General features: G+C 42.5%; 1 protein-coding gene across 1 annotated transcript; it reads right to left on the bottom strand.

The window, feature by feature from the left end:
• Positions 1 to 7200: 7200 nt before the first annotated feature.
• On the bottom strand, positions 7201 to 29091 carry LOC139159173 (vomeronasal type-2 receptor 26-like). The gene is made up of 6 exons (XM_070736525.1): positions 28936 to 29091; positions 27738 to 28505; positions 20562 to 20774; positions 16606 to 16732; positions 13362 to 13481; positions 7201 to 8084 (listed from the first exon to the last, which is right to left on the bottom strand). Exons 1-6 carry the CDS (start codon positions 29089 to 29091, stop codon positions 7201 to 7203), a joined length of 2268 nt encoding a protein of 755 aa, XP_070592626.1.
• Positions 29092 to 72089: the final 42998 nt, after the last annotated feature.

Below are 72089 nucleotides of genomic sequence, written 5' to 3' on the forward strand. Positions count from 1 at the left end.
ACTGCGCCACGAGGCAGCCCCCTTTATAGGGCTGCCTCACCCTCGCCCGGCCAATGAGTGGCCAGCGCCACCAATCTCCGTCACTGCAGCCCCTGGGGATGACGAGGGGCCGCAGGCTCCACCTCCAAAATGGCGGCCTCCTTCCCCGGCCCACGCCGCAACCCCGCGCCGGCTGGTAAGTCGCCGGCGGCATTGCAGCGCAGGCGGAGTAACAGTCGGACAACAAGGTATGGGTATAAATAGGGTCACTTTTATTAACTCAACTTAAATTAACTATTTAACCAAATAAGCCCACGTGACCTGCAGTGGTGCATAAAATCAAATGGGGGCGGAGTTAACTTTCCAAACAAACTCAACTGAGCAACTTCTGGGCGAAAGCTCCATGCCTGGGTGCAGGGTCATGGTAAAATTACACCTGCGCCCTGCCCCTTGCTACGCCACCCCGGCGTCTGGGATGGCTCGCCACTGGTCACTGATAATATCCATGCAGCGAGCCACAGGAGCAACCCCCCTCAACGAACCCAGGCCGGTCGAGCCCTGTAATCCGAGAGGGAGATCCCCCCTTCACCTCAGTAGAGGTGCCCCTAAAGGAGATCACCGTTGCTGCTTACGCCCATTTCCGCCCCCTATCGGCCACAGCAGGGGGTGAAAATTTTAATTTATTCCCCCTGCTCCCCCCCCCTGCACATGAATGTGCAGGCACCTCTGCAGGTCCGCTAAAAATTTGTCATTACCCTTCCCTGACAAATGTACACCGTCCTGCCTATATAAGTCTATGAGGGATGCCCTAATGTCGGGGTGGTCTATCACTCCACCCCCCTCACGGAGTAACCATTTCCGGACTGCTCTGTTGACCCTCTTTCTAGCCCCATCGACCGCCCTGGGATTCCTAGCCTGCCTCCAAACCTTACGTGGCAAGATGTTGGACCACAAGATGCGGGTGTCCGTCCACCGCTTCCAAATCACCTGCAATCCATCCCAGATGTGCCACAGCAAGTCAACGCCCGTTATAGCTCCCAGGTCATTGCCTCCCACATGCAAGACCAACCATCCCGGCACCCCCAGCACCTTCCCGCTGTTGAACAGCAAGGGAAGCAACTCCAACCAACGTAGGCCTCTGCGACCCAGCCATTGCACCCTAACATGCCGGTCCAGCTGCAACTGCGTGCCTTGCGTTGTCTCCTGGGCCCCCCGCTCGGCCCAGTATACCATGCTGTGGCCACAGATCAGGACTCTACAGGCCCCCTGTACGTCATCTAAAAGGGGAGGGAAGAAAAACAAAGTAGCATTAGAATCGGCCACCTGGGCCGCGCCCTATCCCGCCCTACTCACCTAAGGACGGATGTAGGCCCGAAAGGCCATAGAACGCCAACGGCCCACCGCACGTATGTCTGGCGGGCTGAAACCAACTTCGGCTGCAAAAGAAGCTGCGCCAATCCTGAAAGAGTGTGTCCCGTAACGCTTGGGGTCCAGGCCCATCCGGGCCAGGGCCTTAGTTGTCACAGCCCAAAACTGGTACCTAGTGAGAGGGTCCCCGGATGCATGGCAGAAAAGCGGGCCGGGGTAACCTCCCCGGATGCCCCAATACGCTGAGATTGCCCCCACGGGGCACACCTTCTTCTGGCTAGTCCTGGAAAGCTGGACCGTCACGCCCCGGCCCCTCTGGTCCGTTTTGGAGCAGCGCAGACGAAGGAAAACTGCGCCCCGCCGGAATCGAATGTCCCTAGCCGTAAAGGCGCGGCCAGAGTGATCGAACTTGGATGCCGCCAAAACCTCGCTTATACAGAACGCACCAAAAAACAACGTAACCGCGACCGCGCGGTAAAGGGCTGCCTCGTACTGGGAGCGACACAGCTTGTCCCACAAGTCACCTAAACCCTGTAGGTGAGCTAACTTGAGGGGGCGCCTCCTATCCCCCCGGGGCGGGCCCTTCTCCCTGACCCACCCCTCCAGTGTCTTTCTAACCCTGAAGTCACCTGTGTTATCCGAGAAACCCCTGGACTTGGCTATGAAAGCCAGGCCAGCCAGCTTGCCCCGAATTGTGCGGGCTGACAACCCCCGGCGTTTACTAAGAGAACAGAACTCCAGAAGGTGCTCCACCGGGGCCGGCCAAAGCTGATCGTATCTCCTATCATGATGAAAAACCCAGAATTCCCTACCTGCCCGCTGGTACGACCTCCTGGTGCTTGCTGCTATGGACAGGTCCATCGCCCTGTTCACGTCGGCCCTCCAATCTGCCACAGGTGCGGGGGGGGGGTGCCTCCGGTTGTTCCGCGGCCTGTGGGGCAAGCAGCCGGAACCTAGCCAACTGCCCCCTTGACAAAGCGTCCGCTACCCCGTTCCTGATCCCCGGGACATGGTGTGCCCGGAAAAGCATATTCCGGGCCAGGCACCTAACCACCATGTGACGCACCAAACCCATCACTCTCTCGTTCTTGGAAGAAAGGGTGTTGACCACATGTACAACCGCCATGTTGTCGCACCAGAAATGTATCGTCTTACTGGTGAAGCTAGGGGACCATAGCTCGATAGCCACGACAATTGGGAACAGCTCCAAGAATGTCAAGTCCCTGCACACCGCGGTGCCCTGCCACTCCTGAGGCCAGTCCGCCCTAAACCATCTATCCTTCCAGACCACACCAAAACCAACCGCCCCGGCTGCGTCGGATTTCACCTGGAAGTCGCCTTTCAACAGCATGTCCTGTCTCCAAAAGGAGACCCCATTGTACGTATGCAAAAAGTCCTGCCACACCCCCAGGTCCTTCCTAACACTAGCCGTCAAGCGGATTCTGTGGTGAGGCTTGGTGAGACCGACCGTTGCCTGGTAAAGCCTAAACATGAACGCCCTACCCGGCGCTATTACTCTACAAGCGAAGTTCAACAGTCCCGCCAGCTCCTGCACCTGCCTAAGGGTCACCCTTCTGGCGGCCCTAACGACCCTCACCGTGTCCCGCAGCCTCGCTAGTTTGTCTTCCGGAAGCCTACAGGTCTGGGCCACCGAGTCCACCTCAATGCCCAGGAATGTAAGCCTAGTGGTGGGCCCCTCGGTCTTTTCATGCGCCAGAGGCACGCCGAGGTCCCCGCACAACCCCTGAAAACCTGCCATTCCCCGCTGGCATTCGTCAGAGCCCGCCGGCCCTGCGAAAAGAAAATCATCTAAATAATGGACAACTGACCGAATCCCTGAACTCTTCATGTGGGCCCATTCTAGGAAGGAACTAAACTTCTCGAACAATTAACATGAAACTGAACAACCCATCGGCAGGGCCCGATCAACAAACCCCCCCCCCTCAAACTGAAAACCTAAAAGGTCGAAATCCTCGGGGTGAATCGGCAAGAGCCGGAAGGCCGACTTGATATCACACTTACCCATCAGGGCCCCCGGACCGCACTCTCGAACCACCGAGACAGCCGTATCAAAAGAGGTGTAGCGCACTGAGCACAGGTCATCAGGAATGTGATCGTTAACCGAGTTACCCGGGGGAAAAGACAGGTGGTGAATAAGTCAGAACTCCCCCGCTGCTCGCTTGGGCACCACTCCCAGGGGGGATACTTGCAGAGAAGGCAGGGGCGGCTCCGTAAAGGGGCCCAGCACCCGGCCCTCCCGCACCTCCTTCATAATTTTCTCCCGTACCACGTGCTCCATCCCGGCAACTGACCTCAGGTTGTTAGCCAGGCAAGCAATCCTAGGCCCCTTGTACGGAATCCTAAAGCCCTCCGAAAAACCTGTAACCAAGAACTCCGCACCTTTCTTAGGGCGAAAACCCCTAAGCCTGTCTCTCAACCTGTCCAATTTAATGGGGGTTGGTCCCCTTGCCCTGAGCTCCCGCCGCCTGGGGCTTAGCAGAGCCCACTGCTGTCTTGTTGCCGCCTCCCCCCCTGCCCTTATAGCAGGCTGATGTTGGATGTCTGCCATTACACAACGCGCAGGCATGGCGAAAGCGACAAACTGGCCTGGAACAGGCTCCCCTGGTGCCGTACTCGTAACAGTACGGCGGGATCCGAAAGGGCGAATTCGTCGCACCCCGCTGCGCCGAGCCCTGGGTCCCCGAGCCCGCCCCCGGGCGGGGGAGGGTAGCCTCTTTTCCCTGGGTCAGCAGCAGGTGGCCAGTAGGCGTCCGCCCGCTAGCCGGGGTGGCGGGTTGCTGCGTGGCTTGAAGCCACAAATCGTTGTGCCGCATGTCCCACGGCCAGTGCCTATTGTGTGCGGCAAACCTCCTAAAATCTTCATCGTGTTGCTTCCACGCCTCCCCTACAAACTCCTGATAAGCCCGTAATATCATATTCATATATAGGATGAGCTCGTGAGTCTTGTGTACGTCATCCTCGACAACCACTGAGTGATACGCCAGAAAGGTGTATGCCCATGATAATATCCCCTTATCCATCTTGGCGTCCTTCGACTCAACAGCCCCCTTCTTACCGTCCTTGTCCTTGTCCTTCTTAGATTTTTCCGGCAATAAAATCTTAAATATATCGACATAAGCCCCGCGCCAAATCTTTCGCTTAAGGGCCTGTGACATATGCATGCTAAGCGGAGTGTCAGGGAGGCCAGGGGCAAAAGGGTTGTCGCTGTCGACAGTGGAGGTATCAGTGGACTCCGTGGTTGTGGACTCTGAGCTATCCCTCGAGGGGTCCCTCCTCCTCTTGCCCCTCTTTGTCATCCCACGTTTTCGGCCCCTCCCCCACACCTGGGCTGCCGTGCGTGAACGCCATGTGTTATGTGACTTATGTGACTTGCGTTTAACCGCCCGTACCCTGCCTCGTGGTCCCCGTGGCCGGGACCAACGATGCCTGGGCACAGGGCACTCACCCCAATGTGAAGAGTCATCATCAGCCTCCTCTGAGGCAGAAGCAGCCCTGCTTCCACGTCTCCTCTTGCACCGTTTCTTAGCGCGCCGGTCGGATCTCACCCTCTGGGACCTTTCCTCCGATTCCGAGGAGCTTCGGGTCCCCTCTGCGCTCGTGGCACCCCTGGTGTCCTCGTGCCGGGACCGGCCCCTCTTCCTTGGCCCCTCATCCAATTTCTCGAGCAAGGCAGAAAGAAGGTGTGAAGATACAGACACTGACTCCTCCCCTGTGCCCTCATTCCCAACCGCCCGTGCCGTGGGGGACCCCTCATCAGACCCACTCGTTTCAAATGGGCTGGGGTCCCCCTCCCCGGGATCGGTAACCTCCCTCCTGCTGCCACGTGGCCCCCGGGATGGGGCCCTCCCCTGGCGGCGGCCGGTTGCCCTAGGGGTCCCCCCCCGGCGCCTTGCGGCCCGCCCCCTGCTGCTCTCCTCCCCCCTGGAGCTGCCCTCCCTGCCTGGCCTAATGGCCTGTTCAGCCCCAGGGGCCTCCCCCCAGGTCCTTTTGGGGGCCCTCCTCCTTCCCGTACGGCGGGGCTCAATGGGGGGGGGTGCCCTGAGCGTCGGCCTGCCCCCCCGCTGCCCGCCGCCGTGTCCCTGACTTAGCCCTGCTGCCCCTTGCCATGATTACACCCCCCCACTCCAAACCAGAAGAGGCCCGACAAAACAGCCGGTGCCTCAGGCGTTGTCGGCCCGGGCCTCCAAATGCCGCCCACGCGACTGCTTCGGCCTCCGGGCCTAGCCGCGCTCTCTCCGCCGGCGTCCTGCCGGCCTGAGCCTCCAAAACGCCGCCCCCGCGGCTGCTTCGGCTTCTGTGCCTGCCGCGCTCTCCTCGCCGCGCGTGCTGCCGGCCCGAGCCTCCGATCGCCGCCCACGCGTCCTCTTCGCCTTCGGGCCTCTCTCTTCGCTGCCTCCGCGAGCAGCAGGGCCGTCTCCAAACTGCCGGGCGAGAGAAACTGCGCCACGAGGCAGCCCCCTTTATAGGGCTGCCTCACCCTCGCCCGGCCAATGAGTGGCCAGCGCCACCAATCTCCATCACTGCGGCCCCTGGGGATGACGAGGGGCCGCAGGCTCCGCCTCCAAAATGGCGGCCTCCTTCCCCGGCCCACGCCGCAACCCCACGCCGGCTGGTAAGTCGCCGGCGGCAGTGGGAGGAAAGATATATAAAAATAAGAGAGACAATTGGACAGGGGATGGAAGGCATACTAGTGCACTTATGTTCACCCCTTCCTGACCTCTAAGGAATCTGGAGAAGTCAACCATGGAAAGTCTAAGGGAAAAATGTTGGGGGTTGGGGGCTGACACCACGGAGTCTGGTAATGAGTTCCACGCTTCAACAACTCGATTGCTAAAGTCATATTTTTTATAGTCAAGTTTGGAGCGGTTGCTTTTAAGTTTGAACCTGTTGCGTGCTCTTGTGTTATTGCCATTGAAGCTGAAGTAGTTGTTAACTGCATTTTGAATAGAGGCAATGAGGGGAACTCTAAACAGAAAATCAACACAGGGAGAAGTCTCTCATCAACCATATGAAAGTAGAGACAAACTTTATTCCCAATACAACAACACCGTGAGTAAAGTATCAGAGATATTTATTTCTTCAAGGAAATGAGGAAAGATTGAGGAATACATCGCTCACTCTCCTTGTTCTCCTGTTTCAGCTTCAGCTACAATCCTTTCTTCATCATTGGATGTGACAAAGACAGTTCTTCTCTAAGCAGATTTTGGAAAAGGTGGACTCTCCCTGCAACTTCAGGGTGTTGTATTGCACTTGGGTCATTACTTTTGGATTATATCTAGAAAGATGTTAGGATGCAATGACTCAAGACCAAAGTTCTTAAGTTCTGAGAGTACATAAAGGCTATAATATGATATAATGTCTGCGGAAAAATGTGCGTAGGCCATCTAGTGTTGCAACTGAGGGTCATCTTTTGTTCTTAAGATCTAGATATACTAGTCATAGTAAATGTAGTCATAGAGTGAGCAAGAGAGAGAGAGTGTGTTGAAAGATTTACATTTTTCTATTCAACCCAGTTTAGACAACATACACTTTCTGATTTTCTTTTGGGATCCTCGTCTCTGCTGCATTTGTTTCATGTCATGTTTCCTATCTGGGGCATTCATCTCTAACTACCTGAGGATTTTAATTATCAATTAAATTGCTTTACTGCTTGAAGCTTATGTTGAATTTTAATTGGATTAGATTTATAATCTTCATATTTTTATTACATCTGTTTTCAATAACTTAAATTGTCAAATTGATACAAAGGAAGCACACAAGGACAATATTAACTTCAATGAAAAATGAAATGTTAATGAGCCTAAACAGAGTTTCACTATTATTTCCCTACTTTTACATTAAATGTTCTTTAATATTTAGATCTGGCCTCAGGATGATGATATAACATTTGGGGAAGAAGATGCAGCCCAGAAGCCCAGCACTGGAGGCCAAGATGGAGAAGATCTGTATGACCACCATTGACTTTCCTTTGGTGCTCAGGTAGGTGGGCAGAAAAGAGACCCAGACACTGCAGAAGATTAACATGCTAAATGTGATTAGCTTGGCTTCATTGAAGGCTCCTGGGAGATTCCTAGCGAAAAAAGCTACAGTGAAGCAAATGGCAGCTAGGAAACACATATAGCTGAGCACAACATAAAACATGTTGACAGATCCTTCATTGCATTGAAGAATGATCTCTCCAGGTTGGAACTGCAGATCAGAATCAGGGAATGGGGGAGAAACACCCAACCATAGGGCACAGATGACAATTTGGACTCCAGAACCAGAAAGGAGGATGGAGTTGGCCAAGCTCCTCCCCAACCACCTTTTCTTTCCTGGTTTTGAGGCCAGGAATGCCAACACCACTGTGATTGTTTTGGCTAACACAGAAGACACCGCTATTGAGAAAACAATGCTGAACACTGTTTGTCGTAGAAGGCAGGTGGCTTTCCTCGGTGGGCCAATGAAGAGCAAGGAGGATAAGAAGCAAAATAGAAGGGAGACCAGGAGAATGTAGGAGAGGTTGCGGTTGTTGGCTTTCACAATGGGAGTTTCTAAGTATTTAATAAATATAATTGAAACAAAGCCTGTGGTGAGAAACAAGAGTATGGCAAAAGAGACCAGAATAATGCCTAGATGCTCTTCATAGGACAGGAAAGTTATTCTTTTGGGAATACATTGGACCCGGTTCTCAGTTGGATATTGATCATCTGGGCACTGGGTGCATTTTTCAGTATCTGAGGAAACAGAAAATAATATTACTTTTAAAAAAAATAAAATAATCTTTATAAAATATAAATTAGAAAAGAATAAAAGGAAGGAAAAGTAGATCAAAACGAAATAGACAAACAATAACAGTACAAACAAAATAGTAAAGAAAGGAGTACAATTTCCGCAATAGTGAGTAGTAAGTACATAAGAAAAATACTAAAAGAGATATGTTAAAGTTTTTTTCATTACATAGAGTTGATTTTTAATTGTTTAATAAATTATATCTTATATAGTCAGTATTCGTACTTCCCTGTTTTTTTATTTTCAGATTATTAGAGATTTTTTAAATGAATAAAAGAGTGGAGAAGTAGAGAAGAAGAAAAAGAGAGAAACGAATGAGAAAATGCCCAGTCAACGAAGCGGTGGAAGTGATGTGCCGGTGGCTGGAGGCTGTTGGGGCCTGGATGGGTGTCAACAGACTCAAACTCAACCCGGATAAGACGGAGTGGCTGTGGGTTTTGCCTCCCAAGGACAACTCCATCTGTCCGTCCATTACCCTGGGGGGGGAATTATTGACCCCCTCAGAGAGGGTCCGCAACTTGGGCGTCCTCCTCGATCCACAGCTCACATTAGAACAACATCTCGCAGCTGTGGCGAGGGGGACGTTTGCCCAGGTTCGCCTGGTGCACCAGTTGCGGCCCTATCTGGACCGGGACTCACTGCTCACAGTCACTCATGCCCTCATCACCTCGAGGTTCGACTACTGTAATGCTCTCTACATGGGGCTACCTTTTAAAAGTGTTCGGAAACTCCAGATCGTGCAGAATGCAGCTGCGAGAGCAGTCATGGGCTTACCCAGGTATGCCCATGTTTCACCATCACTCCGCAGTCTGCACTGGCTGCCGATCAGTTTCCGATCACAATTCAAAGTGTTGGTTATGACCTTTAAAGCCCTTCATGGCACTGGACCAGAATATCTCCGAGACCACCTCCTGCCGCACGAATCCCAGCGACCAATTAGGTCCCACAGAGTGGGCCTTCTCCGGGTCCCGTCAACTAAGCAATGTCGGTTGGCGGGCCCCAGGGGAAGAGCCTTCTCTGTGGCAGCACCGGCCCTCTGGAACCAACTCCCCCCGGAGATTAGAACTGCCCCTACTCTTCCTGCCTTCCGTAAACTTCTTAAAACCCACCTTTGCCGTCAGGCATGGGGGAATTGAAACATCCCCCCCCTGGGCACGTTGAATTTATATATGGTATGCTTGTGTGTGAGTCTGTTAGTTTGTGGGGTTTTTTAAATCTTTAAAATTTTAAATTGTTGATTACTTATGATTTGTCTTTTTACATGTTGTGAGCCGCCCCGAGTCTTCGGAGAGGGGCGGCATACAAATCCAAGTAATAAATAAATAAATAAATAAAAGGGAGAAAGGAAGGGAGCAGGTGAAGAAAGGGATGAAAAAAGGGATAAAACAGTAAAGTGAGAAAGTAAAAAGCAGAGTAAGATAGAGAAAAGATAAGAGAGGACCAGTAATGAGCTGGTATATCATTTTTGTACGACATTGAGTCCGTATTTATCGTTAGTATATCATTCCCTTTTTTGGAGTAGTTGAAAGTTTTTGTTGATTGGATTAGGATTACAAGTGTAAATTCTTCCAATGTTACATATGAGTTGTTTCTTATACTTTGTATTGATTGTGTCCTCTTCGCCGACGATGTAAAACTCTTCAACACCACCGATACCACAACTACTCTCCAAAAAGACCTTGACGCTGTTTCTGAATGGTCTAACACATGGCAACTCCAAATCTCAACTAGCAAATGCTCTGTTCTACACATTGGGAAGAAGAATCTGAACTCCAAATACGAATTGAATAATCAAATTATCACAGATAATCCCCACTTGGTTAAAGACCTTGGTATACTAATAACAAAAGATTTAAGTGCCAAAGCCCACTGCAACAATATAGCCAAGAAGGCTTCAAGAGTTGTGAACCTAATCCTATGTAGCTTCTGCTCTGGCAATCTCACACTACTTACCAGAGCTTACAAAACTTTTGCCAGACCTATCCTCGAATACAGCTCATCTGTATCGCATCTCAGACATTAACATCCTTGAAAATGTTCAAAGATACTTCACCAGAGAGCCCTTCACTCCTCCACTCGAAATAGAATACCCTATGAGACTAGACTTTCAATCCTGGACCTAGAAAGTTTAGAACTAAGATGCTTTAAACAAGATCTAAGTATTGCCCACAATATCATATGCTGCAACGTCCTGCCTGTCGGCAACTACTTCAGCTTCAACCACAACAACACAAGAGCACACAACAGATTTAAACTTAATATTAACCGCTCCAAACTTGACTGTAAAAAATATGACTTCAGTTACCGAGTTGTCGAAGCGTGGAACTCATTACTGGACTCCATAGTGTCATCCCCAAACCCCCAACACTTTACCCTTAGATTATCTACGGTTGACCTATCCAGATTCCTAAGAGGTCAGTAAGGGGTGAGTACAAGTGCACTAGAGTGCCTTCCGTCCCCTTTCTTCTATTCCTATATCTCTTCTTCTATTCTTTCATTGATATGTTCTATTACTATATCTTATTTTCTATTATTTCTTAGATATATTTTACTATGAGTATCTCCTCTATAAACTTCATCATGTATTTTACTATGTGTATATAGATATATACCCACTAAAACCCTCATTGTGTATTGGACTAGATAGATAGATAGATAGATAGATAGATAGATAGATAGATAGATAGATAGATAGATAGATAGATAGATAATATTCACAGTTACAAAGTTCTTCTAGAATCTTCTAAGGTCGCCAAATATTCACAATGTTCAGCATTGTTTGTAAATTCTTCTTTTGGTGTTCTTTCTTTTCTTTTCCCTTTTCCCGATTAGCTGTTTCAACCATAAATAGCTTCCGACACTGTATCACAGTTAATTATAATCCAAATTATAATCCACAGGTTCAAATGAAATTCCGGGGTTCAGATAAGTTCAAAACTAGGTAGATATCCAAATAGAAAAGCAGTTCAGAGTGAGTAGAAAATTAGAAGAGGGGAAAACAAAGTAAAAAAAGAAGATTTCGGTCTTCCAATTTTGTCTTTCTTGGAGATTCACTCCGTCCGCGATGTAATCCTTCAAACCGTTCACAAGCTTCAAAAACTTCCACCAACTCTCGCAACTTCCAACGTTAAACTCAAAACAAAATCCCCACTGCTAATTCTAATCAAGTTTTTGTCAATCACATTTAAGTGTCAATTAGAGGGACTTTTAAAGTAGTTGTTAGAGTAAATTTTGCATCCCCCCTATGCAGATCTTTTTAATACCATCGCCATGTTAACGCAGTCGCCGCCTTTCAAATTTGGCAATCAGCTTCAATCCAGTTTGACACAAGCAGCAGGGATTCACTTTCTAACATTCTAATCATATATAACACTGTTCATGCGATAACAAAAGATAAATCAAGTTTCTCACTTTCAATTCCTTTTTGTCGTGTAATCAGCAGCTTCCACAGAGGAATCAAAGCATCGGCTCTTTGGGCCAATGAAAATGATTGGGCTTTTCGTGAGGCGGTTGGAGGAATCCTCACTGTTCGGGGGGATCTGCCCACCCCCCCGGTTGCGCTGGAAGTTCCTCTTGTAAATCCCTAACTCTTCGGGTCAGGAGTTGCCTAAAAGGCACCGTATTTCATGAAAAGCTGGAGTAGCCCTGGGGAAAGACAGAGACCCCCCAGCTGGCAGAACAACGCCGGAACCAGAAGTCAGTAATATTACTTTTATAGTGTCTCCTTTTGCATTTCAAGAAAGAGCTTCTTTGGATGACAACTGATATGACCAACCATGGCAAATGCCTTAATTGTAAATACAAATGGGGGTAATAATAACTATGACTGTGGGAAGGTCCCATAAATTTTACCTCATATTGCAATGGAATCCCCCTCCAGATGGTTATATGGATCCCTGCTTGAAATACATCATCTTGAGCAAAGAAGGCCTGATGACTTTGGCATTACCAGTGTGGCCCTCTGAAGCCATTACAGATGCACACATGCCCAGTGGGCCTGTATGTGCCTGTTGGCATGAGATTTTGCTTTTGTGCATGTGCAGCAAGTGAAATTGCATGTGAGGATGCTCACACGAGCAAGATTTCAGCAATTTTCGCCAATATTTTTGTTTCAGCACATGCACAGAAGCAAAAAAATCAGTGAAAATTCCCAAAATCTCACTCACAAAAGTGTTTTCACATGTGATTTCACTTGCTGTGTAGGCACAGAAGTGAAATCTTATGTGGGAGTGCACATTGGGGCACACAGCTATGCACTAATCTCCAAAATTGCTACCAGAATGGAGCTCCTTACCATTCCAGTAGCACGTCTTCACTGATCTCGAGGGCATTGCTGTCTAATGCCTAAACAATCTAGATATCCAGCCAAAGTCTTAGTCACTCCATTAACAATACATAAGATTGCCATATAAATTTGGCAATTAAATGAATAAAGATCAAACCCTGAAGTATAATTGAATGGCTGAATTTATCTCCATACTAGGTATGGTGACAATTTTAATCTTAATGAGCTCTACATGGTATAAATGCATAATATATATTGATCTTTATTTTTTTAATAACAGATTTGGAAGGTACCATGAAGATATCTTTATCCCTCCTTTTTTAAATTAGATCTGGTTGCTTTTGTGAATGTAAGGCTTTTACCTGCTTTTAGAACTACAAAAGTATTCCATTTGTGTGTGAGAGAGGGGTGGGTTCGCCGGTTCAGGGTCAGTGAGGGTTTCTGCCAGCTCAAAAATCTGTGTGCTACAGTAATTGAGGAAAAGGGCATGCTTGCGGCTGCTGTCGGCGTCTTTCATGCCGGCCGCTTCCAAAAATATTTCAAACTTCGCCATATGGGCTGTCCAGATCATTCTTTCTGGGTCAAAGAATTCAGGTGGCTGGACTACCGATGGAGTAGCCATGATAGCACACGGAGGGTCGGTTTCCTCGTCGCCAATGTAATAACTCTCAAAGCAAGGTTGAATCAAACAAGGTTTATTTCGCTAACAGGACAAGGAAGTCAATTCAGTGAAGAAGCAATGGAGTATTGAGAGCTCTATACAATGACAGTTCTCCTATTTATACAATCTAGGCCAGCAACAGGGCAGTTTTACAAAGATACATTTTAAGCACCAAAAGAAGGCAACCAATCAACATGCAATAAACAAATCTAAACTTTTGACTTTTACCCTGTCTGGGTAGGTCACCCAGGCAAATATCTAACAGGTTCCACTTACCTTCGCCCCCAGTTTGTATTGTGACATTTCGTGTGAACACCCTCTCATGCAATTCTGCATATGTGCATGATCCATAGCTAGAATCAGCCCAAAACATAGCTGAGGAGCTGATCAGCTGTGCTTCGGGGAAAGGAATAAAGGTCAGTATAGACCTGAGGGGGGGGAGGACCTTCTTACAAGCAGCAGGAAAGGAAAATACTTCAAAGCAGTAAAAAAATGCTAAAATAATAAAAAAGAAGATGGTGGCACCTACAGACCAGTATCAGCCAATCCAGTTAAGTAATGTCACTAGCGGGAGGCTATCAATTTGGGTGATCTGATCTGAACCAGGAGGGACCCACCCCTGGTGTGTGTGTCTGTGAATATTTGTTTGTATTGCGCTATTTAATATCTAAGAAAATATCTTGGAAAATATCTAAGGTGAGGTCATGTGTGGTGAGTGACATTGAGTTGGCCATGCCAATCCAGTCACATGCCCACCCAACCATGCCTACTCAATCACTAGGGCAACAAACCAGTTTTTTAAAAAATTGCAGCCCACCACTGCCTATGTTCTTAATAAAGATTGTCTGATTAATAATTGAAAGATTGATTGATTGATTGATTGATTGAATGAATGAATGATCAATGCATTATTAGCCTATGAAATAGTTTGTTAGGTGAGAAAAGGCCTGAAATCATTCCTTAATTTTCAAAGAATTCAGAGAGGACAACATGGATGACCACTTCCACAGTGATAAATAAAAGAGAGACTTTATCTGGTAGAAGAAACCATGCCCAGTCTACCATGTCCTTCTATCTCATCCTACCTCTTCCTCCAAGATAGAAACATAGAAACATAGAAGTCTGACGGCAGAAAAAGACCTCATGGTCCATCTAGTCTGCCCTTATACTATTTTCTGTATTTTATCTTAGGATGGATATATGTTTATCCCAGACATGTTTAAATTCAGTTACTGTAGATTTATCTACCACGTCTGCTGGAAGTTTGTTCCAAGGATCTACTACTCTTTCAGTAAAATAATATTTTCTCACGTTGCTTTTGATCTTACCCCCAACTAACTTCAGATTGTGTCCCCTTGTTCTTGTGTTCACTTTCCTATTAAAAACACTTCCCTCCTGGACCTTATTTAACCCTTTAATATATTTAAATGTTTCGATCATGTCCCCCCTTTTCCTTCTGTCCTCCAGACTATACAGATTGAGTTCATTAAGTCTTTCCTGATACGTTTTATGCTTAAGACCTTCCACCATTCTTGTAGCCCATCTTTGGACCCGTTCAATTTTGTCAATATCTTTTTGTAGGTGAGGTCTCCAGAACTGAACACAGTATTCCAAATGTGGTCTCACCAGCATTCTATATAGCGGGATCACAATCTCCCTCTTCCTGCTTGTTATACCTCTAGCTATGCAGCCAAGCATCCTACTTGCTTTCCCTACCGCCTGACTGCACTGTTCACCCATTTTGAGACTGTCAGAAATCATTACCCCTAAATCCTTTTCTTTTGAAGTATTTGCTAACACAGAACTGCCAATACAATACTCAGATTGAGGATTCCTTTTCCCCAAGTGCATTATTTTACATTTGGAAACATTAAACTGCAGTTTCCATTGCTTTGACCATTTATCTAGTAAAGCGAAATCATTTACCATATTACAGACGCCTCCAGGAATATCAACCCTATTGCACACTTTAGAGTCATTGGCAAATAGGCAAACCTTCCCTACCAAACCTTCCCCTATGTCACTCACAAACATATTAAAAAGAATAGGACCCAGAACAGACCCTTGTGGCACATCGCTTGTAACCTGACTCTGCTCAGAATACTCGCCATTAACAGTAACTCTCTGATGTCTACGCTTCAGCCAGCTGCAAATCCATTGAACTATCCAGAGATTAAGTCCAATCTTCACTAATTTATCTATCAGCTCTTTATGTGGAACCATATCAAAGGCTTTGCTGAAGTCCAGGTAGGCAATATCCACGGCACCACCTTCATGCAACACCTTTGTGACATAGTCAAAGAAATCAATGAGATTAGTCTGACATGATTTGCCTTCAGTAAAGCCATGCTGATTTGGGTCCAATAAGTTATTGTTTTTTAGGTGCTGATTTATCCTCTTTTTGAGTAGAGTGTCCATCATTTTAACTATAACTGATGTCAAGCTAACTGGTCTGTAGTTACCAGCTTCTTCTCTACTGCCCTTCTTGTGGATAGGCACAACACTGGCCATTCTCCAATCCTCAGGAACTTCTCCTGTTAACAAGGATTGGTTAAACAAATCAGTCAGGGGGGTAGTAATGACAGATCTGAGTTCTTTAAGAACTCTGGGGTGGATGCCATCTGGACCCATTGCCTTATTTATCTTTAATCGTTCAAGTTCTTCTAAGACATCGGCTTCTAAGATCACTGGAGCTGAATCCATACAGCTGGAAGCAATGCTATATCCCTCTATAGTATTATTTTGTAAGGTGTCTTTTGAGAAAACTGAACAGAAGTAGCTATTGAAATGGTCAGCGATCTCCTTATTCCCATTAATGCATGTATTATTCCTGGTACTAAGCTTCGTGATGCCGCAGTTTTTCTTCTTCTTATCACTAATATATCTGAAGAAGGTTTTATCCCCCTTCTTTACAGATTTGGCAATTTCTTCCTCTTTTGAGACTTTAGCAGCATATATTATATGTTTCGCCTCCTTCTGTCTCATTTTATACACCTCCCTATCAGCTATACTTCCAGACTCTTTATACCTCCTATAGGCAGCCTTTTTTTCATTGACTATAGCCCTTACATCATTGCTAAACCATAGCGGTTTCTTCTTCCTTTTACTTTAGTTATTTGTCTTAGATACAGTCCAGTGGCTTTTAAGATGGCCTTTTTTAATACAGTCCACTGGGTGTTCGCTCCTGCCATTTATTTCTATTTCTTATTCCTATCTTTATGAAAGGGAAAGCATAAATGAAATATGCATAATGAAATTATTATTATTATTCATTTATTTATTAGATTTCTATGCTACCCTTTTCCTCAGACTCAGGGTGGCTCACAACAGAAATTAACAAAGAAGGACAAAATGTTTATGCATAGTATGTATGGAGATTCTCAATCATCCTGTTCATTGTTGTCACAAGAGTGTTTTTTCAAGAGACAACTGTACTTTCATGTTTAGATGTGTCCATTAACAGTACATTGATTAAAATGCTATGTATGAATCCAATAACCTCTCCTGAGGTGTCACCTACCTTCCTGAGTGGAGATGGTCCCACTTGGACAGGGAACACAGTCATAACAGCAATCTGGCTCTCCTTCCCGAGCCTGCTTGAAAAATCCAGGATGACAATTGTCCACACATTGGGACCGAGGCAGAGACTAAGCAGAAAACGGGAAAAACACAGAAAACACAATATGTTTGAAGTCACCATGCATGAAAAATGGAGATAGAAATGAACATTAGCCAAGTAGTATCTTCATTCTTCATTTAGTTTCTCAGTTTTGCTTCTGGGACATCAGATTGCAGTAAAGGAGTTTTTATTTAATAAACTCTGAAATAATGGAATTGAGAAAAGATTTAAGCATTAAATAATGACCAGTGGGTTCCTCGTCATATTAATGCATTTCTTCATTCAACATAGCTAAAAAGTGCTATTGCTAACATGTTGTAAGGTGCCCTGAGTCTAAGAAGAAGGGCAGCATAAAAATTGAATAAATAAATAAATAAATAGATAGATATACCATATTTTTGGAGTATAAGACGCACCTAATATAAGACGCACCTTAGTTTGGGGGGGAGGAAAATAGGGAAAAGAATCTGCTTACCAGTATTCATATGGCTAGCATCCTTAGTCTGGTCAGCTTCAGCACATTATTTTATCCCCCTAGTTAAGGGCTTAAAAAAATTATTCTGAGACAGTAACAATGAAAGAGCTTGCAAGCCAGTAAGAGATGGGAACATCATTAGCACCTGGAAAGAAACAGTCTGAGCAAGTAGAGCAATGGAAAAAATCCTGCAAAGACTTAGGGCTTGGAAAACATTATTCTTTGAAGAGATTTAACAATGAAAGAACTTGCAAGCCGATAAGACATTTGTTTGCACCTGGTTAGAGCTGGAAAGAAACATTTGGAGCAAGTTAGATCAATGGGGGGAAAAACCTGCAAAGACTAAGGGCTTGGAAAACATTCTTTGCAGAGAGTAACAATGAAAGAGCTTGGGTACATTAATAGCACCTGGTTAAAGCTGGAAAGAAATATCTGGAGCAAGTAAAGCAATGGAAAAAAAAACCCTACAAAGACAGGGTTTGTAATACATTCTTGGCAGAGAGTAACAATGAAAGAGCTTGCAAGCTGGTAAGAGCTGGGAACATCATTAGTACCTGGTTAGGGCTGGAAAGAAATTTACTCAGAGCAAGTTAGAGTAATGAAACAAACCCTGCAAAGACTTAGGGATTGGAAAACATTCTTCACAGAGAGAAACAATGAAAGAGCCTGCAAGGAAAGAGCTGTGAAGATTGTTAGCAGCTAGTTAGGGGGGGGGGGGGAAGTTACATTCAGAGTATAAGAAGCACACTAATTGTCAGCCTCTTTTAGGGAGGAAAAAGGGGCATCTTATACACCAAAAATATGATATGAAGTTGGTGATACCATGCTAGCATGGAAAGACAGACCAACATTTATTGTTATTTAAATTTGGAGCCTTCTTTGTGTCTATGTGGACTAAAGGTAATTAACAATCAAGATAAGCAATAATATTGGAAGGTTTTTCTGTCAAGGTGACTTCCTAGAAGGACTATTGCAGGATCCCAGTGGGGTACAGGAGAGGCATGGGTTACTCTCTTTTCAGTCTGGGTTCCTTAAAATGATGATGATGATGATGATGATGATGATGATGATGATAATAATAATAATAATAATAATAATAATAATAATTTATTAGATTTGTATGCCGCCCCTCTCCGAAGACTTGGGGTGTCTCACAACAATAATAAAAAACAATATTATAGCAAAACATATCTAATATTTAAAAAGAAGCATATAAAACCCTATCATATTTAAAAACCAAACAGCACATACATATCAAACATAAAATACAAAGAGCCTGGGGGAAAGGTGTCTCAACTCCCCCATGTCTGGCGGTATAGGTGGGTCTTGAGTATTTTACAAAAGACAAGCAGGTGGGGCAGTTCTAATCTCTGGGGGGAGTTGATTCCAGAGAGCCGGGGTCGCCACAGAGAAGGCTCTTCCCCTGGGGCCTGCCAAATGACATTGTTTAGTCGACGGGACCCGTAGAAGGCCAACTCTGTGGGACCTTATCGGTCGCTGGGATTCGTGCTGTAGCAGGCGGTTCCGGAGGTATTCTGGTCCAATGCCATGTAGGGCTTTAAAGGTCATAACCAACATTTTGAATTGTGACCAGAAACTGACTGGCAGCCAATGCAGGCCACCGAGTGTTATAGAAACGTGGGTGAATCTGGGAAGCCCCACGATGGCTCTCGCGGCCGCGTTCTGCATGATCTGAAGTTTCTGAACACTTTTTAAAGGTATCTCCATGTAGAAAGCATTGCAGTAATCGAACCTCGAGGTGATGAGGGCATGAGCGACTGTGAGCAATGACTCCCTGTCCAAATAGGGCCGCAACTGGTGCACCAGGCGAACCTGGACAAATGCCCTCCTCGCCACAGCTGAAAGATGATGTTCCAATGTCAACTGTGGATCGAGGAGGACACCCAAGTTGCAAACCCTCTCTGAGGGGGTCAGTAGTTCCCCCTGGGTGATGGATGGACAGATGGAATTGTCCTTGGGAGGCAAGACCCACAGCCACTCCATCTTGTCTGGGTTGAGTTTGAGTTTGTTGACACCCATCTAGGCCCCAGCAGCCTCCAGGAACCGGCACATCACTTCCACTGCTTTGTTGACTGGACATAGGGTGGAGATGTATAACTGGGTATCATCAGCATATTGATGATACCTCACCCCATGCCCTTGGATGATCTCACCCAGCGGTTTCATGTAGATATTGAATAGCAGGGGGGAGAGGACCGACCTCTGAGGCACCCCACTAACACCGACTGCAACCGACCGGAGAGGTAGGAGGAGAACCACTGGAGAACAGTGCCTCCCACTGCCAGCCCCTCCAGCCAGCACAGAAGGATACCATGGTCGATGGTATTGAAAGCCGCTGAGAGGTCAAGAAGCACCAGGACAGAGGATAAGCCCCTGTCCCAGGCCCGCCAGAGATCATCCATCAATGTGGCCAAATCAGTTTCCGTGCTGTAGCCGGGCTGGAATTCGGACTCTTGAGGAGCTAGATATTCCAATGAGGGAAGGTTGGAGTCTGGACGGTATTTATTAAGCATGGCTGGGTCCAGGGAAGGCTTCTTGTGGAGGGGGCGCACAAGTGCCTCCTTATAAGGGGCCAGAAAGGACCCCCTCCCCAAGGAGGCGTTGACAATCTCCTGGACCCAGCTCCATGTCACCTCTCGGCCGGCTGAAACCAACCAAGAGGGACATGGATTCAGTAGACACGTGGCGGAACTCACAGCTCCAATGGCCTTGTCCACTTCATCAGGTGTCACCAAGTCAAACTCCTCCCAGATAGATAGACAAAGACGTTTAGCCCCAGTCACCTCGACTGACTCATTGCCAGCCAATACGTTACAGACAATGGACCTCCCATTTCAGGAGACTCTGTCTCCAGCTAGGACAAGTGGAATCATAATTTGGAAGGTTATTTCACACTGAGATGAGCAGGACTTCCATGTAGTCTTGATTCAATTTCATGGGATGAGATACACATTTCAGAAGGGACATAAAATGGCCATGGTTTTTGTCCTAAATAATAATAACTGGAAATCACATTTTGTACATAGCTGAATCAGTTAAACAGTGTTCCATATTGTGACATCAGAAAGATATAATCATAATCATGATCATGATCATGATCAGATCACGATCACGATCATAATCATAATCATAATCATAATCATAATCATTTATTAGACTTGTATGCTGCCCCTCTCCGAAGATATGTCGGTTGATAGAATTGAAGGCTCCCTATCTAAGAGGAAAAAAATATAAAAAGTACTCTGCACATTCAGTTCTCAGTGAAGTTTAACAACCATTTAGACAAGGCTTAGTTTACTTGAAATGGGTCCTCTGGCTTTATAAAAAAAAGAAAGATACTGTACACCAATATTTTCCTCACCTTATTGAGCAAGTTGAGCCGTGACAGAACATCTTGGTTGATTGTAAGTCTCTGTCTTTCAAAACTCCCCAGTTGCTCTTTGGTGGGATTCCCTTCGGAGAGAAATATCCAGCTCACAATGTCCAGATCAGCAGATATAGCTCCATTTTCATCCAAGTACAGTTTCACCAGGGAAATGTTGCACAATTCATCCTTTTTCAGAAAGCGGTGAAACTAGAATGGGAACATCCAAAATTAGAAACAATGGTTTCTTAACCAATGTGGTCCTTTCACATTTTTATCTTTCTGAGTTACCTCATTTGCAAATATTCTTATTTGGCACAACAACTGTGGAGGAAAAGAAGAAATATGCCAGGGAAGGTCGTAAATAAATGGAAAACACAAACAAAGAGATTATTCATAAATTCTTTAAAAGCAACATGGAGATTACTAGAAAGCATGGATTTGTCAAGAAGAAAGTTATCAGACTAATCTTCTCATAAGTAGATCAGATGGGTAGCAAGACCTCGTGATCTAATTCTCAAAGGTCTGAAAGAACAAACCAGAAAAGTTAGAGATTATACTTTCTGAGATTCTTCCCCATCTGCTTATGTAGCTGTGGGCTCTTTTCTTTTCATTTGATTTATTTATTTATTTATTCAATTTTTATGCTGCCCTTCTCCTTAGACTCAGGGCGGCTTACAACATGTTAGCAATAGCACTTTTTAACAGAGCTAGGCTATTGCCCCCACAATCCGGCTCCTCATTTTACCCACCTCGGAAGGATGGAAGGCTGAATCAACCTTGAGCCGGTGATGAGATTTGAACTGCTGACCTTCAGATCTACAGTCAGCTTCAGTTGCCTGCAGTACAGCACTCTACCTTCTGCGCCACCCCTGATTAGCATTTCTTTCCAATGCCCCATCCCCCAATGTCAATCCAACATACATTATGCTTCCTAACTTGATTGTGGAAATTGCAGGTGATATAATTTAAATCAGCAAAATATTAGCAAAAGTACTTCATGATATGAAGATTAGGAACCCTGTTAAATTGATGGATGATCTCTGGCAAGCCCAAAATAGGGGTCATTCCTCTATCTGGTACTCCTTGACCTTTCAGCAGCTTTTGATACCATTGACTATGGCATCCTTCTGCGATGACTAGGGGAGGTGGGGATGGGAGCCACCGTTTTATGGTTGGTCTCCTCCAACTTCCCCAGTGAAACCACTGGGTGAGATCATCCAACAGCATGGGGTGAGGTATCAACAAAACACTGATGATACTCAGCTTTACATTTCCAACCTGTGCCAGTTCAGTGAAGCAGTACATGTAATGTGCTGGTCCCTGGAGACTGTGAGAGTCTAGATGGGAGAACAGACTCAAGCTCAACCCTGACAAGACTGAATGGCTATGGATATTGCCTCCGAAGGACTATACTATCTGTCCATCCTTGGTTCTGGGGGGGGAACATTAACTCCCTCAGAATTATCCCTGAGATAATCTGAGGGAGATAATCTGAGGGAGTTCTCAATCTGGCTGTCCTCCTAGATCTGTGATGGTGAACCTATGGCACGCCTGCCACAGGTGGCACATGGAGCTATGTCACCAGGAATGTCAGGCATTGGCCATGGAACTTCTGGGATCCTGGTGTACATGCTCAATGACCAGAAGGCACTGTAGCAGGCTTGCAAAACATATCCTTGTTGTTTGCTTCCTCTTTTCACTGGCTTAATTATAAGTGGGCTGGTATGGGGATAGAGAGGCTGTGAGGCGGGGTTGCAGGAGAAACCCTGATTGGCTCCCACCTCCACTACTTCAGTCCCTCACTGTCCTATTTGCATGTTCTGCCCCGATACTGCTCAGTCCTGGAGCTGAAGGGCCAGCAGGGCTCCAGGCATTTTCTTCTCCATCCAAGGAGAAGAATAGAAGAGAAAGAAAAAAAGAAAGGGAGATAGAGATAAGAAAGGAAGAAAGGAAAGGAGGAAAGATGGAGAGGAGGGGAAAGAAGATGAAAAAAGAAAAGAGAAGGAAAGGAAAGGAAAGGAAAGAAGGAGGCCGAGTTGAGCGTGAGGCCACCTGCTGGCCATGAAGCCCCCACTGGTGCCAGACCTGTAGAAGCTGCTATCTGGGCTGGCAGCCACATGCGCAATGGGGGAGTCCCAGCTCTGAGCAGCTGCAGGTCTTGGAGAGGTAGGCATGCCCCTGATCCTCCACCAGAGGTGCCAGCCTGCCACTGCTCCCTACTGCGCAGCTGCACAGGCAAGAAGAAACTTCCATGCAGCACTTTCCAAGTGTCGCACAGTTGTGAGTATGAGAGAAAGAGGGAGGGAGGGAGGAATGAGGGAGTAGAAGGGTAAGTGTGTATGCACATGCACATGCTCAGGTGGGGGGGGAGATTTAAGGGTGCATTTGCAGAGTGCCTGGACAAAGTCATGACAAAGTCTTTTAAACCTCCCACCACCACCCAAACACAGACACACGTTTGTTTGTTTGTTTGTTTATTTGTTTATCTATCTATCTATCTATCTATCTATCTATCTATCTATCTATCTATCTATCTATCTATCTATTTATCCAATACACAAATACATAGGAAGAAAAATAGACATGTAGTAATATATATAAGGGTAAAGTGAAATTAGAGGAAAGGATATATGAAAGAAAGAAAATATATATGATAAGTGAGAGAAAGGAAAGACAATTGGACAGGGGACGAAAGGCACACCAGTGCAGTTATGTACGCCCCTTACTGGCCTCTTAGGAACCTGGAGAGGTCAATCATGGAGAGTCTAAGGGAGAAATGTTGGGGGTTAGGGGTTGACACAATTGAGTCCGGTAATGAGTTCCACACTTCGATAACTCAATTGTTGAAATCATATTTTTTGCAGTCAAGTTTGGAGCGGTTCGTATTAAATTTGAATCTGTTGCGTGCTCTTGTGTTGTTGCGGTTGAAGCTGAAGTAGTCATTGACTGGTAGGACGTTGCAGCATATGATCTTGTGGGCACTACTCAAATCGTGTTTTAGGCGCCGTAGTTCTAGGCTTTCTAGGCCCAGGATTGTTAATCTATTTTCGTAGGATTTTCTGTTTCGAGTGGAGGAGTGAAGGGCTCTTCTGGTGAAATATCTTTGGACACACACACACACACTCCTCCTCCCTCCCTCTTAATGCTGCACCTGGGCACCCTGCCCCCTTGGAGAAAAAGTGGGATGGGCTGCTAAGTTTAAGGAGAAGGAAAAAGTCAGCTCCAAGTGCTTTGAATTGAGCACGCTGGTTATCTTGGTTTGCCCAGGCCCAGCGAAGAGGCTGGGATCGCCCTGACAACCTTCCCAGCAGGGGTAATCCACCAATTTCATCAAAGCCATTGCTATCAGCGACCCCTGTGCTGTCTCCCACCAGTACAACCCCTTTCCAAGATAACAAACATTGACACCCTCTTCCCTGTTGCTTCTTTTAATGTGAGAAGTTGTGTTTCGTGGCTTTTAAGATAGAAAACAGGTCTGACTGAATTACTTGCAGATTTCCCCATTTTCATCATGCTATTGTTGGCCTGAAAAAGTTAGAAGGGCTTCTGCATTAGTGCAATATTCGACCTCCCTTTGTGCATTCCTTGCCTTTAGAGATGGGAGAGAGGATTTATTTATTTTATTTATTTTTATTTGTTTATTTGTCAAACAATTATCGGGTGATAATTTGTACATATTAAACATTAGATAAGTAATGATAAAAAGAACAGAAGTTTATGCAAACTTCTGTTCAGAAATCTCCATCCTGTTCCTTTAATTGGTTTCACAGTCATTGATAAGGGTGTGTGGGGGGGGGGGAGTTGAAGCTCTAATATTCTCTTTTTAATGCGTAATTGAAGTGGTTGCAGCAGTGAATCATCTTTAGGCTTGACAAATGCATACTGTATTAAAAGCTGAGCTCAAAACCCATGAGTTGATTGAATTGCCAACATTTTACTTGACTTAGGTGTCTGAATTCTGTTCTTAAAAGGGTAATCATTTGCAACAAGTTAACTGTGTTGTTAACTCCATGCAGAGTAGCAGAGGGGAATTTCCTGGGAAATTTGAAAAGGACTCATCTTTAAAATAATGATATTTCAAATATATATAAGCTAAAAAAACATTTGAGACACACATACACACACACACACATATTTATTTATTTATTTATTTATTGGATTTTTATGCCGCCCCTCTTCGGAGACTCGGGGCGGCTAACATCGACAATAAAACAGTGTACAATAGTAATTTGGTATTAGAAATGATTAAAAATCTATTAATATAAAAACCAAACATACATACATACATACCATGCATAGAATTGTAAAGGCCTAGGGGGATAGAGGATCTCAATTCCCCCATGCCTGGTGGCAGAGGTGGGTTTTAAGTTGTTTACGAAAGGCAAGGAGGGTGGGGGCAGTTCTAATCTCTGGGGGGAGTTGGTTCCAGAGGGCCGGGGCCACCACAGAGAAAGCTCTTCCCCTGGGTCCCGCCAGGCGACATTGCTTAGTTGACGGGTCCCGGAAAAGATCCACTCTGTGGGACCTAACTGGTCGCTGGAATGGCAAATGTAAATACTGTATATGGAATTTAAAACATTTTATCTTAATTTGTGGTGAACATAATTTTACAACATATAATAATAATAATAATAATAAAATAATAATAATAATAATAATAATTTATTAGATTTGTATGCCATCCCTCTCCGTGGACTCGCAGTGGCTCACAACAAATAATACATGAAATACAAATCCAATATTAAAAAACAATTTAAAAACCCCTATAAAAAACAATCATACATTTCAGACAAACCATACATGAAATGGAGCAGCTAGGGGTATGTCAGTTTCTCAGGCCTGGCAACAAAGGTGGTTTTCAGAGGTTTGTGACAGGCAAGGAGGGTGGCCTATTTAATGGGTCGTAGAGAGAGCAAAGTATAAAAGGAAATAAACAAAAGAGAGATAGAGAAAAGGAAAGGAAAGGAAAGGAAGAAAACAAAAGGAGAGAAGGAAAGGAAAGGAGAGAAGAATAAAGAAGGAAAGAAGAGGAAAGAGAAGGAAAAGAAAGAAGGAAAAAGAAGGAAAGGAAAGGAAGAAAAGAGATTTGCAGAGGCTTTTCATTTTGTCTATCTGTCATATAACAACCTCCTCCTTCTGATATACTGAAAACTCCAGTATCAACAGATAGATAATGTAACAAGGCAACCATATTGTGTGCCAATTTCCTTGGTTGGCTGAAAAATAAGGGAATTAGAGTCCATTTTAATTGGATGGCACTAAACAAAACTGCTATATATAAATATTAAGAATTTAAATGGATTGTTTGGCTAGATAAATTCAACCCCACTCCCAGGGCCTCTTGGGATCAACCAGGACACCTGTAGCTCTCCCCTGCCTCCTCAGGCATTGGAACATGTGTGGGGAATACTTCTGAAGGAGATACAGGTGGGGAGGGGGCGTTAAGAGCTAGTTTCTGTCCCACAAGAAAGATTTGGTCCAGAGCCAATCCCAACATTGTTCTGTCGGGCTCTCTGGTAGAATCCTCCAAAAAATTCACAGGTACAAATTTCAGACACACACACGTTTGAAAATTCAAAACAATGTTCTTTATAATGAAAATTCACTTAATCTAAGCCCTCTTTTGTTATAGCAAAGAGTACTCATCTCCAAACAAACTGGTAATTTATACAAGTCCCTTATCAGTCCTGTGATAGTTAGCTTGCAACTGTGAGGCAAGTCAAAGTTCTTCTTTCACAAAGTGAAACACACTTTGCTCTTGTTTAGGTTCAAAGCAGGGAAAAATCAGCACACAAAAAGTCAAAGTCAGGAAAGCAGTCATGAAACATAACGATCAGATAATCCTCCACAATGGCCAAACCCACAGGCTGCTATTTATAGCAGCCTCACTAATTACCACAGCCCCACCCAACCACAGGTGGCCTCATTTTCGTTGATAATAATCTCTCAGTTGTTGTTGCCTATGCATCGCTCTCCGCATGCGTGGCTGTATCATTAACTCTTGTTCTGAATCCAAGGAGGAGCTAGATAATTGATGTCCTTCTGAGCTGTCTGCCACACTCTCCTCCTCCCTGTCACTCATGTCTTCTTGGTCAGAGGAGCCTTCATCATCAGATTCCACCGGGGGCAAAACAGGCCTGCAGCATGTGGATGTCTCCCCCACATCCACAGTCCTTGGGGCAGGAGCTGGGTCAGAGCTAACCACAACAAACATGAAGATCTTTTATTTGCTCCTTGTACTCCTTGACTTTGCATTTTTACCATGTAAGAAATTAAATTTCTGATAATGTAAAAATAGCTCATAACTCACCTTGCTAGACAGCTGTTGTTGTCTAAAAGCAAGATACTCTTCTCATTTTTTTGTCTGGAGTACCATTTAATCCAGAGCCTGACTTCTGGAAGTAAAAGGCTGATAAAAATGCAAAGACAAGGAGTACAAGGAGAAAATAAAAGACCTTCTAGGTTTGGATTAGTTCTGGACCAAATCTTAAATGTGGTACAGAAACCAGCTCTTCGCCCACTTTATATCTCCTTCAAAAGCATGTTTGAAAAGACATAGAAGTCACAGATTTAACAAAATAACACTAACCATTTCAATATGATGACTGTTTTAAAAAAAAAAAAATGTAGAAAGCACGAATTGGGGAAATATTATTATACACACTGATATATAACATGATTTAATATAATGACAAGCATATTAAGGTTAGAAGGTGGAAGACTATGATTAGATATATTTAATTGTATGTTGTAAAGCAGTACAATAACTTCACATGATCTCGATTTTATCATGTTGTTGATTGGGCAGTCTAGGATTGTATTGGCTTTTTTCGCAGCTGGAGCATGTTGCTGGCTCATATTTAAGTGATAGCCCCTTAGGATACTTAGATTCATGCATGTATTCTTTTAAACGTTAGCAGTAAATATCACCAAAGTTTATCTGACATGCTGCCTTTTCTTTGGAACATTATTCTCTGAGTGATTAGATTGGCCAAACCTTTGGCATTTTGAAGATTGAGGGCATTATGATGAAGTGGTAAAAATGGTAAAAGAAGAAGAAAAGGAGGAGGAGGGGGAGGAGGAAGAGGAGGAGATTGAGATTGGCTCTCCTTCTTTGAATCCGTTTGCTAAAAAAACTCAGATTGATGAATCCATGTCAGGAACACATACCTGCCATGATTGCAAACTTGGAGCTCCAAAATTATTTCCATTCTCCTTTCTTCTCCTCCAGGAACTGGAGGAATAAGCAGCATTCAGGGTGTGGGCTAAAGTCTTTACTATACTGTAAAAATAGTGGTCATTTTCAATCTGATATTTGTTCCATGTCCCTTGGATGCATCTTCTCCGACCTTTGATGGAAAGCACATGTTTTGAAAAAGAACAGGAAAAATCTGTAATTAGGGGTTTGGCAAGGAGTTTGGATTCAAAGGCATCATAATGTGATATTTTTTTCCTCTGATAAGCAAAGGTTGAAATGCTATGAAAGTGTTTGTAATGTCTTTCCTTTGTTAGATGCAATTCCAAGCTGGTTGAAACAATCCAGATTTTCCCTTCTATGGGTCCTGGCAAAGCTTCAAGTGTTAAGTGAATAGGAAGAAATCCATTGATAATGCTAACAAATTTTGTAAAGAAAACAAAGACATTGACCTGTCTCCATTTTGAGATGATATTCCAGAGGGCTTCTATAGGTGTATCTCTTCTCAATTGTTGTGATATAACAACACAACATCCATTTCTGACAAGCACAGGAGTTAAACTCCTTATGGAATTCTCTCCTTCTTCTGTCTCTGTAGCAAAGAGACCAATCAATGTCCATCTGAAAAGGAGGAGCAGTTGGAGAATTGCTGGGTTGTAGAACTCTTCTTTGGGGGCCATTGGGCAGAAAAAGGGGAACTGACTTTTATCATTCAGAACCTTTGAAACAGTTGCATAAGTGATCTGAAAAAGCAATGCAGAATTTTGTGTTACATTTGATAACAAGTGCAAAATATTAACTTTTAGAATACCCAACTTAGTTCTAATCAATATGCTAGAATAGTTTATTATTGAATAGCCATTTTATGTATATTGAGAGCATGTGCATCAAGACAAATTCCTTGTGTGTCCAATAATACTTGCCCAATTAAAAATTCTCTTCTATTCATTAGACAATATACAGAATGGAACACAATGCTATATGATAGTACAATACTAGACAACATAGTATCAACAGTAGAAACCTTCAAATTTCTAGGTTTAACCATATTGCAAGATCTAAAATGCTTGTTCTTTGGAGTCATCTTCATTATTATTATTATTATTTATTAGATTTGTATGTCGCCCTTCTCCAAAGACTATTTGTTCTTTTGATGTTAAAGGGCAGTCCAACGTTTTCATTTTCATCTTTGACTCTTAGGTTTAGCCACCCCAGACCTTCCATGCTCTCCATGTACAATGTTGTATCATCTGCAAATTGGAGGTTATTGAAATTCCCACTGCTCATTTTAGCACCAATGGTAGATTCCTCCAAATGCTCATCTCTCATTAAATATTTCTATGTATGTATTGAACTGTATAGCTGACAAGATGCTGTTGTGGCTCACCAGCAGCCAGAAGAGCTGGCAGCAGATTCAGACAGTGAGGAACATGGGCCAGTTCTGGAGTTTAAGGAAGTATCTTATGTTGGAAGCAGAGAGGCGGCTAGAGCCAAATGCCAGCTATCAGCTGCTTTCAGAGTCAGTCACCAAGAACCAAACATAACAATACAACATGATCAAACACAGTCATAACAAAGGCTAGCCCCCATCTCCCCAACCCAACCAAAAAGAAAAGGAGAGTGGTGGTAATTGGTGACTCAATTCTCAGGGGAACTGAACCTGCCATCTGTAAACTGGACAATCAATCCAGAGAGGTGAGCTGCCTCCCTGGTGCCAAAATCTCTGACATAGTACTAAACGTCACAAAAATCCTAAAGCTCACTGACTTCTACCCCCTACTGGTGATTCATGCAGGAACAAACGACACAAAGAAAGACATGAATCAAATTACGAAAGACTACAACCACTTGGGCAACACAGTCAAAAAGATAGGGGCACAGGTTGTCTTCTCCTCTATTCTACCCACAAGAGGACAATATCCTGTCAGAGAACGCAAAATCCCACAAATAAACCACCATTTTCATCAATGATCTGCACGAGGGAATAGAAGGACCACTAATCAAAGCTGGTGGGGGTAGCCAATACCCTAGAAGACAGGTTGAAAATACAGAAAGACCTGGACAGACTAATACAGTGGGCCCATACTAACAAAATGATGTTCAACATCGACAAGAGCAAAGTCCTTCACCTAGGTAAAAAAAAAACTGGACACACATTCAGCCTGGGAGAAACCCCTCTTAGCAGTAGCAACTGCGAAAGAGATCTCGGAGTCTTGGTGGATAATTAACTAAACATGAGCCAAAAATGTGCAGCAGTGGCCAAAAAAGCCAATACAATCCTAAGGTGCATCAACAGGGGAATGCACTCCAAGACCAGAGAAGTCTTAATATCACTCTACTACGCCCTGGTCAGACTACACCTGGAGTACTGTATTCAGTTCTGGTCACCACACTTCAAAAGAGACATTTAAACTCTGGAGAAGGTGCAGAAAACAGCAACCAAAATGATTAGGGGACTAGAAACCAAGACTTACGAAGAGAGACTGTGAGAATTGGGCATGGATAGCCTTGAGAAATGGAGGGCCAGAGCGGACATGATAGAAGTCTACAGGTATACAAGGGGTTGCCACAGAGAGGAGGGGATCACTTTATTCTCCAGGGCACCAGAGGGCTGGATGAGGAACAATGGCTGGAAGCTGACCAAGGAGAGATTCAACCTGGTAATAAGTAAGAACATCCTGACGGTCAGAGCGATCAACCAGTGGAACAATCTACCAGCAGATGTTTTGAACTCCAATACTCTGGACATTTTTAAGAGGAGATTTCCCTGCCGTTTGGCTGGGGTGCTATAGGGTTCCTGCTTAGGCAGGGGGTTGGACTTGATGACCTGCATGGTCCCTTTCAACTCTAACAATAACTAAATAAACATCAGTAAGGCAGACAAACAACTGGATCCTGCTCCCAGTGTACACATTCACAATTTCCAGAGCAAGAGAACAACTAAAGAACAGGGTTGAACTTGGGACTCAAGTCAGATGATGAATGGGCTTTTGCAGGAAATAATTAATTCGTTCAGTCATTTCAAGAGTAGAAAGTTCTATTAATAACTCTAAGAGACTGTGCCAAGTTTTGCCTTGCCCTGCATTTGGAAATTAGTTCAGTAATTGGTTCTCTAAGACTCTTTGCCAAGTTCTGCAGTTATGGGCCTGTCAGCTCCCCAAGCCAGATAAGGTCTGTGACTGTAAATCCTCCCTTGAAAGACTTTGCCAGTTGTGAATGAAGAAAATTCACAGTAAATTAATAAAAGGAGTTCTTTTCCAGACTAGGAGTTTGTTTCATGCTCTTGGAAAGCCTTTCCAAATGCCCTTTCCAATTCTAAACCATTTTGTGTCTCCGTATTTCATTTTTACAGTGGCTGTCTTTTCAGAATACAATGACTGAATGAGCTGAATATGGTATGGGGATATTCACAATTTTAAGGCAATTTAAGAGATTATCATGGTCAACAAAGTCAAAAGCTTTGGTGTAGTCAATGAAGCACACAGAGAGGTAATATGATCACACATTATTTCTTTTAAAAACCCACTTGTACATCTGGTGCTTCTCTATTGGCAGTTGGATTCAAATGTTATTGAATTATCTTTTGAGATTTTTATTCAAGTGTGGAGACAAGGCTATGGTTCAGTGGGATAGAACTTCTCATCTACCTACTCTCAATTCTCCTCCAGAAGAAACTAACATATATTTTAGACACAGCATACATTAGAAAAATAACCCTATAATTGCTAACAGATATTTTTTATTTCATTTATAGGAACTGATATTGCTGTAGATATTGATATTATTGTAGAAAGACCCTTTGTTTAGATTTATTTATTTTTATTTATTTTTTATTTTATTCTTTGTCCAATATACAATACATATGAAAGAGAATAGACATTAAGTAATATATATAATGATAGAAAGTAAGAAAGAAGAGAAGTAGGAGGAAAGGAGAGAAAATGTATGATATATGCGATAAGGAAAGAAGATTGGACAGGGGACGATAGGCACATCAGTGCACTTATGTACGCCCCTTATTGGCCTCTTAGGAACCTGGAGAGGTCAATCGTGGAGAGTCTTAGGGAGAAATGTTGGGGGCTGGGGGCTGACACCACTGAGTCTGGCAATGAGTTCCACGCTTCGACAACTCGATTGTTAAAGTCATATTTTTTACAGTCAAGTTTGGAGCGGTTGATGTTAAGTTTGAATCTGTTGCGTGCTCTCGTGTTGTTGCTGTTGAAGCTGAAGTAGTCGTTGACTGGAAGGACATTGCAGCATATGATCTTGTGGGCAATGCATAAATCGTGTTTTAGGCGCCGTAGTTCTAAGCTTTCAAGATCCCGGATAGTTAGTCTATTTTCGTAAGGTACAGTGGTCCCTCGAGTTTCGCGATCTCGATCATCGCGAAACGCTATATCGCGATTTTTCAGCAATTGCTACCATCTCGATCTTCGCGAACGCTATATCGCGATTTTTCAGCAATTGCTACCATCTCGATCTTCGCGAACGCTATATCGCAATTTTCCAAAAAAAAAAAAATTTTTTTTTTAAAAAAATACGTGCTTGGTTTTTCCCGCCCGATGACGTCACGCGTCATCACCAAACTGACGTGTAGCATTGCTGGTTGGCCAAAATCTCGGCCAATCAGCTTTGCCATTGCAATCAGTTTGCCCGGCAATGGTGATACAGCAAATTTTCAGCCAATCAGCGTTGAGATTGCTGATGGACAGAAATCTCGGCCAATCAGTGTTGTTTGCTCAGCGTGCTTTGCTTTGAAAGTTTTGCAACTTTTGCAGCCGTTTCTTCGAGCCGTTTCTTCGAGCTGTGTCTTCGAGCTGTGTCTTGCATCTGTGTCTTGGAGTTGTTGTGTCTTGGAGCTGTGCCTTGCATCTGTGTCTGGGATCTGTGTCTGGGATCTGTTTCTTGGATCTGTGTCTGGGATCTGTATCTGGGATCTGTTTCTTGGATCTGTGACTTGGAGCTGTTTGTGAAGACTTCTCTGAAGATGGCACCTAAACGTTCCATGCGTAGTGGAGGCGGCGATGCTAAAAAGACCCGGAAGATGCTGACAATCAAGGAGAAGATTGAACTGTTGGACATGCTGAAAGCGGGACATTCTAATGTAGAGGTTGGTCGCCATTATGGGATCAACGAATCGACTGTGCGATACATTAAGAAAGATGAGAAGAAGATAAGGCAAACTTCTCTGATATCATTCAACAAGGCTACAAAAAGAATGGTGACGCCTAGAAACAAACGCCTTATGAAGATGGAAGCTGCTTTGTCTGTGTGGGTAGAAGACTGCCGAAAAAAGAGCATTGCTTTGGATACGAACACTATCCGAACCAAGGCGCAGCAATTGTACAACCGTCTTGACACAGATGCAGATGGGGGAGACCCAGGTAAGGGCTGGTGTTTTTTATATTTAAGTGTTTTTTAAGGAAGGAGGGAGGGAGGGAAGGGGGGAGAGAAAGGAGGGGGGAGGGATGGAAGGAAGGAGAGAAAGGAGGGAGAGAAAGGAGGGGGGAGGGATGGAAGGAAGGAAGGAGAGAAAGGAGGGAGAGAAAGGAGGAGGGGAGGGATGGAAGGAAGGAGAGAAAGGAGGGAGAGAAAGGAGGGGGGGAGGGATGGAAGGAAGGAAGGAGAGAAAGGAGGGAGAGAAAGGAGGAGGGGAGGGATGGAAGGAAGGAGAGAAAGGAGGGAGAGAAAGGAGGGGTGGAGGGATGGAAGGAAGGAGAGAAAGGAGGGAGAGAAAGGAGGGGGGAGGGATGGAAGGAAGGAGAGAAAGGAGGGAGAGAAAGGAGGAGGGGAGGGATGGAAGGAAGGAGAGAAAGGAGGGAGAGAAAGGAGGGGGGAGGGATGGAAGGAAGGAGAGAAAGGAGGGAGAGAAAGGAGGGGGGAGAGATGGAAGGAAGGAGAGAAAGGAGGGGGGAGAGATGGAAGGAAGGAGAGAAAGGAGGGAGAGAAAGGAGGGGGAGGGATGGAAGGAAGGAGAGAAAGGAGGGAGAGAAAGGAGGAGGGGAGGGATGGAAGGAAGGAGAGAAAGGAGGGAGAGAAAGGAGGGGGGAGGGATGGAAGGAAGGAGAGAAAGGAGGGAGAGAAAGGAGGGGGGGAGGGATGGAAGGAAGGAGAGAAAGGAGGGAGAGAAAGGAGGGGGGAGGGATGGAAGGAAGGAGAGAAAGGAGGGGGAGGGATGGAAGGAAGGAGAGAAAGGAGGGAGAGAAAGGAGGGGGGATGGATGGAAGGAAGGACTGTATGCTTTCATTCAAGTCACTTCTCTCTCCCTTTCCTGTCATTCTCTGTAGATGAAGGCACTGATGACCCTGAAGACCCCCAGCCGTCAACATCTTCTGCTTCTTCAGCCTCAGCCCCAGCCACATTCACAGCAAGCAAAGGGTGGTTCGATAAATTTCAACGGCGCTATGGCCTGAAGAGTGTGTCATTGCACGGAGAAGCTGCCTCAGCAGATACAGGTGCAGCCGAAAACTTTGTCCAGGCCACGTTTAAAGACCTAATTGCAGAAGGGGGCTACCTTCCAGAACAGGTGTTCAACATGGACGAAACAGGCCTGTTCTGGAAGAGGATGCCTTCAAGGACTTTCTTGATGCAAGATGAAGCCAAAGCCCCTGGCTTTAAGGCCATGAAAGATCGGTTGACTTTGATCATGTGTGGGAATGCAGCAGGCTTTTTGCTGAAGCCAGGGCTAATCTATAGGTCACGAAATCCAAGAGCCCTCAAGAACAGAAATAAGAATTCATTGCCAGTGTACTGGATGCATAATCCTAAAGCATGGATTACAAAACCCCTCACGCGGGACTGGTTTCATCAGTGCTTCATCCCACAGGTGCAGGTGTATTTGGCTGGCAAAGGACTCGATTTCAAAGTGCTTCTCCTAATGGACAATGCTGGAGGCCATGATCACCTGGAACATGAACGTGATGGGGTGCAAGTCGAATTCTTGCCACCAAACACCACATCGCTTATCCAGCCGATGGATCAAGGTGTTATCCGCGCATTTAAGGCACTGTACACGCGCAATTCTCTTGCAAGCATCGTGGAAGCAATGGATGCTGATGAAAACTTCACATTGAAGGCCTACTGGCGTCAGTACACAATTGCATCTTGTCTGAAGAACATTCAGAGTGCCTTGGTGGATATGAAGTCACAGACAATGAATGCCTGCTGGAAGAAATTGTGGCCAGAAGTGGTGCATGCTCACAGGGGATTTGCTCCCGAAGAAATTCAAGATGCTGCAGTCCAGAACTCTGTGAAGCTGGCACAGGCAGTGGGTGGAGAAGGCTTTGTTGACATGACACCAGAGGAAGTCAATGGTTTGCTTGATGAGCATGGCCTACCGCTGACAGACAGAGATCTGGAGGAGCTGACCAGGTCAGCGAGTGAAGAAGAGGAGGAAGCGGGAGCTGAAGAAGCTGAGGAAGAAGAAGATGTTGGCCTAACGCTTGAGCGGCTTGCAGAAATGAACAGAGCTGCTGCAAATCTCCAACGCATGGCGGAACTTTGGGATCCCCACATGACTCGCTCTTTACAATTTAAGGCCTCCCTTGACAACACCATTGCACCATACAGAGCCATGTTAGCCAAGGAAAAGAAAAAGCGCCAACAACTGCCCATAACTATGTTTGTCACAAAAACCACGAGGTCTGTCACACCATCACCTGCAGCGTCCATTGTAGACATGGTGATAGAAGAAGATCCCGATTTATCCTAGTTATGCTAACCCCCCCCCCAAAAATGTAAAAATGTAAATAAAATATTTTTATTATTTCTATCAGGATGACTAAGTGTGTTATTCAATGTGTACAGTACAGGTAGAGGTACAGTACAGTACATTAAGGGGATGGGAAATGGTAATTTGTGGGTTGAAAGTGTTGGGACTGAGTGGCATAGAGAAGAATGAATGAATGACTGAGTGAATGAAATTCAAACACAGGTGAGGGCTGGGGTTTTTTATTCTGTCATTGCTTAAGTGCTTTTTAAGGAAGGGAGGGATGGAGGGAGGGATGGAAGAAGGACATGAGGGCCAAAAAACCTGGTAAAAAACTAACTTAGAAATCACAAACTAAAGTGTCCTCACTGAGAGCCAGCAACTTGCCAGGGCCAAAAAACCTGGTTAAAAACTAACTTAGAAATCACAAACTAAAGTGTCCACACTGAGAGCCAGCAACTTGCCAGGGCCAAAAAACCTGGTTAAAAACTAACTTAGAAATCACAAACTAAAGTGTCCTCACTGAGAGCCAGCAACTTGCCAGGGCCAAAAAACCTGGTTCAAAACTAAGTTGGAAATCACAAACTAAAGTGTCCTCACTGAGAGCCAGCAACTTGCCAGGGCCAAAAAACCTGGTTCAAAAGTAAGTTGGAAATCACAAACTAAAGTGTCCTCACTGAGAGCCAGCAACTTGCCAGGGCCAAAAAACCTGGTTAAAAACTAACTTAGAAATCACAAACTAAAGTGTCCTCACTGAGAGCCAGCAACTTGCCAGGGCCAAAAAACCTGGTTCAAAAGTAAGTTGGAAATCACAAACTGAAGATTTCTCACTGAGAGCTAGCAACTTGGGCAGGGCAAAAAACCCGGTTAAAAACTAAGTTGGAAATCACAAACTGAAGATTTCTCACTGAGAGCTAGCAACTTGGGCAGGGCAAAAAACCCGGTTAAAAACTAAGTTGGAAATCACAAACTGAAGATTTCTCACTGAGAGCTAGCAACTTGGGCAGGGCAAAAAACCCGGTTAAAAACTAAGTTGGAAATCACAAACTGAAGATTTCTCACTGAGAGCTAGCAACTTGGGCAGGGCAAAAAACCCGGTTAAAAACTAAGTTGGAAATCACAAACTGAAGATTTCTCACTGAGAGCTAGCAACTTGGGCAGGGCAAAAAACCCGGTTAAAAACTAAGTTGGAAATCACAAACTGAAGATTTCTCACTGAGAGCTAGCAACTTGGGCAGGGCAAAAAAACCGGTTAAAAACTAAGTTGGAAATCACAAACTGAAGATTTCTCACTGAGAGCTAGCAACTTGGGCAGGGCAAAAAACCCGGTTAAAAACTAAGTTGGAAATCACAAACTGAAGATTTCTCACTGAGAGCTAGCAACTTGGGCAGGGCAAAAAACCCGGTTAAAAACTAAGTTGGAAATCACAAACTGAAGATTTCTCACTGAGAGCTAGCAACTTGGGCAGGGCAAAAAACCCGGTTAAAAACTAAGTTGGAAATCACAAACTGAAGATTTCTCACTGAGAGCTAGCAACTTGGGCAGGGCAAAAAACCCGGTTAAAAACTAAGTTGGAAATCACAAACTGAAGATTTCTCACTGAGAGCTAGCAACTTGGGCAGGGCAAAAAACCCGGTTAAAAACTAAGTTGGAAATCACAAACTGAAGATTTCTCACTGAGAGCTAGCAACTTGGGCAGGGCAAAAAAACGGGGCGAATCGGGGAGAGGGGCGAATCGGGCGGGCGGGGTGTAGCGGCGAGGAGCCCGGAGGCGCTGGGGGGGGGGTGGCCGGCATGGAAAGTAACCATTGCCAGCCTCCGAACTGCCGTCGCCCCACCATCTGCGCATGCGCGGCCATTTAAAAAAAAAAGAGAGAGATCGCACATGCGCAGATGGTGTTTTTACTTCCGCGCCGCTACTTCGCGAAAAATTGATTATCGCGAGGGGTCCTGGAACGGAACCCTCGCGATAATCGAGGGACCACTGTATTCTGTTTCGAGTGGAGGAGTGAAGGGCTCTTCTGGTGAAGTACCTTTGGACGTTTTCGAGAGTGTTGATGTCTGAGATGTGGTGTGGGTTCCAGACCAATGAGCTGTATTCGAGAATGGGTCTGGCATAGGTTTTGTAGGCTCTAGTCAGTAGTGAGAGATTGCCAGAGCAGAAGCTACATAGGATCAGGTTAACGACTCTGGAAGCCTTCTTGGCGATATTGTTGCAGTGGGCTTTAGCACTTAGGTCATTTGATATTAGTATTCCAAGGTCTTTGACTGAGTGTGGGTTGGCTGCGAGAATTTGTTTATTCAGTTCATAAATGTGGTTTGGATTCTTTTTGCCGATGTGGAGGGTAGAGCATTTGTTGGTTGATATTTGAAGTTGCCAGGTGTTAGACCAATCTGAGACAAAGTTGAGGTCTTTTTGGAGAGTGTTTGTGTTGTCTGTGGTGTTGAAAAGTTTCACATCGTCGGCAAAAAGCACACAGTTGCTTGCGATATTATCACAGAGGTCATTGATGTATAGGATGAAAAGAGTAGGACCTAGTACGCTGCCTTGACAGGGACGGGGGAGGAAATGGCGCTTCCGATTTTGACAACTTGTTGCCTGTTTGACAGGAAAGCAGTAATCCAGTTGTGGAGGAGTCCTGAGATGCCATAGGATTTGAGTTTTAGGAGAAGTTTGTCGTGAACCACTGAGTTACAGAGCCTTTTCATACTTTCACAAGTGGGCAGAAAAAGAAATGAAAATGGTGTCATGTGAGGATAGGACTGCTTTCATTCTTTCTCCTCCCCATTGTGAATCAATAAGAAAAGCAGCTCTTGACTACCATAGAGATAATATGGTTGGATTCATCATTTTCCCACCACCACCCCATTCACTTTATCAGATAGAGAAACACACACACAAACCTGTGGCACTTTGTAGATGCCTGCTAATGTTGACATCTGGATGGAGATTTCACTGTCAGCTGCATCAACAAGTACCAAAATGTTGTCCCTCTTTCCACAGCTGTAGTTGGGAACATTGGCTTTTCCAGGAGAGAGCATGTCCAGCAAGGCATCTGAAGTGTAAAGAGCGCTCAAAGTGTTATCATAGATGTTGTATCCCAATGTGAGATTGTGTGTGAGCTGGGGATACTTGTTGACCACTTGAATGGCAAAAATGAACTGCAGGCTTCTTGTAGAATCAAAAAATAGCCAACTGTTAAAAAAACTTTATGTTATTTGTATCAATACCACCATCATCAACATCAACTATTTTTTACCTTTGTCTCCACAAGCCTTTTTCCTATTAAGCCAAAACAGACCTAAAACTAGAGGCAAATGAGAATGACAGAAATAGTTATCTGCTACAATGTCCTATCTGTCGGTGACTACTTCAGCTTCAACCACAACAATACACGAGCAAACAACAAATGCAAACTTAAGGTAAACTGCTCCAAACTCGACTGCAAAAAGAATATGATTTCAATAAGAGTGGTCAATGCCTGGAACACACTACCTGACACTGTGGTTTCTTCCCCAAATCCCCAAAACTTTAAGCTTAGGCTAACTACTGTTGACCTCACCCTATTCCTAAGAGGTCTGCAAGGGGCATGCATAAGTGCACCAGTGTGCCTACCATCCATGTCCTAATGATTCCTTTTATTTGTATGCTTTTCATGAACTCAAATCATATTTATACTTTTATCTGTTATCTTATATATGCTTGACAAATTTTTCAAGTTTCATCTTTAGTGCTGATATACATTTGTCCAATAAGCAGAGTTCACTAATTCAATCTTTCAAATAGAACCACCATAAAAGCAAGAATGTAATTTATTTAATGAATCAGAAAAGCAATTTCAAAAATAAGTCATTCTTTTTTTTAAAAAAAATATAATCTTTATTACAAATAAATGGGGAAAGGGAATACAAAAAACAAAAGGTCTATTTAGACATTGGTATAAATTCGTGCAATTTTAAAGTATGCAATTCTAAAATATTATACATATTTACATAGGGGAGAAAAGGGGAAATAAAAAGTAAGAGCAGGGGAAAAGAAAAAAGAGGGATAGAAAGAAAAAGAGAAGAGAGAAAAGCAAAAGGCAAGAAATGAAGAAGAGAGAGAAATAAAATAGCTAAGTAAAGGAAGAAAGGGCGAGAGCATATAGAGAAAAGATAGAGAATAGGACCAGCAAGCGGCTGGTGTATTGTATCTTTACGACGTAAAGTTCATGTTTATCGTTGGAGTGTCGTTCCCCCCTCCCCTTTTTAAAGAGTAATTGTAAATTTCTATTGGTTAGATTAGGACTGTAGTTTTAAATTTTTCCCCGTGTTATATATATTCTGGCAAAGTGTCTTGCAGGAATTTGTATACAGAATTAGGTTATTTTGTTGGATTACTATCGTTTTGTATTAAATGAAGAATTTTCCTTTTTTTTCAGCCAGTCATACCATTTGCCCCAGACTTGGTAAAATACTGTATCTTGTCTATTTTGTAATTCCATAGTTAATTTTGCCATTTCTGCGTATTCCATAATTTTAATTACAATGTTTAATATGGTAGGTGTTTGCTTCTGTTTCCAGGTCTGGGCATATAAGGTTCTTGCTGCGGTTATAATTTGAGTCATCTTTGTTGATCTTTTGTCTAATTATTCCTAGTAAAAACAACTCTGGTTTTAAGGATATGTTTGCGGAAATAATTTGATCTATAATTTGTTTTTTATTTTTAGCCAATAAATTTTTGCAACGTCACATGTCCACCACATATGATAGTAGGTGCCAATTTTTTCATCGCATTTCCAGCATTTTGGAGACGTATTTGGGTAAATTTTTGCGAGTCTTGCTGGAGGAAGGTGCCATCTGTAAAACATTTTGTATTGGTTTTCTTTCTGTGTGGTGGCTATTTTATATTTATAGTTTTTTGTCCATATTCTTTCCCATTTGTTAAGGTAAATATTATATCCAAAATTTTGTCCCCAGGCTATCGTGTTTGTTTTTACGGTTTCTTCTATTGTATATTGTTGTAGAAGACTATTATATAAATTGGAAATTAATTTCTTTTTGGGGGCCAAAAAGAATTTTATCTAACATTATATTTTTTTGAAATCCAAATTGTTTTTTATGTTTGTGATAGGTATTCTGTAGCTGGATATATTGATACCAATCTAGGTTAATATCCTTATCTGCAACTCTTAGTTTGGGGAATAGTTGATCATTTAAATCAAGCAGTTGTTCGTAGGTTATTATCATGTTTGGTGAAAATAAATTTGGATGGAAAAATAGTTCAATTGGTGAAATCCACTTTGGAGTTGCTAAATAATAATTCTTTTTGATAAACTGCCAGACTTGGATTAGTATGTTACAAATATAGTGATGCTTAATATAGGATGCTATTTTGTTTGTATCTGTTAATAAAATAGCATGCCATCCAGTGAGGAGGTCAAAGCCTTCTAGTGATAATAACCTTCTGTTTTTAGAATTATCCATTCCTTAATTAGATTAAGCATTGAAGCCTTATAATAGAACTCCATATTAGGGAGACCAAATCCTCCTCTTGTACAGTGATCGTACATGCACTTAATTTTTATCCTTGCTTTCTTTTTGCCCAGATAAACTTAGAGAATTTTCTATGTAGTGATTCAAAAACGTTTTAGTTAGTTTTACTGGAGCTGTTTGAAATATATATAGATATCTTGGAAGGATATTTGATTTAATCGTGGCTATCCTTCCCATTAGGGAAAGAGGGAGCTTTGTCCATTTTTTAAAATCTTTATCTACTTCTTCAGAAAGTTTGTCATAGTTATCTTTCTTGATTGTTGCACAGCTTGCAGTAATCCATAAACCTAACTATTGGTTTCCTTCCGACGAGAAACATTGGAATGAACACTAGAATTGTACTTGACTCTATAGAATATTATAACAAAAATATTGATAAGCTGTTGCATTTATATTTGTTGACCATTATAAGGCCTTTGGTAGTTTACACTGGCAATTTCTTATATCACAACTTGAAATTATGAACATGGGGGACCTTTTTGCTAATTTAATTAGAGCTTTATATAATGCACCAACAGCGAAGATATTAGTTAATAACAACACTACAGACAAGCTCTATATAGGTAAAGGTGTCAGACAAGGATGTCCACTAGCTCCTCTACTTTTTATTTTGGCATTAGAGACCTTATTAAATAATATAAGAGCAAATACAAAAATACAAGGCCTTAAAATAAAAAAAGAACATTTCAAACTACAAGCGTTTGCTGACGACATGGTTTTCACCCTGCAGGATCCATTAAAATCAATAACAAATTTCAACAAGGAAATGGAGAGATTTGGTGCTGTCTTTGGATTAAATATCAACAAAGAAAAAACTAAAATGATAATTAAAAATATGACTCAAACCCAGATAAATATATTAGGAGAATTAGCGACACTTAAATCCACAAAAAACCCTAAATACTTAGGTTTATGGATTACTGCGAGCTGTGCAACAATCAAAAATACTTCATTCTTATACCAATGAGGGCCAGGTACACTTTTTAATGTGGGCTGGTAGAAGCAATTAAAATTCTTTCACTAAATGTGCCAAATAAAAATCAATATTCAAGTAATGAACTCAAAGACTGGAAGATCTTCTGGATTTTTGTCTCTCTTTCTGATGTTCTTTTAGGGTTCCTTCTGCCTCTTCTTTGGATGTGTATCTTTCACACAAGATAAGACCAGGGAAATTAAATAGATCTTGCAATGTAGGAATAAGTAAAGGAATAAAGGAAGAACAATGTTAGAAATAAAATGGAAAGAATGTAGCTCCATCACAGTGAATGACTTACCTAGGATGAGAAATATAAGGAGCTTCATTGAAATGTAATGGTTGAAACAAAGTTCTTGATGCAGTGAGAATCACATTAATGAAATGGTCTCCTGGCATGTAATAGCTCAGTGGTTTTCTTCTGTCCTGTTGCTTTAAACATGAGGGACACTTAGTTCTGAGTTGCCCAGAGTTGCCCAGCAGCATCAGAATTAGAGGCACAAGGTTCATTTCTCCTTAGATTGAAACAGCAACTTCTCTTAAAAGAGAAGTTGTAATACAAACAGAATACTAAGTACTCTCACGAAACTGAATATCAATGTTTTTTTCTGATTCAGAAGAAGACAAACAGAGGTTCCCCCGGAAAGGAGACAAATTTGCATCCAACAGCATAACCCCTGCCTATCCTAAATCTTGTGCAAAACCTTCAACATGAATGGAAACATTTATAATTTTCTAATGGATAATCTGATGTAATCCCATGTTGTTTCAGTCTGATGTTTATATCAAAGGCAGTCATTGGAGAAAAAGCAAAGAGATCCCCAGGACCAGGATGGTGATAATTACAGTGCGAAGTAACTTCTCCTCTGGGGATCCTGAACTTCTTTCAGAGCTCCATGTGCAAAAGACATGGGAAAAGGCATGTTAGTGAAAACTTATAGATACAGCCCGGGGATCACTGCTCTGAAGTTGGTCATGATCTGCCTACTAGGATATGTTAGGAAATTAATGTTGGAGGCTGAAAATACAACCCCCACTTGAAAGTTGTGTGATGGCCTTCTAGATGATATATTTTCTTTCATGATTTTCCACAATAACAGAAACCACTTTGCAAGGTCATTTTCAATCACTATTACCTTTAAAGAGTGTTCGGAGACTGTAGATGGTTCAAAAAGCAGCTGTGCGAGCAGTCATGGGCTTGCCTAGATATGCCCATGTGTTGTCAACACTCTATGAGCTGCATTGGCTGCCAATTAGTCTCCAAACACAATTTAAGGTGTTTGTTTTGACCTATAAAGCCCTACATGGCTCTGAACCAGATTAGTTTCAGGACCGTCTCTTACCTCATTAATCCCAGTGACCTGTTAGGGCTCACCGAATTGGCCTTCTCCAGGTCCTGTCCGTCAAACAATGTCAGTGGGCGGGCCTCTGTGGGGGGGCGGCGGCCCTGTGGAAGGAACTCACCCCTGGAGATTCACACGGCTCCCAGTCTCCCGGTCTTCTGGAAGATGCTTAAAATGCACATATGCTGGCAGGCCTGGGGCCATTCAGCTTGGACACACTGCTCCAGCCGTGGTATGAGTGGAGATTGAATGGATTGTCTGAATGCTTGGATGAGTCTGGCTGGAAAGGTTTTTAAATGCTTTATTGGGATTAATTTTTAAATTTAGTCTTTAATTTTCTATTTCTAACACATTTTTATGTATTATTTATGAATTATTCATGTTGTAAGCTGCCCTGAGTCCTTGGAGAAGGACTTGGAGAAATAAATAAATAAATAAATAAATAGATAGATAGATAAACAAACAAACAAACAGACAAAGAAAAAAGAAAGAAAGAAAGAAAGAAAGAAAGAAAGAAAGAAAGAAAGAAAGAAAGAAAGAAAGAAAGAAAGAAAGAATATACATATAGTAATGGCTGCAAGGATTGTATATGCACAAAATTGCAAATTGTGAACAGGGTACCAAATGAAAGAGAAATCTTGAGAAAAATTATGGATTCTGCAGAGATGAATGGATTGACTTTGAAGCTCGAAGATAAACAAGATTCATTTTATTATATTATTATTAATATATAATTTATTATTATATCCAGAGAGGTGTTAGGATTCAATGACTCAAGACCAAAGTTCTTAATTTCTGAGATTACATAAAGGCTGTAATATGATATAATGTCTGTAGAATAATGTGCATAGGTCATCTAGTGTTGCAACTGGGGGTCATCTTTTGTTCTTAAGATCTAGATTTACTGCCTTCATCTACTTTCAAAAAGTAGTCATAGAGTGAGCAAGAGAGAGAAAGAGTGTTGAAAGATTTATATTTCTGTATTCAACCCAGTTTAGACAACATACACTTTCTGACTTTCTTTTGGGATCCTCGTCTCCTCTGCATTTGTTTCACGTCAATATAACTACAATATCTTATTTCTTATCTGGGGCATTCATCTCTAACTACGTGAGAATTTTAATTATCAATCAAATTGCTTTACTGCTTGAAGCTTATGTTGAATTTTAATTTGATTAGACTTATAATCTTTATATTTTTATTCCATTTGTTTTAAATAACCCAAATTGACAAATTGATACAAAGAAACACACAAGGACAATATTAACTTGAATGAAAAATGAAATGTTAATGAGTCTAAAAACAGTTTCACTATTATTTCCTTACTTTCATCATTAAATGTTCTTTAATATTTAGATCTGGCCTCAGGATGATGATATAACATTTGGGGAAGAAGATGCAGCCCAGAAGCCCAGCACTGGAGGCCAAGATGGAGAAGATCTGTATGACCACCATTGACTTTCCTTTGGTGCTCAGGTAGGTGGGCAGAAAAGAGACCCAGACACTGCAGAAGATTAGCATGCTAAAGGTGATTAGCTTGGCTTCATTGAAGGCCCCTGGGAGATTCCTAGCGAAAAAAGCTACAGTGAAGCAAATGGCAGCTAGGAAACACATATAACTGAGCACAACATAAAACATGCTGACAGATCCTTCATTGCATTGAAGAATGATCTCTCCAGGTTGGGACTGCAGATCAGAATCAGGGAATGGGGGAGAAACACCCAACCATAGGGCACAGATGACAATTTGGACTCCAGAACCAGAAAGGAGGATGGAGTTGGCCAAGCTCCTCCCCAACCACCTTTTCATCCTGTTTCCTGGTTTTGAGGCCAGGAATGCCAACACCACTGTGATTGTTTTGGCTAACACAGAAGACACCGCTATTGAGAAGACAATGCTGAACACTGTTTGTCGTAGAAGGCAGGTGGCTTTCCTTGGTGGGCCAATGAAGAGCAAGGAGGATAAGAAGCAAAATAGAAGGGAGACCAGGAGAATGTAGGAGAGGTTGCGGTTGTTGGCTTTCACAATGGGAGTTTCTAGATATTTAGTAAATATAATTGAAACAAAGCCTGTGGTGAGAAACAAGAGTATGGCAAAAGAGACCAGAATGATGCCCAGATGTTCTTCATAGGACAGGAAAGTTATTCTTTTGGGAATACATTGGACTCGGTTCTCAGTTGGATATTGATCATCTGGGCACTGGGTGCATTTTTCAGTATCTGAGGAAACAGAAAGTAATATTACTTTTTTTATATAAAATAATCTTTATTAAATATAAATTAGAAAAGAATAAAAGGAAGGAAAAGTAGATCAAAACGAAATAGACAAACAATAAAAGTACAAACAAAATAGTAAAGAAAGGAGTACAATTTCCGCAATAGTGAGTAGTAAGTACATAAGAAAAATACTAAAAGAGATATTTTAAAGTTTTTTCATTACATAGAGTTGATTTTTAATTGTTTAATAAACTATATCTTATATAGTCAGTATTCGTACTTCCCTGTTTTTTGATTTTCACATTATTAGAGATTTTTAAAATGAATAAAAGAGTGGAGAAGTAGAGAAGAAGAAAAAGAGAGAAAGGAATGAGAAAAGGGAGAAAGGAAGGGAGCAGGTGAAGAAAGGGATGAAAAAAGGGATAAAATAGTAAAGTGAGAAAGTAAAAAGCAGAGTAAGATAGAGAAAAGATAAGAGAGGACCAGTAATGAGCTGGTATATCATTTTCGTACGACATTGAGTCCGCATTTATCGTTAGTATATCATTCCCTTTTTTGGAGTAGTTGAAAGTTTCTGTTGATTGGATTAGGGTTACAGGTGTAAATTCTTCCAATGTTACATATGAATTGTTTCTTATACTTTGTATTGATTAGAGTGTTTGTCAGCGTTCGGTAGACTGTCAGCAATTATCTGCAAGTATCAAAAAGGTGACAGCAATGGCTCATCCCCCAATTTCATCAATCGCACCTCAAACTTCCTCAATGACTTAACCCAAGTAGACTTCACTGAAGACCGAGTTGAAAAAGCATTACGTGACCTTAAACCTTCTCTATCAGTCGGACCAGATGGTCTATGTGCTTACTTCCTAAAAAAGCTCTCTTCTGCCATAGCTGAACCACTAAGCATAATTTTTGAAAAATCCTTCAGAACCAGCATACTTCCTAAGCTCACAACTCACACATAGGTTACTTTGGTGCCTTACAGCTTTAAACACAGTAACACAAAAACCTATTGTATTATGAGTGAGAAGTGAGAATGTGCTATAGGTGAATCTCTTTGTTTGAAGAAGTTTCTCACTATTATTTTGGAGAAGACTCCACTCCCGGTACATTTTCTTTCTTTCTTTCAGCATGTTTAATGTTGAATGTATTTGATATTGGATCACTTTTTTCCCTTTTTGGTACACCAATCTTTGTTCTTGTTGTTGTTGTTGTTGTTAGTACTGGATGTATTATTTTTTTCCGTTTTGTATTTCATTTTTTTGATATCATTTCATTCTATTTGGGATTAGGTAGCCTTATGTAATATATGCTATAATTATGTTATACTTATTGTAATATAATGACTTCATCGATGCAAAGTCATTTGCAGCAACAATGGTATTTCCCAGACAATCAATTTTATTAAATTATATGTTAAAGGGATATCATAGTCTTGCTCTTTTTTCAGATGCAGACAAATGTACAAAATGTCCACCAGATCAACATCCACACATCAGTCGAGTTCACTGTATTCTGAAGATGAAAAGCTATCTCTCATTACATTGTGAGAAGTGAGAATGTGATATAGGTGAATCTCTTTGTTTGAAGAGGTTTCTCATCTGCTTGGAACCCATATCGCATCTCAGACATTAACACCCTTGAAAATGTCCAAAGATACTTCACCAGAAGAGCCCTTCACTCCTCCACTCGAAATAGAATACCCTATGAGACTAGACTTTCAATCCTGGGCCTAGAAAGTTTAGAACTAAGACGCCTTAAACAAGATCTAAGTATTGCCCACAAGATCATATGCTGCAACGTCCTGCCTGTCGGCGACTACTTCAGCTTCAACCACAACAGCACAAGAGCACACAACAGATTTAAACTTAATATTAACCGCTCCAAACTTGACTGTAAAAAATATGACTTCAGTAACCGATTTGTTGAAGCGTGGAACTCATTACCGGACTCCATAGTGTCATCCCCAAACCCCCAACACTTTACCCTTAGATTATCTACGGTTGACCTATCCAAATTCCTAAGAGGTCAGTAAGAGGTGAGTACAAGTGCACTAGAGTGCCTTCCGTCCCCTGTCCTATTGCTTTCCTATATCTCCTATACCTTTCTTCTATTCCTATATCTCTTCTTCTATTCTTTCATTGATATATTCTATTACTTTATCTTTTTTTCTATTATTTCTTAGATATATTTTACTATGAGTATCTCCTCTATAACCTTCATCATGTATTTTACTATGTGTATACCCACTAAAACCCTCATTGTGTATTGGACAAAATTTAAAAAAAATTTAAAAAAATATTTTGGAGAAGACTTCACTCCACTACATATTTTTTCTTTCTTTCAGCATGTTTAATGTTGAATTTATTTGATATTGGGTCACTTTTTTCCCTTTTTGGTATACCTTTTTTTGGTTGTTGTTGTTGTTGTCAGTGCTGGATGTATGATTTTTTTTTCTGTTTCGCATTTTTTTATGATAGAACAAAATAAAAATTTAACATACTGCTTAATAAACACTGCAAAGAGGTCTGATTCTCTGCTTTGGAAGCATATAAATCCAATAATGACTGCAATAAATGATATGAACCTAAGAAACCAATTTCTACCATGTTTCCCTGAAAATAAGACTCAGTCTTATTTTGCGGGGTCTCAAAATAAGCACCAGGTCTCATTTTCTGGGGATGTGGAGCTGCCCCACATACCCCATGCCCACTTACTTTAGGACCACCAAAACCGTGCCTCTGGTGCCCCAACACCTATCGTGCTGCTGCCCGGCAATGGCACAATGAGCCTTATGGCATCCTGCCACAAGTGGCAGCATTGTATGATTCACCATGCAGCCTCCTGTTGTGAACAGTAGCATACCATACACATACACATTATTTCCTGCCTTCTTGGAAGGGATGCAAGAGTGAAAGAAAGGGCAGTCTATTAAATATTGGAAAAGTGCTATTTTATTGTTAGTTGGATTAAGGAGAAATTTCCTAAGGGTGAGATCAAGTTGGTCATGCCCACTCAGTCACATGACCACCTAGCCATGCCTAGCCATGCCCACTTCGCTGGTCATTAGGACAGAGAGCTGGTTGTTAAATTCATACCACTGCTTCAATATTGGTGTAACCCTTGTCCTATGGAAAGTTGTCCCACAGCAAATCAGCCACCATGAGTTGTCCTGCGATGAGTTGGCCACAGCAAATTGGCTGTGCTGAGTTGGCTCTGGCAAATTGACCATGATGTTTTTTAAAAAAAAAGCTTCATATGACGGTCTTGGTATATTCGGGTTTCTTCTCGTGTAGGATTTGGAAATTTCTGGCGACGTTTCGATGAGGTCCCACTCATCATCTTCATCTGGGGTCGTTGATGTACCTGAAGTATGTTGATTAGTTAATGGTTGTTGATTAGTTAATGGTTGTTAATCAACAACCATTAACTAATCAACATACTTCAGCTACATCAACGACCCCAGATGTTACCCCACTGACTCACCAAGAAGTTTCTACACAGCAGGCAATTTTCTACACAGCAGGCAATTGCTGAGCCATCAAACCACATCCAGCCACCAGTATTTATAGAAGGAAGGCAGCTCAGGTCTCGCAGTGATCGCCTGAGAACAAGGACAGAAACACCAGCCTGAAGATGACGAGTGAGACCTCGTTGAAACGTCGCCAGAAATTTCCAAATCCTACACGGGAAGAAACCCGAATATACCAAGACCGTCATACCTGTACCCGTGAAAATCTACGAAAACAAATATATATATATATATATATATATATATATATATATATATATATATATATTAATAGCAAAAGCTAGTCTTGCAAATAATCTGGAATGGCTACTCCCATCAGTGGTACTGCTAACCTTTGTGTAAGGCGGCATACTCAGAACAGTACACACATGGGTGGGCTACTGCATAGATGCGGGGGAATGCAGTTGAGTAGCGAAAATGGAGCTCCACCCTGGAGCACCCAATTTGCACTGAAAGATGCTGAAAGAAAATGCAGGCTGTCCTGTATAAGCCATGCCCACAGTGTGGTAGTAAAATTTTTGGTAGCCCTTCACTGAGTAAATAACACTTGACTGTGGACCAGTAATTCCTCGTAGTAATTATTATTATTTATTATTATTATTTATTAGATTTCTATGCCACCCCTCTCCATAGGCATGCTCAAGGGGAGACCTATATACAATAAATTGCAAAGAATCTTCTAGTGTGTAGGCCTAAGTCAATTCCTCAAGTTCCAAATAATTCAGTTATTCATAGACAGATAAATGTGGAATGAGAGATCCAAAATAAAAATGAGAAGAGATATTTTCTTTGGCAATAGTAAAACTTGCCCAAAATACTATCCACTCTTATCTCTATCTCACCCCTCCTTCAAGATTTTTGGGCTATTCCTCCTTTTAGATAAGAAATTGTGCAATTTGGGAAAAAAAACAAAAAAACACATTTGACTGTTAATACATTCTTTAACATTGACTTCCATAAAAATGCTATAGAGGAACACCACTAATCTGCTCTGTTCTTTGGGGGTCACCCACCTTCTTGAATGGAGATGGTCCCCTCTGGACAAGGAACACAGTCATAGCAGCAAACTGGGTCTCCTTCTCGAACCCTCTTGACAAATCCAGGGTGACAACTTTCCACACATTTGGACTGAGGCAAAGGCTAAGGATAAAGAAAAATAAATGTCAAAGAAAATGTGTCAGGACTAAACACCCATGGAGCATGGAGGCAGATACGAAGTTGAATAAGTATTCTTTCTGGGCTTCACTTGAAGAAATATGAATGGTTGCAGGATTTACAATCACTGGAAAATTCATTCATTTCCTATCCCTTGTTTCTCTCATATATTCTGGCAATAAAATGAGTGTCAGCATTCCAAATAGCATCCGAGAAATAAGTCGAAAGCTTGGCCTTCTTCAGAGTTCCAATTTATTAACAGGACCATGTTAGCACAAATGGAGAAACCCGAATCTAAATTTATGAGGGAATCTCCACCCAGGTTAGAGTTCATTTCCTTTCATATCCTCCCATAAGCCCATCACATGAAACATACATCTTCCGCCAATATTCTTCTGTAACTCCCAGCAGCTTCCGGCCAGATGCTGAACAAAGGCTGACTTTGAGAACCAAAAAGGAATGTGTCATGCCATGCAGTCACATACACACCAAAGTTCCCACAGCAACCCCCCCCCCCCCGCAACATTCTAAAGCATTTAAATGTGGCAGGCCAGAAACCTTTATATAAAATATGGCTTTGGCCTGACAAGGAATTTCCTACTTAATAAAGTGTGGGAGGAAGGAACTGAGAGAAGATTTTAGCATTAAGCAACAACTAGTGGATTTCTCCTTATGATTGTATTAGTATACATTCTTCCATTCTTCATATATCCATGATTATAAAGTATGATGGATTCATTGTATTAAATTTTAGAAAAAATATATAATAAATTTGAATTCCATTAGATTTGTTAAAATATAATACATCTCTTACAAAGAAAGAAATTTCTGACTAATTGAATTTGGAAATGTTTCTTCTGGGGTATATAAAACATTGCAAAGCCAATCCACTCTGATAGTAGTTCAAAACTGTCCCTCAGTTAAGATATAAAGGAAAAAATATTTACCAATTAGAGCTGTCAACATTAAAGTTGGTGTTTTTTTTCTTTTTATATAGTTATTTCATTAATTAATATATCTTCCATGCAGGTGAACTAAGATAAAACTGGCTTTCTAATTTGTAGAGCTGCAGTGAGATGGATGTGAGGTCATGAGGACATGTCCCTCAAATAGGGTAAGTCAGGCATATCTTGTCCCAAAGTTGCTTTTACAAAAAACAAATTGACTTTTAAAAACATTTTCCTTGAAATGTTTTGTTTCTTATCCATGAAGCTTGAATGGTGGGGAATGGGAAAAAAAAATTCTTTGCAGTCATCTGGTCATTAACTGTCTCAAAGTGGTTCAGGCTATTGGGGGTTTATCTGTATTCTCAGAGTCACCTGAATCACAGTGCAAATGAATATGGAATCTTCTTGGGATTGCTGAAAGGATTGTGTTTTAGGCAGAAAACAAGGTGATATTGTATCTCTCCTCCATCTATATTCAATTTTAACATAGATGGTCTCTTAGACCCATCTTTCAAACCAAACAGAAAGCCAGCAGGGTGGGAGTTGATTCCAAAGAGCCGGGGGGGGGGGGCAACAGAGAAGGATCTCCCCCGAGGTCCCACCAGTCTACATTGCTCAGCTGATGGGACCTGGAGGAGGCCAACTCTGTGTGTTCTAATTGGTCTCTGGGAGGTATGTGGCAGGAGATGGTCCCTTAAATAATGTGGCCCTAAGGTACATAGGACTTTATAGGTAATAACCAACACCTTGAATTATACCCAGAGACTGATGGGTAGCCAGTGCAGCTCATGGAGTATAGGTGTTATATGGGTGTACCGAGGTGGACCCATGACAACTTGCGTGGCTGCATTCTGGATCCTTTGAAGTCTCTGAACACTTTTCAAGGATAGCCCCATGTAGAGTGCATTGTAATAATCGAGATGGGAGGTGATGAGGGCCTGAGCGATTGTGTGCAGCGTCCCCTGGTGCAAATAGGGCCACAGCTGGTACACTAGGCAAACCTGGGCAAAGTTTTCCATGGCCACAGCTGAGAAATGATGGTCAAAGTTCAGCTGTGGGTCCAGGAGGATGCCCAAGTTGCAGATCCTATCTGAGAGGGTCAATATTTCTCCCCCCAGCACAATGGATGGACAGATCAAATGGTCCTGAGGAGGAAAAGCCCACAGCCACTCGGTCTTGTCTGGGTTGGCCCCCATCCAGACCCCTACAGCCTCCAGGCACTGGCACATCACATCTACTGCTTCACTGAATTGGCATGAGGTAGAGATGTTTAACTGGGTATCATCAGCATACTGATGATACCTCACCCCATGCCCTTGAATGATCTTGCCCAACAGCTTCATGTTGATGTTAAATAGTAGGGGGAAGAGGACGGACCCCTGTGGAACCCCACAAAGGAGATACTGAGGGGTGGACTTCTGTCCCCCCACTAACACCGACTGCGAACTATCGGAGAGATGGGAGGAGAACCACTGTAGAACTGTGCCTCCCACTCCCAATCCCTCCAGCCACCACAAAAGGATACCATGGTTAATGGTATCAAAGACCGCTGAGAGGTCAAGGATCACCAGGATAGTGGAAGGTTCCTTATCCCGGGCCCACCAGAGATCATCTATCAGCGTGACCATAGCGATTTCTGTGCTGTGACTGGTCCTGAAACCAGACTGAAAGGAGTCCAGTATTTCTTACCAATTTGAAAGAGATTCTGAATAGAAGAGAAACAAAAAGTATGTACCATAAAGAATAATCACACACCATCTGATGCTGAACATGGCTGAATCAATTTAGAAACATAAAAACAGAAGATTGACGGCAGAAAAAGACCTCATGGTCCATCTAGTCTGTCCTTATACTATTTCCATCGATTTTTGCCAGAAAACTGTCAGTCATGTGTGTGATCGACCGACGATAGCCGAAGCTGTGCCAGCAGTTCCATTTCCGCTACTGGAATGGCTCCCCTCTGTCCAGGCAGCAGTGCATTACTGTTCTCGAGCCCTCCCCCCAAGCAGTCTAAGGAAACATGTTTTTTCCTCCATACATTTAATTCTCAGCAGTCACCCACTATGTTGACTAGAGTTAACTCACTTGAAATTGGTTCTAATCTTTAGGGGGGAAAGGGAGAATATGTAACCTACCCTCTTGAACATCTTTAGCCAAGAAATAACACTTTGGTTGATAATCATTCCTTGTCTTTCAATACTTCCCAATTTCTTTTCGATCAAACTTCTTGTGGGCGAAACCACCAAACATTTGATGTCCTTATCCGCAGTTAATCCTCCATTTTGGTGCAGTTTCAAATGGGAAAAATTGTAGAATTCATTCTTCTCCAGAATGGAATGGAACTAGAATGAAAAGATCCAGGAATTTTAAAAATCAAAAACCTTTGTTTCTGACACCACCTGATATTTTCAAGTATGAATACCATTAAGTTCATTAGTGAGCAAAAATGGTTCAGCAAAATTTGGCAATTGTGTATTGACAAAAGATGTAATAAATTGAAAAGGGAAAGTCTTCCCCAGAAACTCCCATCTTACCATTGCGAAGAATCCCCATGAGAATCAATCAGGAAGCTCCCATCTTTTTCTCTGTTAAAACAGCCCCTGGCCTAAACATAATAGTATGTTTCATTCAGATGATACATTGCCAATGTTCCCTCTATTTTTTGTGTGTGTGGGCGGAAAAGTATAGTGTCTGAGCAGCACTCCCTTTAGGTGGCATAGAATAATAAATGAATGAATGAATGAATGAATGAATGAATGAATGAATGAATAGGTAAGTAAATAAATAAATAAGAAAAATCCCTTCTTTTTTATTAAAAGAAATTAATAATAAAACAAAACCAAAATCTATTACTATTAAAACTAAAACAACCAGCTAAACAAAAACCACGACTATTAATAAATCCATGCTTTAAAATCTTCATTTCTTAAATATTTATCATAATATTATAGTAATACTATGAAAATCTACCTGAACACCAATGCATCAATTAATATATTTCCATAAATTATACTTTTCTAAAATTTCATTCAATATTTCCATGCTCAATTAATTTTCAGGCACTTGGCATTTACTATTATTAACTTACATCAATCTTCTACATTTCCAAGTATATTTTAAATTTATAATGCAAACTCATAAAATCATACAGTACATATCATAAACCCCTTGTTTATCCTATGTATCTTCCATTAATTTTATCTATGTAATTCTATATAGTTCTAAATTTCTAATCCAATTTTTAAATTAATACATCCTAATATTAAACACCTAAATATATCTTTTACCAATATTCCATAGTCAATCCATATTTAATCAATCATCCCTCCTCAAATTTCTACTACCCTTCTCATTTCTGGGTCTCTCTCCTGTCTCTCCCCCTTTTCTATCTCATTTGTTTCTCATTTCTCCCTCTTCCTCCCTTTTTCTCCCATTCCTTCCCTCTCTCACTTCTCCTCTCTTTTTCCATCCCTGCCTCCTCTCCCCCTGTGTATGTGTGTGTTTGTGTGTGAACTCTTGAACCATTTCCAAAAACAGGTGAGGGCTGGGGTTTTATTTCTCTGTTATTATTTAAGTACTTTTTACCACATGCTTTAAATCAAGAGTCATTTCTCTCTCTGTTTCTCTCTCTTTCCTGTCATTCTCTGCCTCAATCATTTTCTTGTTTCTCTTTTTTTCTCCCCTTTTTTCTCATTTCTCTCTCTCTTCCTTCCTCTCTTCTCTCTCTTGCTTTCTCTCTCTCTCTCTTTCTTGCTTTCTTCCTCTCTCACACAATCTTCCTTCCTCTCTCCTCTCTCTCTCTCTCTTTCTTTCTTGCTCTCTCTCAGTCTCTCTTGTTCTTTTTCTCTCTCTTGTTCTCCTTCTCTCTCTTGTTTTTTCTCTCTCTCTTGCATTCTCTCTTCTTTTCTTTCTTTCTCACTCACTCTTTCTCTCTCTTGTTTTCTTTCTCTTGTTTTCTTTCATTCTCTCTTGCTTTCTCTCTCTCTCTTGTTCTCTCTCTCTCCATTCTTTCTCTCTCTTTCTCACTTTCTCTCTATCTTGCTCTGTCTGTTGCTCTCTCTCTCTCTCTTTCTCTCTCTTCCTTTCTTCTCTGTGGAGGCCAATGAAGGTTTTTCTTAGTTTGAATGTTCTGGGCGGGCTGGCTGGGGGATGGGAAGTGCATTCAGACTAACCTTCGCCGGCCTCCGCTTTATGAAGAATGCCTGCCCCATCTCTCCTGCAGCTCCTTGGCTGACAGCTGGAATGAAAGCGCTCTCAGCTAAGGGACTGCAAGAGGGGCAGGATAGGCATTTCCAAAGCACTCGGAGTGGCTAGCATCCGGATCAGGAAGATGAGAAGCCGCAGCCACCAGCGCCACTGCAACCACCATTGTGGGAGGAGCCATGCTCCAAGTAAGCCAGAGAGAGGAGTGGATTGGGCAAGCGGGCAGTAGTGGTGAGAAGCCAGGGGCGCGAGGGGACCGGAGATGCTGGGGGGGCAGGGGCAGCGGTGGCCGACATTTAAAGTAACCTTCGCCAGCCTCAGCACTTTTGTTGCTCCCTGCCCCCAACTCCAATGCCCAGCTCCTTGCGTGACCTTGGAAAAGGGTGCACAGGAGGGGTGGGTGGGCGTGCGGATGCGCACCTTAAAGTGAACATAGTACATTGCTGCCATTCACAAAATACTAATTAGTGAAGCAATGTTGCAAACTGTAAAAACCACTATAATAATTTGTGTCATCAAATAAAGACTGAATGTACCAACTATCATATCAAACAAGAAGAAAACCTCCTACACACGAAATCCACTTGTGCCTTCTATAACTTTGTAAACAACAAACTTAAAGACTCTAGATCCATCCCACCACTTATGGGACCAAATGACAAAGAGTATATTGATGAAACAATTAAAGCCAACCTCTTTAACAACTTCTTCAGCTCTGTCTTTGTGAATAGTAATGGCTCATGCCCAGCATTTCCTAGTCGCACCCCAACTAACTTCAATGATCTAACACAAATTGACTTTACCAAAGAAAACATTAAGGTTTTTCTTATTTTGAATATTCCGGGTGGGCTGGCAGGGGGATAGGGAGCACACGTGCCCATGCGCCCAACATTGAAAATCACCTTCGCCAGTCTCCGCTGTGAGAAGAACAGAGAGAGAATGAGAGAGAGTGAGAGCAACAGACAGAGCAAGATAGAAAGTGAGAAAGAGAGAGAGAAAGAAAGAGGTGGGAGAGAAAGAGATAGCAAGAGAGAGAGAACAAGAGAGAGAAAGAGTGAGAGAAAGAAAACAAGAGAGAAAGAGTGAGAGAGAGAAAGAAAACAAGAGAGAGAAAGTGAGAAAAAGAGAGAGAAAGTGAGAAAAAGAGAGAGCGCAAGTGGGGGAGAGAGAGAGAAAGAGAGAGAAAGAGAGAGAGATAGAGAGATGAGAGAAGAAGGAAGAGAGTGAGAGAGGGGAAGAAAGATTGTGAAAGAGAGACAGAGAAAGCAAGAGAGAGAGAAGAGTGGAAGGAAGAGAGAGAGAAATGATATAAAAAAGGGGAGAAAAAAATAGAAATGAGAAAATGATTGTGGCAGATAATGACAGGAAAGAGAGAAACATAGAGAGAAGTGACTCCTGATTTAAAGCTTCTCTGTCTTTCCGCTTGGCTGGTATCCTCAAAAACATCCATGAAGTCTTCAAAGAAAAAGAATCCCCTGGGTAAATGCCGATGGTCACTGATCTTGTTCTCTCCTCCTTGTTGTTGTGGGGCAGCTATGTCTATGGGCTAGCTAATGCTAGCTTCTTCTCTGCTCAGTCCTGGCTGTCTAGAAGCCTAATCCGGTGAGGGTTTGCAGTCCTCTCGTCGGGTACAGTATAACCACCTCTTACGGTACCCCCCTCTCCAAGATAGGCACCCAATTTTAACTTTTAAAGCAGAAAAAGTCGTGCCAGTAGAGCAGCGGCTCACTCCCCAGCTCCGCTCTGACGAAGCCCCGTCCCCAAATGAATCTACAGAGATGAGGCAGAAAACTCTTGACCATGATAAGATTAGGAAGGTTTTGTTATCAAAAAGAAACTTTTTGTATAAATAGCTAAGCCAGCTTTAATGAGGCCCCTTCATTTGGACCTCTGTCCCAAGTGTTGTTCTGGTTTCAGGCTAATGCAGATAATATTTGGAATAAATGATTGCTCAATGCATATAAATATATTTGTAAAAAATATGTCTTCTTTATTCCTCCTTTTTCTCCCATTCAAACATCAGCTTTTCATGCAGTGCTTTCCTTTCTCATCTTTATCTTGAGTAGTTAAGTAAATTATCTTGAAAGTAACATAAAAACATTCCACAAGTCATTCTAAAATTTATGGGCTAATCAGTGCTAGCCAGGAATCATAAAAACAGGTAATAAATCACACAATTGATAGCTTATGCTCCAGAGCTTGTCGTGTCATGTCCATTTTGGGACGACAAGATTGAACGGAATCAGGTTCCTCTTCCATTCACACCCGGATGTGAGGCAACTGATTAACCAGTTCCTCACCTTCTAATATCTCTTCCCTGACACTTGTTCTAACCTCCTCTGAGAGTGTCTGAAGTAAGGGTTAATGCACCTCCAGTCCTCCTCACTCAATCCTGAATGCATCTCTATGTCAATTGCCTCCCCCTCCTCCTCCTCCTCTGAACTAACATTCCTTTCTATCTGTAAATCAGGCCCGTCTGCCAATTCAAAATTGATCTCCACTTCAGAATCTGAATAATCCTCAGGCTGAATGGGAGTATACACAACAAGTGCGAGACACTCTAATTCTACAGGAATAAATTTATTGATTTATTGGTCACACCCAAAAAAAAAGAACCCAACTGAGCAGAGATTACCTTTTTATTTATTTCTACTTATCTTCCCTACCAGTTTGCACCCATGCAACCTTTTGTGCATGTGCTTTGCTTTTACTTGCAGCTTGCACACATGTATGCAGCTTCAAAACATGCAGAAGTAGGACAACATAAAGCGGGGGGTGGGGGAATCGCCACTACCAGTTAACCTGAACTGGTCTGAACCAGCATAATACCACCTCTGCAGCTGAGGCTCAGGCCATCAGAAGTTCTGAGTCTCCTTCAAATTTATTATAATAAATTTGTAAAATGCTAATCACAAACCATACCTACAGGAATATTTTTTAAAATGCAAACATCATTTTTAAATTAGTCGTATTTAATATCAAAATATATCTGGTATCAGCTTCTTGGTAAATCATCTCCCAAACAACAACATTGACCAAGTTTGTTGGCCTTTTGTAGCCCAAGGAACATGAGATAGTTCCTCTCCTTGTCCTATGGATTCTTTCCCCGAAGGAATTTGATTTGTTGGATCCATTATGGGACTCCTTACCTGCCATGGCTGCAGCCTTAGAGACCCCAAATTCTCTTTCTTGTCCTTTCTTTGCATCCTGGATCTGGAGGGATATGCATCCTTCAAGACCTGGGCCAGAGCCATAAAGACACTGTAATAATGGTGGTAATTTGGGATATGGTCTCTATTTATTTTCTGTTGGGTATCTAATGGTTCTTTCTGAGTGCATCTTCTCCGGCCTTTGAAAGAAAACACATTCTTTGGAAACAGACACTGAAAATATAGCTGTTGAAACTGGGGATTTACAAAGAAATATTGTTCAAAGCCATCATATTTTATCCTTTCTTTTAGCTGAACAGAAAATTTCCAAATACTATGGACATATTTGAAAAGACTGTGCCTTCTTATTGTCAATTCTGAATTGGGTAATATGATCCATATTTTCCCTTCAATGGGTCCTGGCAAAGATTCAAATGCTAAATGGAAAGGAAGAATTCTGTCCCAAATATTAACATCCTCCATGAAGTGAACAAAGACATTAACTTGTCTCCACTTAGATATGGCTTCCTTCAGAGGAAGGAAGGATTTGTCTTTTGAGAATTGTTGTGATATAACAACACAAATTCTGTTCCTGATAAGCAAAGGAGTCAAATTCCCCATGAAATCATCTCCATTCACTGTGTCTGAAGCAAAGAGACCAATCAAGGTCCATCTGAAATAGAGGAGCAGTTGGACAATTCTTGCATACTCAATCCCATCTTTGGGGGAAAGCCGGTGGTAAAAGGGGAATTGAATTTTATCACTCAGATCTTCTGAAGCAAGTTTCACACTGATCTGAAAAGCAATGAAGAATGCTGCCTTATATTTGGAGTCAGCGATACTACACTTTATTTATTTATTCATTTATTCCTTCCTTCCTTCCTTCATTTATTCATTCATTCATTCATTCATTCATTGGATTTGTATGCTGCCTCTCTCCGAGGACTGGTGGCAGCTCATAACTAGTGTTGGGCGAACCCAACGAAGTTAGGGTTCGGCGAACTTACCCGAACTTGGTGGTGCAGTTCGGGTAAGTTTGCTGAACCCAAACTCAAACCCGAACACGAACATTGTGGGATTCCCCACCTCCTTTTGCTTGCAGCGCCATTCCCGAGGCGCTGCAAAAGAAAGGAGGTGGGAAATCCCATGATGGGATTCCAGGGGCGGAGCTTTGACATCATGGAGACTCCTTACTGACCAGCCAAAATGGGGAGTTGAGGAGGAAATGAAGCCACGGGCCAGGAAGGAGTCTCTGTGATGTCAAAGCCCCACCCCGGAATCCCATCCTGGGATTTCCCACCTCCTTTTGCTTGCAGCACCATTCCAGAGGCGGGGAAATTTTGGGCTCGGAGGCGGCACAGCTCTCCCCCTCTGTTTCACCCATTGCCCAGGGCAGCCAATGGCCGCCTGTCTCATTTTATTTTTACAGAAAAGGCTCGGACGCCACAGTTCACTGCACAGTTCTGCCATTGACAGGATTCAAACTCAGGACCCACACAAATATTTCCATTAAAAAAACCCTGGATATCTCAGATTTTCACATGGTGACACCCCTTGCAAGGAACATGCAGTTAGTCTCCCAGAAACCATCTGTGCCAAAAATAATTGTTTTCTCAGCCGGCTGAAAAGTTCTGCCATTGATAGGATTCGAACTCGGGACACACCAAAATATTTCCAGCAATCCTGGGTGGTGGAAGGATATGCGCTAAATTGCTTCCTGCCTCATTTCCAGCTACCACTACATTCACCCAGTGGGCAGTGAGAGAGGCACTGGCCATGTTTACTGGTCCACATGTTGGTGGTGATATGGACGTGGGAACTGACAGCATTGCACAGTGCACACCGAATTTTCTCCACTACATGTTGGTGCATGGCAGGGATGGCCTGGCATGAAAAGTACTAGCAGCTGGGAACGGCATATTGTAAGACAGCCACTTCCATAAAATTTCTGAAACTTTCTGTCTCCACCAGGCAGTAGGGGAGCATTTCAAATGCCAGCAGCTTTGAAATGCTTGCATTTAGGGTCTGGGCTCGTAGGTGAGATGAGCTGAATGTCCGCTTTCTCTCCAAAGTTTGAGGAATGGACAGCTGAAAGCTTCCTTAGGACGGTATAGACAGGCTTGGTGGTGGTGGTGGTGATGCTGCTGCTGGTGGAGGTGGTGGTGATCCTGCATTGTCCCTTTGGGGAGAGACAGGTGGCCTTGTTGTTGGGGAGGCGGTGGCAGGGGCCGAGGCAGCCTGGGCAGAAGAGGAAGACCCAGGCATTTGAATACTTTATTGCTGCCAACAAAGCTCATGTTTTGTATTCAGGTGCCTGGTCATGCAGGTGGTGCTGAGATTATTAACACCTCTCCCTCGCTTCAGGGACTGGTGGCAGAGTGTGCAAATGACCTTTGTCTTGTCATCTGTAAACTGCTTGAAAATATGCCATGATGGTGAGAGTTTTTGTGGCAAATGTTGCACGCTCGGTCCCTGGCCACAGTGGGTAGTAGTACCAGCAAACTGAGCGCTGAGGGTTTGCACCCTTCTCCATCTTCTGCTGACTGCCTAGGACTGTGGGACCACCACAGCCTCTTCCTCCTCTGAACTCTGTCAGCCTTCGGTCCATGTGGGATCTAGCACCTCATCATCACCCCGGCATCTTCTTCCACCCACTCCTCCCACTAGCCTCCCTCTCAGCCTCAACATTGTGGTAAATGGCAGGAGTGGGGATTTGGGTCTCATCATCCTCTATCCTGGTCTTCCCTGATGATGCCCTGGACTCCTCCTCATTCTCCAGCAGAAGCTCTCGGCTATCCGGAAGCTCAAGGTCTGCAACTGGGAATGGGGCAGGTGGATGGCCCATGGCATCCCAGTTACAAGTGTCATCAAAGAGCATTAAAGACTACACTGCTTCTTGCTGAGATGGCCTTGCTGCTTTGAGGGGGGGGGTGATGACAAGGGCTCTGAACTCGCAGCTGAGGTGGAGTGTGTAGAAGGCAATGCCACGGAATTGGTAGCGCTGCGTGCCATTTTATCTCCAACTTCTTCTTGCCTCACCACTCTGGAAGCAGTTTTGGGGCATGTAAATATAGGCCCCAAACCCAAGCACCTGCTTGCACCACAGATAGGGGTTTGAGGCGCAGATGTTATATGCCCTCTCCCTGCCCCTGCAGCACCAGCTCCATCACCACCACCACCAGCAGCACCTTGACCATGGCCCTTTTTCAGAGCGTTCTTCATGGTTGAAGCCCTGCAGTGAACCAAGAAATTTGGGAACAGAAGAAGGTGTGGCGTTCAGGTGGACCTAGAATTGAAAAATGAAATGCCCTGTGAAAATTAAATTCCCAGACAGCAGTAGACACCTTGTATTAGATAGAAAAAGGAAATGCAGAGAAAGGAAGTGGCCCCGTGTTTGACCCAAAATTAAACTGAAAGAGAGCACTAGTCGCTTTTCATTAGATAGAAAAAGGAGATGCAGAGAAAGGAAGATAAGAAATATAAGACTGACAACCCCCCCTCCCATTTTAATTACTGGAATGGCTTGATTTATCACTTATACCTGAACTTTTCAAACCCAATCTGTACGTAGGACAAGTCTATTGTTGACCCAGAGGTCAGTAGCAGCAATGCAAGACTGACCGCCCCATTTTAATTATTTGAAAGCCCAGATTTATCACTTTTACAGTAACTTTTTCCACCCAATCTGCACATAGGACAAGTCTATCTCTGAGAAATCTATCAATATCCCAGAGCTCAAAACAAGGTGCTACTGATTTGGAATCACATTAGGTTTAACAAGTAGATTCCTTAATGTAGTCTCATGTTTCTCAACCACGACATATTTAAGATGAATGGACTTTAACTCCCAGAATAGCGGCCCCGTGTTTTACCCAAAATTAAACTGACAGAGAGCACTAGTCGCTTTTCATTAGAAAGAAAAAGGAGATGCAGAGAAAGGAAGTAGCCCCATGTTTTACCCAAAATTAAACTGACAGAGAGCACTAGTGGCTTTTTATTATATAGAAAAAGGAAATGCAGAGAAAGAAGATGTCCCTGTGGTTGACCCCAAATTAAATTTAGAGAGAGCACTAGAGGCTTTAGATTAGACAGAAAAAGGAAATGCAGAGAAAGAAAGTGGCCCTGTGGTTGACCCCCCAAAAAAATTGACAGAGGATAGTAGCAGCAATGCAAGACTGACTGGCCCATTTAAACTCTGGACTGCCTAGATCTATCACTGCTACATGAATTTTTCCCACATTTTTTTTTTCAAACGAAGTCTGTACATACCAGAACTATGCAAGTGTGGTTGCCCTTTCAGTGGCAGCCAGCAGATGCAGCGAGACAGGCCCTCAAAAAGTTTTTTTTTCTTTTTTGTCTTGGATGGATGGCTAGGCTGCTATGCCTACAGGATCAAATTGGCACACTGGAGAACTGCAGAAACCCCAAGATTCAAGGAAACTGCAAAAAAAGTCTTTTTCTTTTTTTGCCTTGGATGGATGGCTAGGCTGGTATGCCCACAGGATCAGAATGGCACACTGGAAAACTGCAACTGGGGGAGAGAGGAACTGCCCCCCTGCCCACAAAAGACTGTTTCTTCTTGTGCCCTGGCTGGATGGCTAGGCGGGTATGCCCCCTGCTAACACAAGTTTTATTCTTTCTTTACCTTGGATGCCTTTTGAAGAAAATGGAACAGTTGAGAAATCTCCCTTTGATGTTAGAAATCTCCCCAACCTATCTCTCCCTGTCAGCAGCAGCAACAGCACTGTCCATAACTAACTAATAGCTCTTTTAATGGCGATGGACTGCATGCTCCTGCCTTTTATACAGGCAGGTCAGCTGTCCCTCCGGACCAATCTCAGCCATGCGTCCGGCTGGCCAATCACTGGTCAGCAGGACACATGGCTAATCACAGCCGGTCCTTGCATTTCATGCCTGGAGACAGCATGGCTTCAGCTTACAACAAGGCTGTTGATTGGTGCATCACAGAGTTTGTTTGAATGCTGAACTTGAACATGGACTTTTAAAAAAGTTCGGGTTCAAGTTCGACATGCTGAACATTGCAAAGTTCGGTACGAACCCGAACTATGCAAGTTTGGTTCGCCCAACACTACTCATAACATAATAAAAAACAGTATGCAATATCAAAGTCTAAAATCCAATTAATTTAATTAACTATTCTAAAAACCCTGGAGCATTAAAATCATTCATTCACATTCAACAACTAGCATACATTGCACAGAAGCTAGGGTCTAGTGACCCCAAGCCTGGTGGCATAGATGGGTTTTCAAGTTCTATGGAAGGCAAGGAGGTGGGTGCAGTACAAATCTCTGGGGGGAGCTGATTCCAGAGGGCTGAGCCCCCCACAGAGAAGGCTCTTCCCCTAGGCCCCACCAGGTGACATTGTCTAGTTGACAGAACCTAGAGAAGGCCAACTCTGTGGGACTTGACCAGTCACTGGGACTCATGCGACCAAGGGTAAAATAAAATAGAAACATAGAAGACTGACGGCAGAAAAAGACCTCATGGTCCATCTAGTCTGCCCTTTTACTATTTCCTATATTTTATCTTACAATGGATATATGTTTATCCCAGGAATGTTTAAATTTGGTTACTGTGGATTTACCAACCACGTCTGCTGGAAGTTTGTTCCAAGGATTTATTTATTTATTTATTTATTACTTAGATTTGTATGCCGCCCCTCTCCGAAGATCTCCTACTCTTTCAGTAAAATAATATTTTCTCATGTTGCCTTTGATCTTTCCCCCAACTAACTTCAGATTGTGTCCCCTTGTTCTTGTGTTCACTTTCCTGTTAAAAACACTTCCCTCCTGAACCCTATTTAACCCTTTAACATATTTAAATGTTTCGATCATGTCCCCCCTTTTCCTTCTGTCTTCCAGACTATACAGATTGAGTTCATTAAGTCTTTCCTGATACGTTTTATACTTAAGACCTTCCACCATTCTTGTAGCCCGTCTATGGACCCGTTCAATTTTGTCAATATCTTTTTGTAGGTGAGGTCTCCAGAACTGAACACAGTACTCCAAATGTGGTCTCACCAGCGCTCTATATAAGGGGATCACAATCTCCCTCTTCCTGCTTGTTATACCTCTAGCTATGCAGCCAAGCATCCTACTTGCCTTTCCTACTGCCCGACCACACTGCTCACACATTTTGAGACTGTCAGAAATCACTTCCCCTAAACTCTTCTGAAGTTTTTGCTAACACAGAACTGCCAATGCAATACTCAGATTTAGGATTCCTTTTCCCCAAGTGCATTATTTTACATTTGGAAACATTAAACTGCAGTTTCCATTGCTTTGACCATTTATCTAGTAATGCTAAATCATTTACCATATTATAGACCTCTCCAGGAATATCAACCCTATTGCACACTTTAGAGTCATCGGCAAATAGGCAAACCTTCCCTACCCAACCTTCCCCTATGTCACTCACAAACATATTAAAAAGAATAGGACCCAGAACAGACCCTTGTGGCACACCGCTTGTAACCTGTCTCTGCTCAGAATACTCGCCATTAACAATAACTCTCTGATGTCTATGCTTCAGCCAGCTTGAAATCCACTGAACTATCCAGGGATTAAGTCCAATCTTCACTAATTTATCTATCAGCTCTTTATGTGGAACCGTATCAAAGGCTTTGCTGAAGTCCAGATAGGCAATATCCACGGCACCACCTTGATCCAACACCTTTGTGACATAGTCAAAGAACTCAATGAGATTAGTCTGACACGATTTGCCTTCAGTAAAGCCATGCTGATTTGGGTCCAATAAGTTATTGTTTTTTAGATGCTGATTTATCCTCTTTTTGAGTAGAGTCTCCATCAATTTAACTACAACTGATGTCAAGCTAACTGGCCTGTAGTTACCAGCTTCTTCTCTACTGCCCTTCTTGTGGATAGGCACAACACTGGCCATTCTCCAATCCTCAGGAACATCTCCTGTTAACAGGGATTGGTTAAACAAATCAGTCAGGGAGGTAGCAGATCTGAGTTCTTTAAGAACTCTGGGGTGGATGCCATCTGGACCCATTGCCTTATTTATCTTTAATCTTTCAAGTTCTTCTAAGACATCGGCTTCTAAGATCACTGGAGCTAAATCCGTACAGCTGGAAGCAATGCTATATCCCTCTATAGTATTATTTTGTAAGGTGTTATATAGTATATCCCTCTATAGTATTATTTTGTAATACTGTATTTTAATAAATTCAAACTGATTCTCATGTACATATTAGATTAGTTTTGTTGATTAGTCATTCAGCCATACTTAGGTGCAAGATCGTGCAAAATGCAGCTGCGAGAGCAGTCATGGGCTTACCTAGGTATGCCCATGTTTCTCCATCACTCCGCAGTCTGCATTGGCTGCCGATCAGTTTCCGGTCACAATTCAAAGTGTTGGTTATGACCTTTAAAGCCCTTCATGGCACTGGACCAGAATATCTCCGAGACCGCCTCCTGCCGCACGAATCCCAGCGACCAATTAGGTCCCACAGAGTGGGCCTTCTCCGGGTCCCGTCAACTAAGCAATGTCGGTTGGCGGGCCCCAGGGGAAGAGCCTTCTCTGTGGCGGCACCGGCCCTCTGGAACCAACTCCCCCCGGAGATTAGAACTGCCCCTACTCTTCCTGCCTTCCGTAAACTTCTTAAAACCCACCTTTGCCGTCAGGCATGGGGGAATTGAAACATCTCCCCCTGGGCACGTTTAATTTATATATGGTATGCTTGTGTGTGTGTCTGTTAGTATGTGGGGTTTTTTAAATCTTTGTTTGATTACTTATGATTTGTTTCTACATGTTGTGAGCCGCTCCGAGTCTTCGGAGAGGGGCGGCATACAAATCCAAGTAATAAATAAAATAAATAAATAAATAAGATATAAACAATCTTAACAAGGTCATTTTCAAAAAATAATGCAAAAGAAAATACATTAAGTAAAAATTAAGAAGGACAAAGGATACAATTGTATTTCTATTTCACCTCTAATAATTACCACAATTGAAATACATATGCAGCTCTCGAGTGAACTTTGTTTTTAGCAAAACACGATGCCCATGGAATGTATAGTTCAAAATCCTTCCTAAGTCCTTATAAGTTGTTAATGTCTAGACTGAGTTACATGAGTTCAAACATGCACATTGTTTAACTCATTGCAGAGTGACAATCCTATTTCTAATGGTTACACTGAACCCAAAATGAAACCTGAAACATCTGCTTGTAACAAAGGGCCAAAAGTCTGAGTTCCATTTTGAGGGCAATCAATTCCTTCCCTAATATTTATTTGTATCTGTGAGAAATAAAACTTTATTCTTGTAAGAAATAAGAGCAAAGGAACAGCCATCTTTATACAATATTATATTGTATAATCTAAATGTATTTTTTGCCTGTCAGCTTTAGAAACATAGAAACATAGAAGATTGATGGCAGAAAAAAACCTCCGGGTCCATCTAGTCTGACCTTATCTTTCTGCTTCTCTGTTTTCACAAAAAAAGAGCATAATACATCTTGTTATTCTGACACTAGAGTGTGAGATTGGGTCATGCTGACATTAGATAGAGGAACTGTGCAGATGTGAAGTTATAAGACAATTCCATGCTGGAGGCCATCCAAGTAAAATGCCAACTGTTACATAATATGGGTGGGCAATGGAATGGGAGGAGTCAGATTAATGTTTGCTTTTAAAGCTGAAAATGTGTTTATACAAGTGTTCACATTAGAATGTAACTTGGTTGAAGAACCTTATAAATATTCTTTCCATGCCCTTTTGCAAAAGTCCAATAAACACTCATATTTACTTGTTCATGGGTTTCCTGTTGAGTTTTTCAGGTTATTTATCACAGCATCACAAGCTGCACTGAGACCCATGAAAGCAGCAAACAGATGTTTTCATTGACTGATATATTTTGGAATATAGCTGTTTCACAGCAAAGCAATTCTCAATGGTAGATTGGCTCTTCATAAAGCCTGTTTGTTCTTCTGTAAGGAATGCACTTTTCATCTCCTACTTTCACTCCATTCAAAAGGAACCAAGCATGTACTTGGGGCTCAATATTAAACCAATCAGTCTGTAATTGCTGGGATCCTTTTGATTCCATTTTTATGTGTGTTTTTATTGTTGTTAATTGCAAAGTCATGTCTGACCTATCATGACCTCATGGGCAATGTTCTTCCAGGCTTTCCTGATCTTTTCCTCCTGATCTTTTCCCTTAGGAGAACTTTCTACCAGCTGATCAGTTCTATTGCCTGGTTGATGTTCTTGCGGATTTAAATAGTAAGGATGTTGTAGATATTAGCAAGGCCCCTCAGGTGGAGAATGAGGGGATGTTCAAAGGAGAAGTTGTTGTAAATGAGGAGCATAGTGTCACCAAACCAAGTCCAGTTAGAAGAAATAAAGAGAGGACACATGTTCTTGTGGGTGACTCGATTGTCAGAGGTGTTGATTTGGGACAGAGGAAGGATGTGGTGAAGGTGATGAGGTGTCTTCCAGGAGCCACTGCCCACAGGGACAGGAGGCGGATTACAAACATTGTCAAGGCTGTGAGTAAAAGTAATAAAGTTGATGTGGTGGTGCATCTTGGCACAAACGATTTGTCCCAGAGAAATGTTAATGTAGTAAAAAGAGATTTTCAATGTCTAAGTGTGGAGCTGGGTAAAATAACTGATTCAGTGACTTTCTCAGAGGTGTTACCGGTATGTGGCCAGGAGGGTAAAACAAGTTGTATCAGAGAGTTTAATGTGTGCTTAAGGCAGTGGTGTAAAGCTGAAGGTTTTGGCTATGTAAGTCATGATGTCAGTAGGTGGTGTAATAGGGAGTTGTTTAAGAGGGATGGTTTGCATCCATCACACAGAGGTGCCCAGGTGCTCGGTGAGGAATTCAGAACTTTTTTGGACAGGCATTTAAACTAGGTAAAGGGGACAGAGATGTACCAGATGTGGAGGATTTCTGTCCCCGACCAATGAGGATAAATCAGTTTCTGGAAGCTTATGAAAAGGGAGCTGTAAATAAAATAGATGTAGTTGTTGATGATAAGGGGCAAACTAATAATGAAAATAATGTTCTTCGGGTAATGTACACGAATGCTCGAAGCTTGAGCAACAAGCTCTGTGAGTTAATGGCCATAATATCTAGAGATAATTTGGATCTGGTTGCCATAACTGAGACATGGTTTAAGGATTCTAATGAATGGGAAATATCCATACCAGGATATACACTGTATAGGAAGGATAGAATAGAGAGAAGGGGAGGTGGAGTAGCCATTTATGTTAAAGAAAGTCTAAAAACAATACTAATTCAAAATACATGTAAAGATTTGCATGCAAAATAAAGACGGTTCTGTCATTAGAATTGGGGTGATCTATAGGCCTCCAGGGCAATCTGAGGAACATGACAACAAGATGGTGGATGAGATTACCCTAATGGCAGTAAAGGGAGATATTGTAGTTATGGGTGATTTCAACATGCCTGATGTTGACTGGAATATCCCCAGTGCCCTTACATGCAAAAGTAAGAATATAGTAGAGGCCTTTACAGGAGCAGCTATGGCACAGCTAGTTAAGACACCAACTAGAGGGGAGAATATTCTAGATTTAGTTTTTAAAAATGGGAATTGGGTTTCAGAGGTCAAGGTGGGAGAAAATTTAGGTTGCAGTGACCATCTATGTTTGTGGTTTTATGTAAAAACTGATGGTGAGCAATCCTATACTGCAATCAAAGTATTGGATTTCAGAAAAACAAATTTTAATGCAATGGGGGAATATTTAAATAATGAATTAAAGGGGAGGGATAAAATGGCAGGAGCGAGCACCCAGTGGACTGTATTAAAAAAGGCCATCTTAAAAGCCACAAGACTTTATGTAAAGCAAGTAACTAAAAATAAAAGGAAGAAGAAACCGCTATGGTTTAGCAATGATGTAAGGGCTATAGTCAATGAAAAAAAGGCTGCCTATAGGAGGTATAAAGAGTCTGGAAGTATAGCTGATAGAGAGGTGTATAAAATGAGACAGAAGGAGGCGAAACAGATAATATATGCTGTTAAAGCCTCAAAAGAGGAAGAAATAGCAAAATCTGTAAAGAAGGGGGATAAAACCTTCTTCAGATATATTAGTGATAGGAAGAAGAAAAACTGCAGCATCACAAAGCTTAGTACCGGGAATAATACATGCATTGATGGGAATAAGGAGATCGCTGACCATTTCAATACCTACTTCTGTTCAGTTTTCTCAAAAGACACCTTACAAAATAATAATAATACTATAGAGGGATATAGCATTGCTTCCAGCTGTACGGATTCAGCTCCAGTGATCTTAGAAGCCGATGTCTTAGAAGAACTTGAAAGATTAAAGATAAATAAGGCAATGGGTCCAGATGGCATCCACCCCAGAGTTCTTAAAGAACTCAGATCTGTCATTGCTACCCCCATGACTGATTTGTTTAACCAATCCCTGTTAACAGGAGATGTTCCTGAGGATTGGAGAATGGCCAGTGTTGTGCCTATCCACAAGAAGGGCAGTAGAGAAGAAGCTGGTAACTACAGGCCAGTTAGCTTGACATCAGTTGTAGTTAAATTGATGGAGACTCTACTCAAAAAGAGGATAAATCAGCATCTAAAAAACAATAACTTATTGGACCCAAATCAGCATGGCTTTACTGAAGGCAAATCGTGTCAGACTAATCTCATTGAGTTCTTTGACTATGTCACAAAGGTGTTGGATCAAGGTGGTGCCGTGGATATTGCCTATCTGGACTTCAGCAAAGCCTTTGATACGGTTCCACATAAAGAGCTGAAAAATAAATTAGTGAAGATTGGACTTAATCCCTGGATAGTTCAGTGGATTTCAAGCTGGCTGAAGCATAGACATCAGAGAGTTATTGTTAATGGCGAGTATTCTGAGCAGAGACAGGTTACAAGCGGTGTGCCACAAGGGTCTGTTCTGGGTCCTATTCTTTTTAATATGTTTGTGAGTGACATAGGGGAAGGTTGGGTAGGGAAGGTTTGCCTATTTGCCGATGACTCTAAAGTGTGCAATAGGGTTGATATTCCTGGAGAGGTCTATAATATGGTAAATGATTTAGCGTTACTAGATAAATGGTCAAAGCAATGGAAACTGCAGTTTAATGTTTCCAAATGTAAAATAATGCACTTGGGGAAAAGGAATCCTAAATCTGAGTATTGCATTGGCAGTTCTGTGTTAGCAAAAACTTCAGAAGAGAAGGATTTATGGGTAGTGATTTCTGACAGTCTCAAAATGGGTGAGCAGTGTGGTCGGGCGGTAGGAAAGGCAAGTAGGATGCTTGGCTGCATAGCTAGAGGTATAACAAGCAGGAAGAGGGAGATTGTGATCCCCTTATATAGAGCGCTGGTGAGACCACATCTGGAGTACTGTGTTCAGTTCTGGAGACCTCACCTACAAAAAGATATTGACAAAATTGAACGGGTCCAAAGACGGGCTACAAGAATGGTGGAAGGTCTCAAGTATAAAATGTATCAGGAAAGACTTAATGAACTCAATCTGTATAGTCTGGAAGACAGAAGGAAAATGGGGGACATAATCGAAACATTTAAATATGTTAAAGGGTTAAATAGGGTTCAGGAGGGAAGTGTTTTTAACAGGAAAGTGAACACAAGAACAAGGGGACACAATCTGAAGTTAGTTGGGGGAAAGATCAAAGGCAACATGAGAAAATATTATTTTACTGAAAGAGTAGTAGATCCTTGGAACAAACTTCCAGCAGACGTGGTTGGTAAATCCACAGTAACCGAATTTAAACATGCCTGGGATAAACATATATCCATTGTAAGATAAAATACAGGAAATAGTAAAAGGGCAGACTAGATGGACCATGAGGTCTTTTTCTGCCGTCAGTCTTCTATGTTTCTATGTTTCTATGATTTGTACATATCAAATATATCTGGCATAGCCCTGTTGGAAAAGGGCGGCATAGAAATCTAATAAATAGATTTCTTTAATCTCACACCAGCTTCAGTGACCCTATAATTTTAATAATAATAATTTATTAGATTTGTATGCCGCCCCTCTCCGAGGACTCGGAGCCACCTCATTCTCTGTCATCCCATTCTTCTTTTGCCTCCAATCATTCTTGGCAGTGGGTCCTTCCTTCCCATTAAGTGGTCAAATATTGAGTTTCATCTCAGGATCTGACCTTCTGAAGGGCAGCCAGGGTCGATCTCCTCTAGGACTGACTGGTTGGATTGCCTTGCAGGAGTCTTCTTTAGCACCATATTTCAAGGACCTGAATTATTTGGCGTTCAGCCTTTCTTATGGTTCAAATTTCACAGTCATACATTGCAACTGGGAAAAAACCATAGTCTTGACTATATACACTTTTATTGGCAGGGTGATGTCTCTGCTTTTTAGTGTGCTATCTAGATTTGCCACAGTTTTCCTCCCCAGGAGCAAGTGTCTTTTAATTTCTTGGCTGCAGTCCCCATCAGTGGTGATCTTGGAGCCCAGGAAAATAGTGGGAACTACTATTTCTATGTTCTATTTATTCTATTTATTAGATTTCTATGCCGCCCTTTTCCAACAGGGCTATAGCAGATATATTTGA

The sequence above is a fragment of the Erythrolamprus reginae genome, chromosome 2, assembly GCF_031021105.1.
Source record: "Erythrolamprus reginae isolate rEryReg1 chromosome 2, rEryReg1.hap1, whole genome shotgun sequence".
Taxonomy (NCBI): domain Eukaryota; kingdom Metazoa; phylum Chordata; class Lepidosauria; order Squamata; family Dipsadidae; genus Erythrolamprus; species Erythrolamprus reginae.

What these genes read in the sequence shown, in the direction of transcription:
- LOC139159173 (XM_070736525.1), bottom strand. Translation starts at nt 29,091, where the DNA reads ATGAGAGATGAGCATTTGGAGGAATCTACCATTGGTGCTAAAATGAGC. An exon ending in CAAGTTTGCAATCATGGCAG is followed by an intron (nt 20,775 to 27,737) that starts GTATGTGTTCCT and finishes TTCCCATTCTAG; the next exon opens with TTTCACCGCTTTCTGAAAAA. An exon ending in GACCATCTCCACTCAGGAAG is followed by an intron (nt 13,482 to 16,605) that starts GTAGGTGACACC and finishes CTTTCCCCGAAG; the next exon opens with CACAGCTGATCAGCTCCTCA.